The 51,898-nt window shown below is 37.6% G+C and overlaps 2 protein-coding genes and 2 long non-coding RNA genes across 4 annotated transcripts; 2 read left to right on the plus strand and 2 right to left on the minus strand.

Annotated features, from left to right (window-relative positions):
- Positions 1–461: 461 nt before the first annotated feature.
- LOC147477491 (beta-amylase-like) lies at positions 462–23,142 on the minus strand. Its single transcript, XM_086584337.1, has 6 exons — positions 22,730–23,142; positions 22,469–22,633; positions 1,418–1,681; positions 1,111–1,320; positions 784–1,023; positions 462–695 (listed from the first exon to the last, which is right to left on the minus strand). Exons 1-6 carry the CDS (start codon positions 23,033–23,035, stop codon positions 477–479), a joined length of 1,404 nt encoding a protein of 467 aa, XP_086440463.1. The 5' UTR covers positions 23,036–23,142; the 3' UTR covers positions 462–476.
- On the plus strand, positions 2,873–4,890 carry LOC147477492 (protein terminal ear1-like). Its single transcript, XM_086583501.1, has 5 exons — positions 2,873–3,163; positions 3,614–3,710; positions 3,821–3,952; positions 4,067–4,208; positions 4,315–4,890. The coding sequence occupies exons 1-5, from the start codon at positions 2,905–2,907 to the stop codon at positions 4,399–4,401; spliced, it is 717 nt and encodes a 238-aa protein (XP_086439627.1). The 5' UTR covers positions 2,873–2,904; the 3' UTR covers positions 4,402–4,890.
- Positions 9,449–11,832, minus strand: LOC147477493 (uncharacterized). Its single transcript, XR_015209626.1, has 3 exons — positions 11,527–11,832; positions 10,104–10,227; positions 9,449–9,580 (listed from the first exon to the last, which is right to left on the minus strand). It is a non-coding gene; the product is annotated as an uncharacterized LOC147477493 (long non-coding RNA).
- An 8,106-nt stretch (positions 23,143–31,248) lies between the features above and the next one.
- Positions 31,249–35,534, plus strand: LOC147477494 (uncharacterized). The gene is made up of 4 exons (XR_015207884.1): positions 31,249–31,667; positions 33,120–33,186; positions 33,285–33,335; positions 35,205–35,534. It is a non-coding gene; the product is annotated as an uncharacterized LOC147477494 (long non-coding RNA).
- The last annotated feature ends 16,364 nt before the right edge of the window (positions 35,535–51,898 follow it).

The raw sequence follows: 51,898 nt of genomic DNA on the forward strand, positions 1-51,898 counted from the left end.
GTGGTATGAGAAGCAAAGAGACAATGTAAAGAAGGACCAGCTGTTCGGGTTTCTCTTATATCTGTTTGGATAGATGCCTTCCATTGGTCACAAGATGTTTTATCCAACTAAGTTTATTTGCACCTTTCTACTTCAGTAGGGATCGAATAAAAGTACACATGTTCATTCTTGAAGGTTAAATGATAACCTTCCCCTTGCGTACGGCCATGGCCATGCCCAGCGTGCATTGATTGGCCTTGGTGTGGCTATGCCCTACGTGATCCACCACAAGTCCACAACAGGCGCGCATCACATAATAATATTTAGTGTGGACCAACATACAATAGCTTAAGTACTGTTATTAGTTATTGCCTCTCCCTCCTCTTTTATCCGGACTTTGAACTTACTATAGTACTAATTCACATTGCTATGCTATCACTTACTATAGTAGATCAAACTTTGAACTTACTATAGTACTAATTCACATTGCTATGCTATCACTTTATTTTAAATATAGAAGTGATCTTGTCTATCACATTGCCCAACAACTCAGCCGCACCACCTCCAGTTCCAACGCTCATGTCTGTTTCTGGATCAAATGGGAATGGTTCCAGTGGTTTTGTTGCCTCTAGAAGTTCCTCGATTGGTATTTGTGGTTCAGATCTCTCCAGCGGAACAATGGGATTGTAATACTTATTTGGATCTTGACAATAATCCTGTGGAAAGAGAAACAAAAAGCATCTGAATTATTTACTTGGATCATTACGTAACCGCTGTACCATAATTTTTTATGATCTGACTGACCTGATCAGCATGCGTTTTCCTCACAAAAGTATTGAATATCCTGAATTTCTCGCTCTGAAATAGATCATCTGTGAGCCTGAGGTATGTCATAGAAGCCATCCGCAGTTTTGGCGGCCCATCTTTGTTAACACCATTCGGCCTTGCATTCTTAAGTATTTGATTATAAGCTGTCCTATCATATCTAGGGAGCGCATTTTCACCTGCAACTTCGATATCTTCTCTCCAACCTGCGCTGAACACCTATACATACATATAATCAACAAGCAACAATTCACCTTCAGACCATTGATTCCAATATAATTAGGGCTCTTCAAGCTAGGTTCTTACCTGCTGTACAAGTTCCTCAGGTCCACTCTTAGCATCTGCACTTTGTTCAGAGTCTCTCATCTCAATGCATGTGAAATTTAAAATTGCATAATGCCTTGAGAGCATTCTGGCAATGGGGCGGTATCCATCTCGATCATTCAAGTTGTAGTATCCTGCTGTAAGTTCTGCTGCATGGTTTTCGGTCTTATACCACCAATGGATTCCAGATACCTGTTCAAAATATAGTGCTTGGATCAAATCATATACACAAAAATAAATTCCGGTTGTAATTGAAGTGATTAAATAAGACCAGTCTTGGGAGGTTTACTTTGGTGGCTAGCTTGACTTTACACCCAAGGAAAATTTTGTTGGCTTCGTCAAGTATCTGATCACCATGGAATAGCAGCTTGTTTGAATACCATGTCAGGAAGAACTTCCCTTTGTCAGTGAGATATGTCCCAGTTGATTTGAAGAACCCCGTGGAATCAGGCTTGTCATTGTACACCCCTGCATTATCTGGTAATTCCCAATCAGAATGCCCTGCTTGTCTAGCTGCTTCTTTGAAATCTGCTTTGAGATACTTGTCATAACACTGCAAGTTAAAGATGTTGTCAAGGTTCTTATCCTTAACTCAAAAAACTAAAGAGAATCATACTAGCCTATCTATAATTGCTCATGACTGTTTGGCATGACTTTCCGTTCACAAATTCGTTTTTACTTACCTAATCATCTATAAATGTCCAATACTTTTAGGCCATCAACAAGAAATCGAGGATCCTTAGAATGCAACAAAGTGATGTGTATAACACTGAAATAATAACCATCTTCACACACAAGAAGATCCTTGAAGATCCCTTGAATCAATAAGACAGAGAACAACATAGCAAATTTTTTAACAGACTGAAGTTTTACGCATTACAAGCACCTATATAGTCCCGAAACTCATGATTACTAGAATGATTATAGAAACCTTCAGTACATAAAAAGAATACGTAGTAAAGAACGTCGCAGCAATTGTGGAGTCTCTAAACTCTGAAGGTATGCAAAAGTGTGTGCCAATTGCTAACACAAAGGAAGGTCTTTGAACTACATATCAATGAATCACTGAGTCTAGTGGTCCGATTTATTTTCAGCATCTCAATTCAAATAACCACACAGACTTGTGAGTGATTAAAAAATAAACAAGAAGATTATTTTTCAGCTACTTAATTAATTGAGTATTTTTCAAATTTTTTCGATTAAAATTCTGGAAATTGAAGAGTGGGCTGTTTTTTCTTGCTGCCGAATAGAGCCGACGGAAAAGAAAAAATAAAAACTTAAGAAGAGGTGGTGGTGGAATAATTATATATAGAGTTTAGCATGCCGCATGCATGGTGCACACTTGGAGGGTTGCTTCATAGAAATACTCTAAATTTAATCATATAATGTGTCTGTCCCAAACTCCCAATTCCCATCCTAGGCTGCAAACCGCCTGGTGATCATAACAGCAGGATGCACCATTTTTCTCTCCTTCTGGCCGCGGTCGCCAATGTGAATTTGCTTTTGTCTTCTTCCATTTGTTCATTAATGCAACTCTCATCATTACAAATCTCACATAGCATTTCATTCTCACTCTAAAGTGTATTAGCACAAAAGTTTATACTACCTCAATAATTTTAAGTATGGGTATAAAAGTCTTGAGCTGGTAAATTTATAGTCCCACATCGCCTAGACTAGAAACAATAATAATATTATAAGTATAAATATATAGGCTTGGTTACTTAAGTTAATATTAGGAATTTAGGATCATAACTGTAGACATCTCTGCTGAGAGAAATGGCTACTACCCACAGATATCATGCACAACCCACAGCACAAGTTCTTCACAATGGCTACTACCCAATATCCCCATATCCAAACAGCCGTACATGTTACTACAAAGCACCATACCCTAGTCCTCCACCCTTCATTATCGAAAAAAAAAAAAGTCCTCCACCCCATCCTATCCCTATATTATTCCTTCCTCTTCAAAGTCCTCCTCCAAATTGTGTTCCTTTCCCCACCTTCATCAACAAGAAACCTAAACACCCAAACTCTTAGGGGGTGTTTGGATCCTATTTATTTATTGCCAAAAAGTGTTTATTAGTGAAAAAACATTTTTTGAAAAAATAAATGTGTTTGGTTTCTATTTAAAAAAAAAAATAGTTTTTCATCCAAAAAACACTTTTTGGTCCCAAAAACTTGTTTTATGATAATTAGGTAAAACTTGTTTTTTAAGTTAAAAAACTATTTTTCTTTGAAGGAAACACTTTTGGTGCTAAAGGCAAATGAACTCCCCGGATGTTTTAGACTTTAGTGATTTATGCCACGATATGCCAAAATATATCGAGAAACATAGTGTGAAATCTGATTTGATAAAATAGCTTTTAAGAAAAGTCACAACCAAACATGTTTATTGAAAAACTGTTTTTAGAATAAATACTTTTTCATAAAAGTGTTTTTTAAGAAAAAATAATTTTTTGAAAAAATGAGAACCAAACACCCACTTATGCTCCTTTTAAAGACTTGGATTTCAATGTTGTTGAAGCAATAGTCCATGGAAAAACTTCTGTGATGATTAAAAATATTCCCAACTCATTCAGGTTAAGTTCATAAAACTCATATCATGCACCCCTTGGTCTACCACTTTTTTTTTTAATAACAATTTATGGGATCACATTCTCATTATTTGTTTTTTCGGTTTTGGTTACAGAAAGAAGGTGTTGCTAGAAATTCTTGATAAACACTGTTTTCAAGAGAATGAAAAGATTAAGAAGCAAGAGACTGAGCACTCATCAAACTGTTTCTCAGAATATGATTTTCTGTATTTTCCTATGGATTTCCGGTATGTATATACTCTTATTCACTTAATAACCAAATATATTTTTTTCGTCAGTAAATTAAAACTTTGGAATTGTTCATTTGTAATGGTTTTTTGCAATTCATGTTGCATTTTCAGGTCTGGGTATAACCTTGGGTATGCATTTGTCAACTTCACAAGTGCTGTTGGTGCAGTCAGATTTTACAATGCATACCGTAAGTTCAAGTGGGATAATACCGCATCTGGTAAATTCTGTATTATAACACATGCTAGGATTCAGGTGAATTTCTTTTTCATTTAGTTTTTCTTAATTAATCATCGGCTAGATCTATAACTTCGTGTTTTTTCTGGAACATAATTTGAACTTATGATTGGTGATATTGCAGGGGAGGGAGAAACTAATGAAGAATTTTCAACCTAGGTTTGCATGCCATACTGACGAGTTCTTGCCCAATGCGTTTACACCAACCTAGAAATGGTGCTGAGTCTACAGGATCAACTCCATTTTTGATTGGAAGACGAGCTAGGTTTTGTCGTTGAAGGTGTTGTTAATGGTTTCTTTGTTCACAATTCATCACCAAGTCTGGGGACCACAGGTTTTTCACTTTTTCGTTGTGCTAATTCTTAATGTAGTGCAATATTACAAGGTTTAGAAACAGTGGTCCCTGTACCAGATGATCTAATTGTTGTTGGTGTTGTTTTAGTAGTTGATGAGTTTTCAGTTGTGTCACTGGAAGTTGTGCCTCCAGCTAGTGTAGTACTGCAGTAGTATGTAATAACTTAGTTGCATTTGTTCTAGTTCAGGTTTGTAGTATGCACTACATTCCCTATGGAACAGTGTTTTTACTTTTTAGTCAGTAGTTTATTACTAGCAAGTCTTTAATCTCGTTATCTAGTGTGTAGTAGTATGTAATAACTTAGAGTTGCATTTGTTCTAGTTCAGGTTTGTAGTGCATTCCCTATGAAACAAGTGTTTTTACTTAGTCAGTAGTTTATTACTAGCAAGTCTTTAATCTCGTTATCTAGGCCAAGCTTAGCTGCTCAAGTACATAGCTAGAAGCCCTCTAATCATAGGTTACTTTCCAAGGGCAAATGATAGTTTGATGATTCAAACAAAGTCAAATGTAATTCATTATCAACTTTCCTAATTTATGCTAAGTTTAGATTCAAGAAATGTGAAATCTTATCTATTACGCACGTATATAGAATATATCTCTAATCCCTATATCTGTGATCTGTCATTACTCATTAGATAAAGCGCCTCCTTAGGGTATGTGACAGTCTCACATACACCTAAAACCCCAAAATCAAGGGAAAAAGCATGTAGATAACAGACCAGTACTGTACTACCAGTACAAATATTTTCCCTACAATGCTCTAACAGAAGTTAGCTTAACAAGTTAACAGACTTACCTCAAAGCAGGTTTGTAGATGTGGTGAAACCGTGAAAGTGTGAAACAAAAAACTTGCCCCTTACATTGAAGATTTGAAAAACAAAAAACTTGACGAATCACGAATCTGAACTGAAATAGGACTAACCTAGGTCAATTGGAAACTGCGAAAGGTCAGAACTCAGAACTACAGTCTCTTGCCTCTGGGTCCAATAATCCAAGTTCTATGAAATAGGACTTTGCATTTGATGGCATTTGATTCCAATTCGATTCTTTGCCTCAGTTTTCTGTGGATTAGCAGGTTGTAAAAACTTTGTTCCTTTGTAGTGATAGGGGTTTTCGAGATGGTTATCTAAAAAAAAATAGGGGTTTTCAAGTTTGTTAACGAGGAGTAGGATCAGATAATTTTTTTTTCGAAAAAAGTCGCGCCTCTTGCATATTTTTGTGCCAAATAATTCAAGAATGTAATCACCAAATTTCGCTACATTTCGGTACACATCCTTTTCCCCTATGATATGAGAGTATGGGACTATGAAATTAGGTGCTTGATATGGACATGTTGACCATTCTTTATCCTTGGCATATTATGACATTTTTTAGTACGTAATACTCTCAAGGTTAAGGAGTAAACTTCAGCACAAATTTATTGAAAATTTCGGTATGAACAGTGCGTATTGTCTATTGACATTGTAGTAATAACAGCAGTAATGCAAAGGCAGTTCACAATCATCCTTCCTCTATTGTGAAAACTTGGATTTAAGAGGATATATATCTTCAGATGCCATGTTTCTTTCTCTGCCACCGAACGCAAGAACCAAGGAAAAAGCCTGTGTCTAAAAGCTAAAACCATGTGTGTACCATACTACCATGTTGTTGCTAGAGAAAAAATATAGTAAGATACTATTCAGTCTCTTTCTACAAAAGTGCTAAACAAAGAGTAGCTTTCAGACCAACCTAGGAACGTGTTACAAGATTTGGTGAAACATTATTCTGTTTTCGACAGATTTGAATCTGATTACCAAGCCCAGAGCTAGAGAATAAGTCAATGTTCTCCAGAAAATTCTCCACCCTGTCTTTCTCTTGGACCAAGACAATGTTTTCTTCTACATGGAGTTATGGACTAATGGACCTTAAACGTGATATGTATTGGACCCAGTGTTCTAAAAAACGCTAGGCGGTAGTCAAGCGGTGGGAGAGCGCCTAGGCCTTCTAGGCACTGCCTAGACGGGCTAGGCGCTAGGCAGTTTTTTTTCCTAATATATATAATAACACACACATATACTACAAGAAATGAAGAAAATTATTTATCATAACTCAAAAAATAAACACAAATAAAAATACTTATTACAAAAATACGTAATAGTTGAGGAATATTGACTTCATATAAAAACATACTCTTTGTTATAGTGGCATATAATTTACATTAGACTTAAGTCTTTTAAACTCGTTCAAATCTTAAGTCTACACAGGCCTTTATTTTTCGACATTTAATCATTCAAAAAAAAAAAAAAAAACTTGACTGGACCGTCTAGTCGGTTCACCAATTTTTTAAACGACTAGGGCCTAGGCGAGTCGGTTGGGCACCGCCTAGTGCCTAGAGACCGCCTAGACCGATTTTTAGAACAGTGATTGGACCCAACACGTAAAGCGACTGAAGGGATATGTTATCCAATACATTTTGAGGGAGAATAGGCCCATATGACAATATTGAGTTTTAATTTTGGTTTTAGTTAGGGTCGGCATATAATTATGGCTCAATGACAGTTTTTGTTCAATGACATTTCTGTCCTCCACTTAATGATTTTGGGCAAAAATATGTCTATGTTTTGTTTGATCGTTTTTCTCTTTTCTTTCTTTATTCATCTCCCTCTACCAATTTTTGGGAATCGAATTTAATTACAGAGAATGAGCGATTCAGATTTTAACAATGAATTTACATGCAAAGAGGTGTATGCATATTTTAATACACATGCATAATAGTGTGTGCATGTGTGATATACATATGCATAGTAGTGTTTGCATGCGTGTTATACACATGCATAATGATGTTTTGCATGTCTATTATACAAATGTATAATGGTGTGTGCATGTTGGTATACACATGCATAATGGTGTTTTGCATGTGTATCAGACTACTACTCTTAAGTCCCAACTTAAAAATATCATCGACGACAACAATATTGTGACCGAGATAAATCACATGATTGATTAGCATAAGATTTGAAGATTTGAAGAGGAAATTCAATTATTCACTACAAAAAGAACGACTTTACCCGACTGACTATGGCTATCGCGAAAGGTATTACCCGACAGACCAAAACTGCCTCAAGGCCGTCGGAAAATGCTCGGTCGGCATAGGCTTCCGACGGTTTTTATTGGTCAAAACAGGCTGTCGGGGTTGAAGATCTTTGCCGACGGACATTCCTACTTGTTAATAACCGTCCGGATATGCGGTACGGCCAAAACCGTCGGATAGTTGCTGCTGTCAAAGACCATCGGATATTCCTGCTGCTAAAAACCGTCGGATATTCCTACTATTAAAAACCGTCGGATAGTTCTGCTGTTATGAACAGTCGGTTAGACCAGCTATCACCAGCCGTCGGATATGCTAGCTACTAGCCGTCGGGTAGTTTGCTATTAGACAATTTTTATCCATCGGGTATTAGTTCTTTATTTACAAAAAATATATTTCTTATAATAATTGTTTCAGGTATCCCAACATTACATTCTTTCCTGCACCAATTACATTCTTGCAAGTTCCTACTCAAATGCTACAAACGCTAATGTATTCATAAAGAAACAATGTGTTCATAAAAAAAAACAAGAATAAGACATGTCGTTCACTAAGTATACATATTACTTCCTTCAGAAACCAAAAATTAGCACCACACTATCTGTCTAGCAACCAGTCCTAGTAATCTCTAGTACCACCCTAACAATGACTAAGCACCAATTGTTTAGCAACCTGCTGAAATTCAAAATTAGGACTGGTCAGCTCTAAAGCACATAGTAACGCCACCATTGAATGCCTAACCAGCTTGGATCTCTGACATGGGCCACTAGATCACTTGACTATCACAAGATTACTAGTAACGTCTCCTGGGAGAGGTATTTGATATGCCTCTAATAGAAATCTACCTACTGATCATGGAGGGAAACATAATTTCTTATGAATGAAAGTAAATCGACTAGAAATCGCCTTTCTGTTGAGCCTAGCCTAATATGCCATTTCTCCAATCCATCCGGCAATGCTCAATCTTCAACACATGACACGAGATTGCAATGATGAGCACCATGAAAGGTGGAAAATCAAACTTCCACGTAAGAGCGAAAGCAACATGAAACCAAACTGTCAAATGAAAATCATGGTGAGAAGGCAAGAATGCGTACAACTTGATGATAGAAATCTAAAAAGACTCCTATCTAGTATGCCTACTCTTTTTTTCCAGATTACGATTACTCAAATGATGCAAGTGAATAACCTAAGACTACTAGGAAGCTTACCACAATATGAATTGTGATGGAAACCGCATATATCTACAACCACCAAAAACGTTATCAAGAAAAGAAAACACAAAACATGATCTAGTTTTCATTTCATTTACTATCCAAAAAAACAAAAAATGGCAATCAAATTGCAGGCGAAAGGATAAATGTAAAGTATAGCTAATCCATACTAGACCATGAACAGAATAAAAATCACCGTATAGTTTTTCATCCTCCGAAGATTGCTCTCTTGGTCAATACAACACCGATGATGACACTTAGGCGGGTTTGTCGGGACAATGTCGGAAGCACTACGAGCCGCATCAGTTGAATCAGCGATTGCTATTCCAATGTCAGCCTTCTTAAGGGCAGGAGCATCATTCACTCCATCACCAGTCATTCCACATATATGTTTCCTCGCTTGCAAGCGTTTCACAATCTCATATTTGTGCTCTAAAACAATAAAACGCAATGAGACACAAACTTTAAGCCCCATAAGACAATTTGACACCTTATACGATGATAGTGAACCATACCAGGGAAGACACCAGCAAAACCATCAGCTTTCTCTATTAGATCATCAATAGGCAAGGCTGCAATTGATTCATGATTCATAGTAGAGCAGATGAAGGGTACATATTCATTCCCATTCCCAGATGGCGACCTGGATAATACCTTACACAAATAGCAATGATGATCATTAGATTGGAAAGCATGCAGTTTTTTTTTTTTCTTTTGGTCTTCTAGCTTTTCCTTCCTTCATCGAATTGATACTCTACACAGCACACACAACGACAACAAAATAATCTATCAAGCTAAGAAAGAACTTGAAAATGTGAAAAGATTAATTTACCGAGCTATTCTAGAAGGCCTTAAAATACTTTAGAAACAAAAGCACCACTTCTACAAACCTAGGACTACCCAAAAAAATTTCTCTTGCATCAACGTGTACTAACAAGCCAATGTACCCAACATAACCCTAAAAAGTAGGGAAACAAAATAAAGTTTGAAGCAGGTTGACCTACTTGTACTAAGAGAAATTCCCGTATAATATATGTAAAGTATGCATTCCAACCTTCCAGGACTATATGTTTGTACTAGTGCAAGCAGAATGAAACATAACGTATGTGTCTGTGCCTGACCTTGCTTGGGATTTGCTTACAAAGCTTTGTACTCTTACTACATTTGACGGCAATAAAGACTTGTCATAAAATGATAAGAATCTCAAAGATGCATAAATTCATCAGAGTTATACCACACAAAAGACAAAGGATTCTTTAACTAGTAAGCTATATTACCTTGAATTCTTCCCTTTGAAACCAATCACAAATAAACACCCCCTTTGTCTTGTTTCAATTCACTATAATGGTCTCGTCGTGCCACTCCATTTTTGGAACTCTCTGGTGTGAGTTGAAAGGACACCTGAAACTCATATATAGGAATTTTATAGGGTGTGCAAAAATCATCAGCTAGATAAAAGAGTTCTTTAAGCAGAAAAAAACTACAGTAAAATGCAAGCCAGATTGACGAATACATACTACAAGGAAGTAACTTGACATTCCCATAGAAAATTATACTATGCCCAAGTACATAGTCTAATCCTAAACAATTACGATATTGGCTAACAATGACCACAGATGGACTTCAACATGTAAAAATAAATTTAAGTGGCTATTTCAAGTCTAAACATTAAGATTTTGCAAATAATCTATAACTATCATGTGATCACGACTAAAGCAATCGAGGCTTCAGTATAATGTTTTATAACTATACATTAGATAGCTTAGGCATGCACAACTACAATCACTGGAAGTTTTATACATGTGAGTCAAGAAACTTCAACGATTTAATCAGGAGGGACCCTACATAAAATGGCTAGCTATTGACAGTACAAACACATTAAAGCAGCTAGTGGCCTAGTGCATTAACTCACAAATGTGAACGAAAGTATCTTTGAGAACTATGCAAATCACAAAAAAGACAACACGTTAATACTTAATAAGTTAATATGCACCTTCTAGTCCATCTTAGCACGCCTCCTTAGAATATTTTTGGGTGTTCAAAGTTAGCATGTCGAGTGACGTCAAATTCTTTTTGTGTCAAATAATCGACGGAAAATCTGTATAAGATGCACTCGGGGATCTGGTATAACCCCCATCTTAAAAAATTGCACAATGTATGGCGTCTCCATACGGATGGGGAATAGAGAAATGAGAGTTAGCAATTTAGAATCTGCGATAATATTATAGCTGTATAAACTAATACATCAGAAATCCCCTTACCATTACTATAGGGGTGATAAAGTGGACCATCCTCTATCCTCACAGTTCCAGTTCTATCTAAATCAGATCATAATATCTCAAAAGACATACTGTTACCGAACATTATTTTCATCTAAGAAGTCTAATGATTGGACTAAGTCAAGAAAAAATAACACTACATCAATTATAACATTAATAAAGTATCAAACCCATAGAACCTCTTACTTGACATACATAAATGCAATTCATATAACAATGTAATTTCCCAAATATTCATCATTTATTGTACAAGTGAATATTCATTCATAATCCATGACACGCTAATACATTTATACTTCAATTCAATTACTTTTTTCCAACCCCAAATATTACTTCTTATTAGAATAACTAACAAGCTAGTTCTAAGCTTACACCACAAAACAAAGAAAAAATTAACGAATACGCAACGAAATAGTTATACCTTCATAAGGAGACTGAGTTGGCCCCAAAATCATGACATTAAAATACTGCATAGTTTCTTCAGAAGGTGAAGCACTAATTCCAGGAGCATGCCTACCACTATCTACGCCATGACCAGCAGCCTCCACCCTGATCAACCTCACATCACTATCATCAACAAACTCATGGAATAGACCCATAACATTAGAACCTCCACCAACACAGGCAACTAGCACATCAGGTTTTCCACCCCATTTCTCAGTAGCCTATTTCCTAGTTTCTTTGTCGATCACTGCATGGAACTCTCTCACCATCATGGGATATGGATGTGGACACGCAAGCCCGACCCCGAATATAATGAGTTGACTCTAGTAGTCTACATTAGTTACCCAATCCCTTATAGCCTTTGATGTTGCATCCTTCAGTGTGGCTGGTCCCGAATGGACTGCTCTAACCTGCTCATGAAAATATCCAAAATATTCACATTTGGCAACAAAACAACTAACTGACAACACAAACAAATAATCACCAATAGATATAAAAAACAATAACAACAAACCTCAGTCTTTGAGAAGTTGCATTCTAAAAACATTAAGTTTACTGCCTCTCCATATCCCGAGCCCCAAATAGATAATGCACTCAAATCGAACCTAGCACAAAAGCGGTAGCAATTGCAACTCCATGTTGACCCGCTCGGTTTACGCAATGATTCGTTTCTTCCCCAACCTCTTAGCCAACAATGCTTGAGCAACAACATTGTTAATCTTATGAGCTCCAGTATGGTTCAAATCTTCTCTTTTCAGATAAATATCCGGACCCTCACCATTGGGTCCCTTATAATCTTTCGGTCGGTCTCTCCAAGAAAGTATAACAGACTCTCTACCAACATAGTCAATCTTACAAAGATATTTTACAAAATTTCAAAAAAGATCACTATTTTTTATTAAATACCAACTCTAACATTTTCACTATTTCAATACCCATATCACCATTAACAAAAAAAAGTTTACTGGTTCACTTATGATTTGCTTTGCTTTTCTTGATCAATCACAAAAAGCGATTAGATAAAAAGAAATTGAAGGATGGATCGAGAAAAGAATTAAAGAAAACAAACCTTGCGGATTCTTCGTGGTAGATTGTTGTTCGTCATTGAAATCTTAGAGAGAGAGAGACGAGGTGGGGGTAAGCAAGGAGACAGTCTGTTTTTGGGAGTGGGGAGTGGGGATGTGTTTTGGACTTTTGGTTTTTAGGTTTCAAGAACGCGACATCTCAATTTTTTTATTTTGATTTTTTCAATAGCGCGGCAACTGTTTAGCAGTGGGAAGAGATATGCAGACCATTAACAACTCTAGTAGAACCGTCGGGTGCCCAGGGAGATTACCCAACAGTTGGTCAGATTATACCCGACGAACAAAATGTGTTGGGAACTTCCTATAGATAGAATCCGTCGGGTATTCTTTATGTCGTCTGTCGGGTAAACTCGTTTTTTTGGTAGTGATTGTTCAATTGTTTGTCGAACCGGTGTCAAAATCGACCAAATTATTTTTCAATCAACAATCACCTAGAATTGAAAAGTGAAAAAGTAGATTGCAAAGTGAAAAGAGTGTTTGTCATGAGAGAATAAATTAAAATGTTTTATCACATCTTAAATCACTAATCACAACACACAAATCAACTAAGTACGTTGCATATTTCTGTATTTAAACCTTACTTAATTAGAACCGGGCTTGCACGAAAAATCTTCCTCATATCTTTTTTGTGACCTGGCTGTTGGTTTATGCACACGTATTTCTAGTTTCACTGCTACGTTAGCAGCAGCTTAGGCCTATGTTGTTCACATCTAATGCTTCAGAAAATAATAAAATTCAAGTAATAATAAGTTCCATCTATGCATTAGATTTAATTTTATGCTTGTATGAGATTAAGGTCTGGTACTAATAAAGAATTTGAACATACCTATCGTAAGAGAAAATACGATAGGCAATTGCGTAAGTTCTCACCTCAACATAGTTCTTCATCTATTAATAAAAATCATCAAGATCCTTTGTCCCCATTAACTTCATTCGTTATGGCAGACGAAACTCCACTAGTTGAGAAGTCCCTTTCGGACTTCTATACTGCCTTACAGGAAGGACCTTCTTCTTGCATCAAACTCGAAAATATTGCCAGCGATTTTTGAATCCCGCCAAATGTTTTTGGATTGTTACCTGTTTATCATGGTCTAGACCATGAGAAACCTTACAATCACCTTCATAGGATTCAGCAAGTAGCCACCACATTTCACCATCCATCAGTCTCTACCGAACAAGTCTTGCTTAGGTTGTTTCCTTTCACTTTAGCTGAGAAAGAGACAGTTTGGCTAGCAGGACAACAACCACAATCCATAAACTTGTGCAAGCTTTCATGCTACAATTTTATACGCAGAAGAAAACTACTGAAATGCTTAAGAAAATCCAATTCTTTCGTCAAAATCCTCATGAATCCTTTACAGAAGCATGGAGTCGATTTACTGATCTTCTTTTAGAATGTCCTCATCATCAGCTCGACACCGTTGTCCTTGTTCGTTCATTCTTTAATGGACTTTCCGATCATAAAAAAGAAACAGTTGATATAATGAATGGCGGTTGCTTCATGGACAAAGAAGCTACTGAGGCATATAATTTTCTTGAAAAACAAGCAACAAGAGGTACACATTGGGGTAACACTGATTCTTCTAGATCATCTAAGGAAATTGTTACAAAAGCTACATCTATTTTTGAGGTAAAACCCGATCCTGAAATAAAAAATCTGATAGAATCCTTGACTAAAAAAGTAGATGCCCTCGCAGTTCAAGTAAACAGTAAACTCCCAAAATAGGTCATGAACGTTAACACCTCTCCATGTATTCTTTGTCTCAGTCTTGACCATCCTGATGTTTATTGTCCCTTGTTATATGCCCCACCTACCCAACCATCAGAAGAGGCATGTGCATTCAACATTCCTAATGCACCTTGGAGACAACATCCAAATTTCACATGGCGCCCGAATACCCAACAGATGGCTCCTCCAGGTTTCGCCAATCCACCTATTCCACCATCCACCAACTCTATTCCATACCGCTAAGGAAATAATCAGCAGTACCAACAAAGTCAAAATCAGTTTCAAAGTAATCCCAATGCTAACTACCAAACCAACCGCAGCCTTGTTCCAGCCAATCCCAGTTCTGGCTATAATCAATAACTTCTCAGCAATAATCATGAACTAGTACCTGTTGCACAACTTGTGCCACTGGCTATTGATAGGACAAGCGAGACTTTCTTAGCTTACATGAACCAACAATCTCAAATACTAACGTCTATCCAACAATCACTTCAACAATTAGCGCAAGAAAATAGCCAGAAAGGCGTGTTTCCTGGACAAGTAGTTCTGAACCTTAAGCCAGCAAACACTGCCTTTGAACTCACCAATACACCTAGTACAAATACTCCAAACCAGGGTGAGGTGAACACAATCACTACTCTTCGATCTGGTAAAACTGTAGATAATCAAATACATATGCCAGATGATCAACTAAAGGTAACTGGAGGTCCCAATGAATTTGTTTATGATAATGACCCTATGATGGAAGCACCAAGTCCAACAAAGTCACCAACTCAAAAATTGGGAAACGAACAAGTGGATCCCTATGCCAAATTTTGCCCTAAGGCACCGTTTCCTGCCCGTTTGGCAAAGAATAAACTTGCTGAAAATTTTGATGAAATTCGAGAAACTTTTAAGAATTTGACAATCAACTTACCTTTTCTCGATGCACTCAAACAATTGCCAAAACATACAAAGTTTCTGAAAGATATATGCACCACAAAAAGGAGAATCAATGTTCCTCAACAAACATTCCTTACCGAACAGTTTTGTCCATCGTCGAATACAATGGTATAGTCAAATACAAGGACCTTGGTAAACCAACAGTTCCATGCACATTAGGTGACAAATATACGGCTACTACGCTACTAGACCTAGGAGCTAGTGTGAACTTATTTCTATATTACTTATTCAAACAACTAGGTCTTCATGAGCTTAAACCTACCACCATGACTCTGTAGTTAGCTGATAATTCCATTAAGTATCCAAAAGGCATTGTGGAAAATGTCCTCGTAAAAGTCCAAGACTTTTACTATCTCGTCGATTTCGTCATTCTGGATACAGAAGTTGTATGTGACTCCATTCCTATCATCCCGTCAATTTCTTTCCTTTGGCATTTCTGAATTTGATGTCGATGCCTATACACAGGAAGTAAACGTGTTATTAGAGTCAATACCACTATTTGACCCTACTAACGTGCTGTCAAGCGTCTTGGACGAATATCAATCTGTTTTCTCTATGGAAGACGACTTTCCTCAAGAATCTTTAATACCCAATCCTCCCACCCCTGACTTAAAGCCTATTCCTTCGGATTTAAAATACATACAACTTAATCTAGATGGTAGTCACCAAATTATCATATCATCACAATTGACTGACGATAAGGAATTCCGTTTAATTAATGTCATTCAAAAACACCGTCCTGCTATTGGATGGTCCCTCGATGACATTAAGGGAATTGACCCTAGTGTGTGCACCCATCACATACATCTTGAAGAAAATGCAAAGACATCACATGAACCGCAACGTCGTCTAAACCCTACCATGAAGGATGTGGTACAGGAGGAAGTTTTAAGATTACTCGATGCAGATATTATTTACCCTATCTCTGATAGTGTTTGGGTGAGTCCAGTACACGTTGTTCCCAAGAAGTCTGACATTACAGTTGTGTGAAATGATAAAGATGAATGCATCTCCTTTCGTATTCGGTGAAGTGGAGGATATGCATTGACTATCGCAAACTTAATGCGGTTACTCGTAAGGATTAATGATTTTCATATATAAATGTAAGATATAAATTAATTTTTAGGCATCAAAATATAAATTTTGTTAAAATGATTCGGGTTTTCGGATATTCGGGTCGGATTCTAGTCACAAACATAGAAACCATATCCGTTAAAATGGATTTGGATATGGTCGGATTCGGGTTGAATCCGTACCATTTCCAGCCCTATTTGTTGGTAGTTTGGTTTTATTGGTTTCGTACGTTTTCTATTTTAATAATTTTTTCAATAGATCGATCAAAGGCCTAACATACATAGCTTCTATGGTCGTAAAGTTGATATGCAATTGTTCAGAGATTTATCATGGTCGGTATGTACTAAGATCCGGTAAGAAGAACGAATCGCAGCAAACATGATAAATGTAAAAACTTGTGTTTACTCCTTCTTAACTAATTAAACTTAAACAGAAGTAAACGCTATAGTAATTGCTTCTAGATTATCAAAGTTATGTACTATCTTGAATCATGCAATAAATGGAGTAGAGAATTCGTTCCACTCCTAGTCCTTTAAACGTAAGTTTCCACTAGTTTAATTGCTACTAACAAAACAGTTGAGAGTAATGAATTGAATTATGCTACGATGGCAATTGAACTAAATAAGATGTTATTTATACTATGATAATAGAATATGGAAATGTGAATATGGAGAAGGGATTAGGGAGATTTGAATCCACTTGATATATTCCTAATATGCTAGTTTCGATTATTCCAGTTCTAATCAATTAAGTTTAAGTATTGATCCCTAATTACTCATGGCAATCGCTGCCAACTAATAATTAGCATATGAGGAAGTCTAACCCATTCTCATGGTGAATCAACTATCTTTCTAGAGTGACACTCTTAACAGACAATAATTCTAACTAATATATCAAGTCTTCATCAAACCCATCTAATGGAGGTTTAGCTAGATGTCATTAGACTATCATAAACATATATATATAAGAAAGAGACATAATGAAAAACAATAATGAATTTTTATTAATATAATGAATACTGAAGAACAATAATTAACTAAGGTTTAAACTAATAACTAAGTCTAATTATCTATCTCTAATTAATTATATCTATCTAAGTCAAAGTATATCTAGAGTTATGCCTTAGTCCTCTTTATAAAAGAGAGGCTAGGTCTACATTTTCGTGCATGGGCTTTGGAGCCATGTTTTGGGCCCTTGAATAAAGACCAAAACCTAATTACATAAGTCCAAAAAGGGTTTCTCTGCTGGAAATTACTGCAACAGTCTTTTTGTCCACTTTTGCTCCTCTGATTGGGTTAAGGCCTGAACAATTAGAAATCTATTTCGAGACGGTCGTTTTGACATATAATAGGCCCAATTCTGAGGTCTGAGTCCAAAGATACGGCTTGCGGAAGTTCTGTTGACTTTTCTGTTCTATTTCTGCTTGCGTTGACTTTGACTTTTCAGCTTTGACCGGGATTTAAAATGCCTTTTTCTCCTTGAATCTTGGCCTTTAATCATATAACTTCTCAGCAGCCAACCTTTGCTCTTTTATCTCGCAAAAGTGACATGTTTCTTCATATATTTGACTCCAATGCTTGAAATACATAAACGCACGTAAACAGTACTAACTCATATTTATTATACACATAATTGGTCTAAATGTAATGATATTAATGGGTTAAAACTACAGTTTTAGGCTCTTATCATAGCAACTACTATCTCCAATGCAAGAGGCATCTAATGTGGACAAACAAGTACGACTGTCATTGCAGAAACAAGAGACTATACGAGTGCAACGACCACAAAGAGGTGAACTTGCAAAAAAATGAGACCCATGATGTGGAAGATGCACAAAAGAACATGCCCAAATGTTAGAGTAACTAGGTGGAACAAGAATATGCAAGGGACATTTGAAGTAGGCACCTAAATTGTTGATGAGTATGTAGATTAGATGTAATATATGTTCTATTGCACGAGTACTGACACGTTGATGTAATGGTGTGATGGAAGTTGTTATTGTAGGAGTTGTTTTCGACAATGTACTAAATTTCGTCATCATGTTAGCATCAACTGGCTTCATGTCTATGCCCATGTAAATATGTAATGGTTGGTACATGTTCATGTAAACGATGTGAATTGTGCTTCTAGCCTTTGATGTAGGGGATGGACTTGTAACAAGGTTTGCTCGAATACTTCACTGTAGTAAAAGCCCCTATCAGCTAATGATTTACCATGAATTGGATATAGCCAAGACATGGCCCATCTGCCTGAGAATCTACGGGTCTGGCTAATTAATTTGATAATTAAAGAGGCACTAATTAAATGCAATTGCTAACTTAAATAATTACACCTACTTTAAGTATTGCACCCATACATTACTACTACACTAGTGAGTAAAATTTATGGCTTACTTTATTTTTATTTATATCCCAAATCAATTCCATATCATATTTTACAAAATAATGGGATCAAAGTTAACCGAATTAAGAAAAGCCCTACCAAGTTGAGATTTTAAAGTTGTACTTTTCCATACTTGTATTTTGTGTTATTGCTTAATCCCAAACCTCGTTGCTAGTTATGATCTTCTGTTCGTCATAATTCCATTCAAACCCTTGCTGTATAGTTACACTAGCAATATTGCGTGTTATCCATCGTAAGGTTTTCATTTTCAAGTTGATCCTTTGCACGCTCTTTTGGTATTGGAAGAAATCCATTCACATTCTTATCACTTAGAAGTAGCTTGCTATGGAATGTATCGATAAGAACACTGTCCATCTCATTTGTCCATTGCATTGCCATATCTAATTAATAAGCATACAAGTCGAGTTAAGTGAATCAATATATTCGAATGAAAATAAATTGGCTTTTGAAATCAAATAGTATATAATTAAAAATAAATTTTAGACCTCTAATATATGTACATAGTTTAAGTCGGATTTAGCATTATTATAAGTATAGGAGATAGAGCAATAAGTATGTGCTAGAAAAAGTTAGCAAATTGTCACTTGAAAGTTATGTCACTTCGTGTGACATACTACAGTACGCCACTTTTCACACTCGAAACTGTACTGCCGAACAGACGCATTGCTACATGTATGTCTCTAACGGATTCATACTCCACCTCCAATTTAACTATGGTGATAAGTTTTTGTAAGTTTTTCTCGTCAGAAATAGGTTGAAGTAGGTAATAAACATTACTGACACAGAAAGCATAAACCTACAAAGCATAAATTCCGAAGGTAACATGAACATCAACACTTGCATAAACTAGAAAGATTGATGTCACCCTAAATATATGTAGTACATTACAAGATATTACTTAATTTTAAATAAAAATATAAGCTTCGATAAATATAACATGAATGGTGACATCAACTACTGGTTAAACCGAGCTGCAGTGAAGTCTGACATGAATGGGAGAATGGAGTGATTGCCGATGGTTGGGATTTTTTTGACAAATACCAACTTGTCTACACTGAAATCGTGTCAAAAGATCATGTTGTTCGATTAAAAAACTGCAATATTTTGTGTGAGTAGGTCAACGAAACACGGGTGATGGAAAGAGGAATACAATTTGTCCAACAAATACGTCCTCGGTTCACTCCACAACCTGTTGTCATATTCATGTAAAACCCTAAGTTCTAATTTCTCAGTAGCAATGTTGTCCTCACCCCAGAACCTGAACATAATAGCAATAGTACCATTAAACTGAAACAGTTTGTACGACTTTGGAGTGGATTTAGTCTATGGTAGCCTAATCCTTGTCCAAGATTCGAGGGCAATATGTTAAATACCAATACGCCTGCATCATAAAGAGATCAGTGAAGAGATCCTTTTGGAGGCTGCTTCTTGATGTGTTCATCATTAAATGATAACTCCAAGTTGTTCAACCTTCTCCATTTCAAACTTTAGGAATCAAACAATTCAATATACATGATTATAGATTGCTTCGTTTTATTGCCTCGGTTAGGCTTTACAATGTTGAAGTTGGGATTTGACAGTCGAACTATAGTGAAACCTAATGGTTCCATTGAATTCACCAACATTCCAAGGGATTCTGTAAAGAATCTAACCGTAGGAGTATTGAGTTGATAGACCTCTCTTGTCGTTGGTTTGCAAACGTAATATTTTTCATTTTTCCCGTAAAGTGTGGTCAAGAGAACAATACCTTGCATTGAAGACGCATCGATGGATATACTGTACGGTTTGTACTTTAGTGTTGGGGTTGGAATAGGAGGGTTGTTGGCAATGCTGGATGCGAAAGATACTGTGGATTCCAATCTGTTGTCAGTATTTATAAGGTAACCAAGAAATGATCGTCAGTAACGCGTTCTCCATTACAAAGGAATTTCGACTTGTAAGGCTTCCCCATTGTCGGGACACAAATTTTGACTTCTGGACAAATGGGAGTGGAGCACGTTTAAGAACCTCTCCCCACATATCTGTATGCAACTCCTTTATGTTGTTGTTGTTGTGTGCAGTAGACGAAGAGGCTGCCATTGTATGTTTGATATGTTGTCTGTTTCTGCTTAAGGATTTTATGACTATGTTTCCATGACTCTATTTAAGGATTTTATACTGAATCATTTCTTATGTCTTGGTTACTATAACCTTTTTCTCATGTCTCAGTTTTTTGCAAACATTTTTTGCAAAGTATTACAAATTACCCTAGTAGGCGGTTTAAGAATATAAGAACCGTTTATTAGTTCCCTTATTATCTGGAGTAAGAAGGGGGCACGTGATTAATTGGGAACATGCCATAAGTTTGCATGTAGCCTTTGTTTTTTTGATTTTTCACTTTTTTATCCCAATTTTTGTTGCTAACCTTAAAAAGAAGAAGATTTGGTGTGGCAAAAGTAGAAAAAAAGATTAAGGTCTAGTAGTGAATAGTATCTCTCAAAGCTCTGGGTGGTAGATTTATAGGAAACTGAACGTGTGGTCATAAAATGGAACTGGGGTCTGTGTTTTGTTATGGAGACCTGCGTTTCCCACTTTCCAAAGAGACAGAGAATAAGTATATAGATCTTCCCATAAATTTTTATTGACCATAAATTGATCCTAAATTGATTGGGTCAAGAGCATGAAAAACGTACTTCATTTATTAGGCTATTTCATTAGGACTGTTATTTGATTAGGACTGCTAAAAAGTAAGAAAATTGCATTCATATGTTTATTCATTACAGGGATTTGGCACTCATATCTTGATTCATTCATGTATACATTACTTAAGACTCATTTTTGCAAAGTCTGATAGAGCCATCTTTATGGTAACTGATGTTCTAAAATAAGTTGTTGTGCAACTACTATCTCCATTGCAAGAGCCATCTAATGCGGACAAACAAGTACGACTGTCACTGCAGAAACAAGAGACTATATGAGTGCAGCAACCACAAAAAGGCGAACTTGCAAAAAACGAAACCCATGCTGTGGAAGATGCACAAAAGAGTAGGCCCAAATGTCAGAGTAACCAGGTGGAATAAGAATATGCAAGGGACATTTGAAGTAGGCACCCAAATTGTTGATGAGTATGTAGATTAGATGTAATATATGTCGTATTGCACGAGTACTGACATGTTGATGTAATGCTGTGATGGAAGTTGTTGTTAATGGTGTGATGGAAGTTGTCATTGTAGGAGCTATTTTCGACAATGTACTAAATTTCGTCATCATGTTAGCATCAACTGGCTTCATGTCTATGCTCATGTCAATATGTAATGGTTGGTACATGTTCATGTAAACGATGTGTATTGTGTTTCTAGCCTTTGATATAGCTGATGGACTTGTAACAAGGTTTGCTCGAATACTTCACTGTAGTAAAAGCCCCTATTAGCTAATGATTTACCATGAATTGGATATAACCAAGACATGGCCCATTTGCTTGAGAATCTGCGGGTCTGGCTAATTAATATGATAATTAAAGAGGCACTAATTAAATGCAATTGCTAACTTAAATAATTACACCTACTTAAAGTATTGCGCCCATACATTACTACTACTACACTAGTGATTAAAATTTATGGCTTATTTTATTGCTATTTATATCCCGAATAAATTCCATATCACCTTAAATTCTAGTGTTAAAAAGAAGATAATGGAAGTAGTCTCACCTGAAATTCTCCGATTCCTGGAAACACCCACCCTTTATTTTCTTGATAAGATGGATATCTAAGCTCCCCAGCTGGACCAAGTCCTACTTCAATATCCATTATCAGCCCCGACTCCAAGAAATCCGACATGTTCTCTCTAAAGCTTTTCATAAAGTCACTATACATCTACATAAAAATAATCCCAAGCTTTAGAACTACTATTAACTCATCAAACACATCAAATATGACCTCAATTATCAAAAATAGAAAAAGGGGCCAAACCTCAATGGCAGTTCGCCTGCCGAATAGTGGTTTATGATCCAAACCAACTGAAATATACTCCTTATCCCTCTCACCGGACAACGTAGTGTAAAAGATATCGGGGTTGGTTTCTCCGACATCAAGTACCCATTTCGGTATAGGAATATTAACAATATCTCCAACATTTCCACCACATTGATGAAATGACATAATTGCTTGCAACTTTAGTCCACATTTTTGTACGATTTGAAACAAACTTCTATATGCACTCCAATCATATTGTTTAGGACCATTTGATTCTATAATCCCCCACCATACATCCAACATGACCCCATCCACATCTGCTGCTTTTAGTTGCTTTAGTTGTTTCTCTATTTCTTCTTTGTTTTCAAATACATTATTTGGTGTTATAACACCCAACTAAAAACACACCACATACCAAAAAAAGCACACATTATGTTACAACATTAGTCTAATATAAATTGAAGGGGTACTTAAAACAGGGAAGTTCCTGTAAGTTCTACTTACAGGAACGTAGTTTGCTAACATCTTGTCTTTCTGAGTGAGTAGAGTCGGCGTCTGCATGTTTTTAGAGTGAAAAGTATGATTGTATGAAACTGGAAATGGAGATGATATTATCAAGTCGGTACTTAAAAAGAGATTCCAATTATAAGAAAAAGACAATGAGTACTTTGCGTAGGATTGAAACACAGAACCACGTGAGGGAACCAGTTACCACTGTTAAAACGTGAAATTTGCATTCGTTCATTACGTCTTAGGCTGATGGGCATGATTGCCAGTAAAAATGTTCATGTAAATTTGAGCACTATACATTAGCAGTGAACTAAAATTGAGTTTGTTTTACTTGCAAACTAGCACAAGTGAACAACCACCCTCTAAATTTCAGTTATGTAACATAAAGTTTGTTATCAGATTTTGACATGTAAATGCCGTAAAAAATTAAAAAATCAATAAGGAGAAACTCTCTGCCGCACCCAAATACCGCGACGTCTAACTTTACTCATATTCCTTCTGTATTTTGGATCGGATGCACCAATTAGGTTGCCCTACGTATCCATTTCGGGATCAAGCCGCCGTAGTTCACCTCTACTCTCTCTCTCCATTTTCCCCCTCTCTTGTGGTCTTGGGCCTACTCTCTTAGTCGAATACATACTGTGGTCTGAACCCTATCTCTTGGCCCAATACATGCTATGGTCCATTTATGAAAACGACTACTATATTTGCCCCCTCTCGGGTTCGGCGGCGATGACGACGGCGGGCTCGAGAAATCTCTGAACTTCCTTGTCTCTCTCTCTGAACTCTAGATATCCGCAGTATCCTGAGACTCTATGCAGTCTTCTTCTCCTCAAGACGTTTCATATTCATGTACTCTGCTATTGGATCGTATGTTTGTAAAGTATTCAGTCCCTATTCTCTTTACCCGCGTACTCTTGCACTTTGCACTCTCATCTTTCTTGACTCTGTGACTTTGTTGGCTGCGAATTGTATTATAGTCCTCCCCTCGTCTCGCTCTTCCTTCACTACTCCTAACCCGAGTTCTCCAACTTAACCTCAGCCGATAAACTATGTGTATCTCAGATCTCCGTAGGCTTATGTTATATGTAGGTGCATTACATCTCTTCTAACCCCTATTTTTGGTTACGCTTTCTCTATCTTTCTATTCTCTTTGCTATGGTTATTTCTGCAAACCTCCAATAGTTTCGCGAGCGTCAGCCGTAAATAAACTCTACTCCGCGATCCCTCTTTCAATAGTCTGGGACTGAAGAAGTCTTACTTTCGCGGTGTTTTATCTGCTAAACGTCCTTGGTCGCATGACCTGAAATCCTCATTCTCATTCTACTATTAGCTCTCCTTACAGAACTCACTACCATTTCTCGAAGGGTCTCTTTCCCTTGGCACTCCCTCTTCCACCTCAATCACCATGTTTGCGTAGTGTCTCACTCTATCGGTTCTCATTCATATAACTCATTAGCGTATCCACGAAGGGTCTCATCCCCTTCGCTCTCACTCTTCAAACTCAATCCTCATGCGAGCGAAGTGTCTTAACCCAGCTATACACTCTCCTCTACAAAATTCACTACCATATCCGCGGAGTGTCTCGTCCCGGCCATATGCTCTCCTTCACAGAACTTACTACAATGTCCGCGGAATGTCTCAGCCTAGCCATATGCTCTTCTTCTTAGAACTCACTACCATGTCCGCAGAGGGTCTCACACTTTCGTAGAACTCAACATTGTATTTGCCAAGGGTCTCATCCCCTTTGCACTAACTCATGGAATTTGATATCCCATTTCATGAAAGGGGCCTCATCCCCTCTATTTCTCTTTTGTAGAACTCGATAGTATTGTTCCTTCTGGATATGTAGCTTGCTCCCAATTGCAATTTGGAACTCCGGTTCGCAGAGGGCTCATCCCCCCCCCCCCACTGCCTCTACTCGGGAGTGGAGTTTATTGAGGGGCAACTCTGTTTGCCCCCAAGTTTGATTCGGACCTCATGTCCGCGGAGGGCTCATCCCCCTCACTGTCTCTGCTCTGGAGTGGAGTCTGATGAGGGGCACCTCAGTTTGCCCCCAAGCTTGATTCGGATCTCATGTCCGCGGAGGGCTCATCCCCCCGCTCTGCTATGGAGTGAAGTCTGATGAGGGGCAACTCAGCTTGCCCCCAAGTTTGATTCGGACCTCATGTCTGTGGAGGGCTCATCCCCCCCCGCTGTCTCTGCTCTAGAGTGGAGTCTGATGAGGGGCACCTCAGTCTACCCCTAAGCTTGATTCGGATCTCATGTCCACAGAGGGCTCATCCCCCCTGGCTGTGCGCCGCAGCCCGGGTGGAGTCGATGAGGGCAAGTCGGCTTGACTAGGATCTAATTTCCACGGAGGGCTCATCCTCCCCGCTATCCCTGCTCCCCCTCGCTGTCTCTGCTCTGGAGTGGAGTCTGATGAGGGGCAAGTCGGCTTGCCCCAGGCTTGACTAGGATCTAATTTCCACGGAGGGCTCATCCCCCCCGCTATCCCTGCTCTGGAGTGGAGTCTGATGAGGGGCAACTTGGCTTGCCCCCAGGTTTGACTCAAATCTTATGTCCGCGGAGGGCTCATCCCCCCCGCTATCTCTGCTATGGAGTGGAGTCTGATGAGGGGCAACTCAGCTTGCCCCCAAGCTTGATTCGGATCTCATGTCCACAGAGGGCTCATCCCTCCCGCATTCTCTGCCGGGTGGAGTCCGATGAGGGCAACTTCGGCTTGCCCCCAGGCTTGACTAGGATCTCATGTTTGCAGAGGGATCATCCCCCCCGCTGTCTCTGTTCTGGAGTGGAGTCTGATGAGGGGCAACTCAGCTTGCCCCCAGGTTTGACTATGATCTCATGTCCGCGGAGGGCTCATCCCCCCTGCTGCTCTGCCGGAATGGAGTCGATGAGGGGCAACTTCGGCTGCCCCGAGGTTTGATTTCGGATATCATGTCCGCGGATGGCTCATCCCCCCCGCTGTCTCTGCTATAGAGTGGAGTCTGATGAAGGGCAACTCAGCTTGCCCCCAGGTTTGACTGGGATTTCATGTCCGCGGAGGGCTTATCCTCCTGCTGTCTCTGCTCTGGAATGGAGTCTGATGAGGGGTCACTCAGTTTGCCCCCAAGCTTGATTTGGATCTCATGTCTGCGGAGGGCTCATCCCCCCCGCTGTCTCTGCTCTGGAATGGAGTCTGATGAGGGGCAACTCAACTTGCCCCCATGTTTGATTCAGACACGAAGGACCACGGAGGGGCTCGTCCCCCGCAAGACTCATTCGGATAGCCCGACGACATATCCCCCGAAGCGGTCTTACCGAACCCTCCGCTTTCGCCGAAATGCACATCCCGGAACAGCTCAACCTGCGCCCCATGTTTGATTCAGACACGAGGGTCTGCAGGGCTCATCCCCGCACTCATTCGGATATCCCCACGACATATATTCGCGAAGAGTCTTCTTGAACCCCTCCGCTCTCCTTCGGAATGCACATCCGGGAGCAGCTCAACCTGCCCCATGTTTGATTCGGACATGAGGGTCTGCGGAGGGCTCATCCCCCCCGCACTCATTTGGATAGCCCCACGACATATCCCGCGAAGGGTCTTCTCGAACCCCTCCGCTCTCCTTCGAAAAGGGTAACACAGTATATCCAATCGCATTTGTTGTAATTTTGTTGTGGTACCGCAGGTCTTTCTCTTTCTCTCGGCATGAGTATTTGTATACAAATATAATGGCGGTCATATACTCTAGATAATGTACAATCTGTCTTACCCTGAAGGGTACCGCCACGTTTCTCATTCATGGTCCACGACCTCTTAGAGCGAATAGGTTCGCAGAATACCACGAGGTCTGGGGACAATCCCAATGTCCCCACATACATCTCTACCCATGATGGGGACAAGGCTTGTTTGCCCCCAGTGTAACTATGGTTGATGGCCGAGTCGTTACTTGTCCGACTATTATGTACATGACGGTAAAAGAAACGAGTTACCTGCTGCGGTGTACGCCTCTCTACATTTTTTGTAATCGTCTTATCATCTGTGTTCAGATGCTCCAAGCCGTCGATCTCAACCCCAATCTATGATCTCATTGTTCCTTGGTCTCCAACTTCCTCGCCGTCGATGTTGTTATGTTGAATACTCTATAAAAACTAAAATGACCAATAACACAAAGGAGGGGACTGTGTTGCCCCCTGTTAGACCCGTCACCATTCTGGCAATACTCGGTGTGATTGTCAAACCCTTTTTTAACATCCCCGCACACACCCGATGTGGTACACCTATCTTGCTACCACCGTCCACATACCCACTACTAGTCCACCAATGCCCACACACTTCACCATGCAATTCAACTATACTGCAACCAGGTGTGGTTTGGATTCCTTTTTCTTTCATCAACCTCCTTACATCTTCCCACCTCCCTGCCTTTGCAAACAAGTTAGAGACTAATACATAGTTCTCTGCTTTATAAGGCTCCAAGTCTAGTAGTATCTCAGAAAACTTTTGTCCTAAAACCACATCGCCATGAGTTTAACAAGAATTGAGTAGTGCGCCCTAAATTCCTGCTCAGGCTTCTCCGGCATCTCCTCCAAAAGATTCAGAGCATGGTTCAAGTGCCCAGCTCGACCAAGCATGTCAACCATGCATGCATAATGCTCAAGTTTTGGCTCAATATAGCTATTTGTCCGCATCTCTGAGAAGTACTTCAGACCCTATCCAACTAAGCCTGAGTGACTACATGCCATCATAAGGCTGATGAAAGTAAATGCATCAGGTTTTAATCTTTCACTTTGCATCCTCTCAAAAAGTTCTATTGCATCTTTTCCACGTCCATGAACTCCATACCCTGCAATCATCACCGTCCATGAAACCATGTCTTTCCCCCTTAACCTGCCAAAGATTCTCCAAGATTGCTCAATGCAACCGCTTTTAACATACATGTCTATGATTGAACTACTCACAAATGCATCTTCAGTGAGCTCTGCTTTTAAAGCAGAGCAGTGAATTTCTTTTCCAAGATGAAGAGCTGCTAACTGTTTTGATATCCATCTTGTAAAAGACATTGTCCGCATAGCTTAGTGACCCACGCTTTGCGTAGGCTGAAACAAATGCATTTGCAACCAAATCATCATTTTGAAATCCATTTCTAAATGCATACCCATGAAGCTCCTTCACGCTCAGCAGTTCAGACTTCTCTAAACAAGTGGGCAAGACATTCAAGAGGGTGATCACATTTGCCTTCATTGTCTCCTCCCCCTCCATCTACATTTTCCGTAGTAAATCAAATGTTGCACCAACATCTCCTTCTCTTGAATAACCCCCAATCATGACATTCCAAGAAACTACGTTTTTCTTACCATTTTCATCAAAGATGGTTTCGGCATCCGATATGCATCCACATTTCGCATACATGTTGACCAGAGCATTAGTCACCATCAACTCCTGATTCAATCCCAATTTCACAGCCAACCCATGAATAACCCTTCCCATCTCTAGGTCACCTTTCCCAGGAAAAACAGGTAATATCGTCACCAAAGTTGCACTATCTGGTTTCAAACAGTCATCACCAACCATCATCTCTCTAAAAGCAAACAAACTATCTTCCATGAACCCACTTGCCGAAAACCCAAAAATCATCGCATTCTACGAACCAAATTCCTCTCAGGCATAAACTCAAACACTCTCACCGCCTCTTCCGCACTTCCCATACATTGCAATCAATGCATTACAAACATACGCATCCGAATCCAATCCCATCTTCATAACCATCCCATGCCCAACCATTCCCAATTTTAAACTCAATACATGCTATGGTCCATCTATGAAAACGGCTATTACACTCTCCATGACAGATCGGGGGAAAAAGGAAATCTGAACGACACTTTTTATTTTTTAATCACTCACAAGGACCTGGTAGATGAACGATCAAGTATACCCCTAACGCAAAATAATAAATGGCTCGACCAAATCAAAACGACCCAATGTATATAGTATGAACAATCAATGTTCATGCCTATCTAGTGTATGAATAATCATTGTTCATACCTCAACATGAGCTATGAACAATCACTGTTCATATGAACAATCATTGTTCATACCTATTTCATTATTTATACCTCAATATAATGTATGATTAGTAAGAACACCTACTAGAGTATGAACAATCATTGTTGATACCTATTTGGGGTATGAACAATCACTGTTCATACCTCAACATGAGCTATGAACAATCCTTGTTCATATGAACAATCAATAGGTATGAACAATCAATATTTATATTGTTTATACCTATTTGGGGTATGAACAATCAATTAATGTTCATACTTCAACATGAGCTATGAACAATCATTGTTCATACCTATTTGGGGTATGAATAATCAATGTTCATGTTCATACCTTGACATAATGTACGATCAGTAAAAACACTTATTATAGTATGAACACTTATAGAAGATCTTCAACTAGAACACCCTGTATTTGTAAAATTTCATCTGACCAAGCGATTGTTCTTCAAAAAACATATGAAATAACCATTAGTCAAAAAAGATATTTACTTAAAACAGATATGAACAATAAATGTTCATACCCAAAAAAAATATGAACCCAAAACAGATGTGAACATTGATTGTTCATACCCAAAACAGATATGAACAATACATGTTCAACAGTAAAAAAATGAACAATCATTGTTCATACTTATTGGACTATGAAGAATCATTGTTCACACTTAACAATCATTGTTCATACCCCTAGTGGACTATGAACAATGATTGTTCATACATCAACAACATGAGGAATGATCAATGAGAACACCTATTGGACTATGAATAATCATTGTTCATACCCCTATTGGACTATAAACAATGATTGTTCATACCTCAACAACTATGAACTTTTTTTTGGACTATGAACTTCTTTTGGAAATGAATTTCATGAATTTCTTTTGGAAGTGTCATCCAAGTTGAAAATTAATCACATTACACACTTGATTCATTGTTTGATAGATTAACGTTAAAATTTTAGATGATCTTGGTGGAATCGAACCACCATCACCTTTGGATATCTCCAAAGTGCTCGGCCATTTGAGCTAAAGATCTAAATCACGTACAACCGATCATTAAAACAATAAAATAAACAACCACAAACAATAAAATAAAAATATAGACACTTACAGAGAGAGGTGAATCAAGGAAAGCACAAATTGAGCTTTAGCCCTTCCTAAGGTGATCCAGAACTAGATCTTCTTATTTTATTGCACATACCCTTAAATCACCCGAGATCGCCATCACAATTTTCTCTATTTTTAGTGAGATTGTTTTTGGGAAGGAGAAAAACCGACCGTGAGAATGAGAGAATTTTAGTGGGGGCCGGGTTTTCTTATAAAATAGCGAAGGGTAATTTGAAGGGTAAAAGTGGGAATAAAATAAAATAAAATGGACCGGACCAATTTATTTTGTGCTTGAGGGTTATTTTAATTAAAAGACTGGGTCCGTGAGTTATTAAAATGTGGAATTTAGTTTTGTGAGTGATTTCTAAAATAGGTTGTCCTCTAGAGTGATTTTGACTCGAAATTGGTCCTCTGGACCAATTTCTTGAAAAATGAATTGGTTCACTAACAAAGTTGGTAAAACCTTTGGGTGATGATACCAGAGGTCTGGGGTTCGAACCCCGTAGTGATCATTTTAGCCGAAATGACAACCGGCTATCAAAAAACATAAAATAAAAATCCATGCTATTAATGAATTAATTGGACCCTAGAATTATGGAAACCATGTAAGCCCAACCTGATTTAGTATTTGGTCTGAGTTTGGCCTAGCCCACTCCACCCAACAGGAATGGAAAGCGCATGATGGGACGGGTAACCAATGAGCTAAAGATACCATCTTCATCATCACTTATACGACAAAATGTCCTACTATGATGATTACGTAATACCTTCCACTACATGCAATATGAACCATAGCTTGCAATACAAAGATATTAATCTATCTAATAAGATAGGGGTTTTTTTTCACTAAAAGACAAAATAACACACAAACGACGGTCCAGATCATTTTGACCAAGATCAAACGGTTGTTGAGTGCGGATTAATTATTGACATCGACGGGAACGACTCCCACTTGCTAAATTAGAAACCCAAACCTTGGGGGTTAAATTAAACCCAACAATTTCTCTTTAGAAAAACCCCTCGATTCCTTTCTTCACCAACAGCCGTATATATGGCTCCCACTTGCTAAATTAGAAACCCAAAACTTGACAATTTCTCTTTAGAAAAACCCCTCGATTCCTTTCTTCTTAACAAAGTTTATCATTAGTGGTAGAGGGTTTTGATTTTATCGGTCACATATTCTTAGTTATATATATATTTAGATGTGAATCGATTTACTAGGTGGTCGAGCAAAGGAGGTAGCAAAGAAGGCTTGATGTTGTGATTACCAGGCTTAGGTTCGTACTTCGTAGCTGGCTTGATTTCACAAGTTTGTACTGCCATTCCTGTATACTTTTTAACGAGTTCCTTAGATAGTATTTGACTATTTACTATTGAAATAGTGATATCCTTTCTTCTTTTTGGTGAAGTGATGATGATAACTTGAATGTGACTTGAATAATTGATTTATGTCCATTCTCCTTGATGTATTGATGTGATGATGCTTTGCATTTGAAAACATCAGTTTCTTTGTTTTTGTTGTTGTTGAATGGGTGTTGAGATTTGGATCAGATTAGTGCATAACAATCATGTTATACATATTTCTTGCACGACTCTAAGACAGAATCAAAAATCCAGAAACCACATCCAACTGTCATGATAAGTGATAATGTACAACCAATCAACATCCACTGAATATGGTTTAGAAGGATGTATGTATTATTGATTGACACCTCATTCAAACAAATCCCTCAGGTTTGATCAAAGGTAAAGGATATGGCCATTGATAGTGAATGAATAATATCTGTTAGAGTTCTTCGGGACATTTCCCAAGGGCATTTTAGGGTTGGGTTGAATCTATTAGGATGTTTCTATAATGTAAACCCTACAATTTTCTTATATATTGATGTGAAATTGATTAAGGCAGTATAGTCTTTTCTCTCTTCTTCTCCAGGATTTCATCATCTTCTCCTATATTCAGTAGTGAAATTATAATTTTACTATATCAAATCCCTGCTATGACATATCTCCATTGTCTGCTATACTAATGGATAGAATTCGATATGTGATTTCCTTTATTACCATGCTGATGATTGTCTCAGACTCTTTCGTGGTTCTTAGATCGATACCGTTGTCAACTATTCCATATTTCCATGCATATCGGTCCATGTTTTTGATACACTTATCTACTTGCACTATGTTGTTTTATATGTTGTACGGTCCCTTTACAAGTGGACTGTTTTGAAGAGTCAATGACTTAATGTTGTCTGGCATGTCCATCATGCTACTGATATTTCACTTGATATGGAAGCTGCTCGAGAGCTTTTTGAGGGGATGGTGGCTAGAGATGTTGTCAATGTGTTGAAGCTTTGTGTTTACCTATCGTTTGTGACATATTACAAGTTTGTTAGAGTATTTGTCATTATGCGTCAATGTGTTGATATTATATGTATGTTGTACTACGATACTGTTTTGTGTTTTGCTTTGGACTGCTTTATATTGGTGCTGCTTTCGTTAGATATTTGTCAATTATTTATCAAACCTGAATACAAAAAAGAAAAACATATGATTTGGCAAACTGTTTTACTTCATGTTATTAGTCAACACCATTTTTTTAGGCAGTATTTGAATTTTATTTTTTACTTCCAAGTGAGAGGATTGGAGTCAATAGCTTACAATAAGGACTGTAGTGGTGCGGTTTTGCTAACAATCACTCATCTGATGAAATTAAAATCCCATTTTTTGTTCAGGGGGATATTCATGAGCTTCTCGAGTTTCACAGAAGTTGGTTAGATCTCCCCTAAACCAATATTCTAGGTATAATATTTCACCCGTTTTTGTTCTTAGGACTCCCCTTATTAAACCATCATTTCAGTTATGATACCATTTAACTTTATGCATAATTTCCTTCCTAGGCAATCATGGTGAAAGAGCGAATTTGGGCTGTGAAAGAGCGGATTGCAATAGTATGAAATACTATTATGTGATTTCACTTTGTGTCATAACCACTTTTAAATATCACTTGAACATAGTCCCGAGTAACTAAATTGTTTTTTTACACACACACACACACACACACACACCACACATATATATATATATATTTGTCCAGTTACATATCTATCATTATATTGATTGTTTGTTATTTACGAGTACACCTGTATCAACATATTAATCGGTTATCTTACTTCATTACTTCATTACCGGAGAAATGAAATGAAAGAGGGGAAAGAAATCGTTAATTCACACAGTCAATTCCATAGCACGACATCCTATTATGCCTCCCAATCTGATATATGTGCCTCCCCATCGAAGATATGCTACGCCCCCTAATCTGGTATATGTGCATCCTAATCGAAGATCTACTCTTTCTCCATCTGTTGTGCCTCATAGTCGAAGATCTACTCCTTCTCCATCTATTGTGCCTCCTAATCGAAGATCTAATGTAGCTCCTAATAGTTATCTGTTGTGCCTCTTAATCGAAAATTTAGTGCAGGTTCCATTAGGCTATTTGTTGTGCCTCCTAATCGAAGATCCACTGCAGTTCCCGCTAGGCTATATGTTGTGCCTCCTAATCGAAGTTCTATTGCAGTTCCCAATATGTTATTTGTTGTGCCTCCCAGTCAAAGATCTATTGCACCTCCTAATCGGAGATCTGTTGCATGTTTTCGAAGAGAAAGGGAAATGATAGTGCCTCTCAATCACGATCAAATGACTATATCACAATAAAATCGGAGACAGAGGGAAAAAGATGTTATGTCTAATTACATAGCATATTCGTTTAAGAAGACGAGGTCAACGTACGAAGTTGGGTCCTCTTCATCAATGTATGATATCTCTCACAGAGAAAACCAGCCTCAGTCACAAAAGATATAACAATGCAAAGTTGTGTAGGATAGCACTGTGTAAGTCATCTTCTCTGTCTATCCCCAATTGGATGTTATGGACCGTCTCCAAATTTCTTAACTGATCGTACTATTCTTGCTGCCTGTAATGATGATGTGAGTGCAATTAATGAGGTTGCATTGAATTTGTTTCCTGGTGAAGCGCTCGAGTATTTGGCTGCAGATAAAATCATCAAAGATGATATTGATAATCCAAGTGGGGCTCACTATCCTACTGAGTTTCTGAACTCTCTTGACCCTTCTAGTTTACCACCTTTCAATCTCAAGTTAAAATCTGGATGCCCTATAATGTTGCTCAGGAACATAGCAATGGGACACGACTTATGGTGCTTCAATATGAGAGTAAAGTCCTTCAAGCCAAAATTTTGACTGGAGAGAAAGCTGGAAATCTGGTACTCATCCCAAGAATATCTCTGGCTCCCTCAAATTCGGAGTTGCCTTTCAAACTATCAAGGCGACAATTCCCTATTAAACTAGCTTATGCCATGACAATTAATAAGTCGCAAGGCCAGTTAGTGAAATATGTTGGTATTGATTTGAGGACATCGGTTTTCAGTCATGGACAACTCTACGTGGCCATGTCCAGATGTACTTCTTCAAAAAGAATATCCGTTTTTCTTCCACCTAATGCAAGAAATTGTACCACAAATGTAGTATATCCAGAAGTTTTTCTCTAATGACATCGATACCAATGAGAAAAGGCGAGTGAGAAATTAAAGAATGCTACTTTTATTGGTTTAGAAATTAAAGAATATGTTGTATCCATATATATATGTTATGTAAGTTTTATTTTAGTTTTTTTTTTGATGATAGCGTGGATACTTAAAAGTAAGAATAGAGATTATTTCATTTTAAGAACCATCTCTTTTGTAAACAATATGCTAAATGTATCAAGTCTAAAAAAATCATGTGTATGTGGTTTGTTTGCAGGTACCAAGTTAAATTGCCATAATTTTTCAGCGACACGATTGCAGTCATTGCTCCATGGAGCATTTATCCATATGGTAGCAGAATGGTGTGAACAATATGCATAGAGGGGAGAGTGAGAGAAATGAGGAACTCGATCAGCGGGCGTGGAATATTTATTTTATTTCATTTTTCCCTTTAGTTACTAGAATTAGCCCCCAGGTGAAAAATTATGCAAAGTCTTCTTTAATGTTTAATAAAGTTGTCTTTTAGGTTTAGAAGTAATTTGTGTTATGTATAAATATGAAGTTATATATTTTGGTATTGTTGATCTATGAGAATTGTATTGTTTGATTTTTTTGATTTTTTGATTTTTTTGATTTTTGATTTTTGCTAAAAGATAATTGATTAATAAAGAATAAAGGTTGCAAAAGTATAAGTTAAAGATTAAGAACTGCTTAGGTAAGGTAACATCATTTGTGTACCCTTCCTAATACATCATTGATCTAGTTGACAAATCTAAAATAAGTGGTGTAGTGATTCTCTAGATTTTTCATGAAGAGTGGTCTATTGTCCCACCAATTTCTTTCACCTTAAGCCAAGGTTGCGCCATGTTTAGAGCAACCATCGGCTCCAAGGTTAGTCTCCCTCCAAGTGGCTGTGATGTTGATCCATGTTGCCTTCTCCTTCATAGTTTGCCACTTTTCGGACTCTCAAATGTATTTTATTTTCCTAAAAAGCTTGGACTACAGAGTTCGAATCGCTTTCCACCCATATATATTTCCATCCAAGGTCCAACGCCTTTTTTATGGTTTCCACAATAGCAACTGTTTCAGCCATGTAACTAGTAGTGACTCCTAGTCCTCCTGTCGCTGCACCTAAGAATTTACCCTTATAATTTCGCAAAACCATTCCCCAACCTGATTTCCCAGGATTGCCTCTCGAGCACCCATCCGTATTTATCTTTAAGATTCCAGGTGGAGGAAGAGTCTAGAAACATTCAAGGATTTTCGATGCTCTTCTCAGCTTGTGTTGAAGATTGAAGAATCTAAGAATCTTTAAATCATGAACCGAGTTCTCCATATGCCCTGCAAATTTGTGGTAAGCTCGAATGATTGCTCTTCTTGCCAAAAAGCAAATTTGCGAGAAGCTTGAGGCTTTATTATCGTATAACACTCTGTTTATGTTATTCTAAAGACTCACCATCATTGTTAAAGAGCAAGCTTTCCACATATCAAGTATGAGAGAGCTGTAATGTTTCCCTTGCTGCTGCACATCATAAAATGATTCCGGATCCTTGCGAGTGCTAAAGATGTCTCGGGCATATTTCCACACTCTTTTGGCCAAAGAGCATTATTGAAAGAGAATATGGTCCAGAGTTTCTTGATGATTGAGACAGATGCAACATTTGGAAGCTAGCTGCATTTTTCTCTTTTGAAGTTGGTCATCTGTTCGAGTTGCACCGTGTGCAAACTTCCATGCTATACCTTGTGTCTTCGGCATAACTTTAGAGCTCCATATATACTTACACCATGATGGTCTGGCTGCTTTTTTTCTGATGGCTTCATGAGCTTCTGAAACTGTGAAATTCCCAGTAGAAGAGGTTATCCATACCCTGGTATCATCTCTTGAGCTATTAGGCTACGGAATAGTTCCCAGATCAATACCCATTTGCTGCAGCACTTGAATCATATTTTCAGAAAAATGCCAGTTTTCTCCCTGAATGCAGTCACTGAGCTTCGACTGGAATTTAACAATATCCTTTCTCTCATCTTGAAAAAAGTCACAAAGTGGCTTCTTCAACAACCAATTCTCTCTCCAGAGATTAATAGAGGCGCCATTGCCCACAATCCATCCATGTAGTTGTTTTATTTCACTTAGAGCCCATTTAATACCTTTCCAAACTGTGGATGTTTTGTAATTTGACCATCCCCTTGTTCGATTGGTATATTTACCTTTCATGAAGGATGCCCAATCACAATCCTCTCTTAGAAGGCTCCATGCTTGTTTCATAAGCATTGAGAGATTTATATCTTGAAGTCTCCTTAGCCCAAGTCCTCCTTCCTCTGTAGGCTTGCATGCTTTCTCCCATGATACAGTGATAGACTTCCTTTTTGTCGGATTTCCACTCCAAATGAAATTTCTAATTATAGCTTCACATTCTTTTATTACTGATTTCGGCCACTTGTATATGGCCATGTTGTGCACTGGGATGCTGTTTAGAACATGTCTTGCAAGTACTAGTCTTCCTTGGAAAGATAGTATTTTTCCGGCCCATCCTGAAGCTTTTCTTCTGATCTTATCCACCAAAGGAGCAAGTACTATTTTCGTTACTCTCCCCATGACTAGGGGTACCCCTAGGTATTTTTCTAGCAGGGTTCCTTCCTTGATATTCAATGTCTCCTGTATAAGATTTTTCCTTCTGGTGGTCATTGGGCTGAGAAAAATCTTGCATTTGTCCTTGTTAATGATTTGTCCAGACGAGTCTTGATATCTGTTAAGAATCTTGACAATATGTCTAGTGCAATCTCATGTTAGCATTACTAAACAAGAAAATATCATCTGCAAACATTAAATGTGATGGACTATAGTATTTACCATTAACCACTATATGCAGAATCTTCTTATCTTGGACAAGCTTACTGATGTTCCTGCTTAAGTAGTCCTCTGCCAATGCAAAAAGCATTGGAGAGAGTGGGTCACCCTGTTTTAGCCCTCTCTCTACAGAAAAATGACCTTTTGGACCACCATTGAGCATAATAGACATTGAGTTGCTAGAAAAAGCTCCTTTTAGCCATTGAATCCATACATCACAGAATCCCACATGTTGAAGGACTGCCCATAAGAATTCCTAATCCATTGTATCAAATGCTTGAGAAATATCTATCTTGATTGCTATGCTGCCCCCATACCAAGGTGTTTGGAGTTCATTGATTAACTCTGAAGCTAACCCAATGGCTTGTTGAGAGTTTCTATTTGGGATGAAACCATATTGCTCCTTGCTGATGATCCTTTCGGCAATTGGGCTCAATCTTGTGGCAAGAATCTTGGTGATGATCTTGAACACAAAATTAGATAGACAGATAGGCCTGAATTTGTTTACCTGATTGGCATTTTTTTCTTTCGGGATTAACACAATGAAATTCGAGTTAACTCCCATAGGTAGTCGAGATTTGATAAACAAATATCTTATAGCTCTAACTAAATCATATTACACAATATCCCAGTATTGCTGAAAGAAAAAGCCTGTAAAACCATCTGGGCCTGGGGAGCTGTCAGCTTTGAGGTGAAAAACTGCTGCCCTCACTTCTCGTGTAGATGGGATGGATGATATCCTTGCATTATCTTCTTCTGAAATTACCTGTGGCATATTATGAATCAGACTCCAGCTATGTCTTACCTAGTTTCCGGCTACCACAATCGCCACCCACATGTACATAACTATCACATGTTTGGATTTTTTGAATTTATCCTCATAGTGTTTGACCAGGAACTCTCCAATGTCCTCCTGAGTGCTGAGTGTGATCCCCACATAGTTTTTCAGTTCCGAGATCAAAGATTTGCTTCTGTTATGATTCGCCATTGCATGAAAGAACTTGGTGTTTCTATCATTATCATTATCCCAGCTGGTTCTTGATTTCTGCCTCCAAAACATCTGTTCTTGTTCTAGTAACTGCTCCACTTTGTTTTCTTGACTTACCATTTGCATGATGAACTCCTCATTCATATTCCCTTGATCGAATTGTTTTTGCATCTGCTCTAGAATTTTGGATTCTTCTTCAACTTTAAATTTGATGTTACCGAAGACCTCCCTGTTCCAAGTTTTTAAAGCACTTTTCAGTCGCTTTAATTTTTGTGTCAGGATATAAATTGAATGGCCTGACACTGGAACATCCCAATTTTCTTTAACAGTGTTTCTGAAGGATGAGTGTGAACACCACATGTTGAAGAATTTGAATGGAACATTCTTTGGTCGAGGAATATCTAAGCATCGACCAATTATAGGAGAGTGATTAGAGCATAGCCTGTTGCGTACTTTATTGTTCCAACCAGGGAATTAGGAGCTCCAAAGAATGTTGGAGAACATCCTGTCCAGTTTTCCCAGAATTTTTAATCTCCCAACTTGCTTGTTCCACCAAGAAAAGTGAAGCCCATTGCAAGGAACTTCCATCAAATGATTAGAACCAACAAAGTCTCTGAAATCAGTCATAGCTGTTGTAGTTGGTTTATGTCCTCCCTGTTTGTCTGAGTAACTCAGATAAACATTAAAATCCCCGAGAATTAACCATGGAAGGTTACAAAGACTCAGCTGCTGAAGGTCATACCATAATTGCCTCCGACTCACATAGATGCAATGAGCATGAATAATAGATAGAAGGACTCCATCTATCTCCACTGTTAACTGTTGATTGGAGCAATGTACCAGATTTGGAGTAGCTATAGTTGTCTTCCAAAAGAGCCAAATGTTAGGGACTCTATTTTGACTTGTATTGTAATAAAAACAATAGCTCATTCCTAGAGATTGGAGATAAGACTTGAAGATATCATCAGGACTGATCATAGGTTCTACAATACCCATTTATTTCAAGATCCCATTTTCAGGTTATGACAGGATTTAAGTTTTTGAAATGTTGAAAATACAAATGAGACTCTGCTGGATTTTTTTATTTAAAAAAAAAAATGATGATGCTTTTAATTGAAGACTCTCTCCCCTTATTTTCCTCATTCTCATTTTGATTTGTATTGAATTAATGAATGTGTAAGGGTATGTGTAATGAATTGGTTTGTGAGAAATGAAATGCATAGAATTGCATTAATTAAGCTCACTTGAGTATGTGTATGAAATGATTATGAAGTATAAAACTGTTGGAAATGGTTATATCATTTATCCAATATGGTACCATAGAGATGGTCTCTTAGGGTGTTGTTCAAAAGCAATGTGTCTAGAGTGCCGACTGGCACGGGCATTCACTAGTATATTAATAGGCTATGCCTTAACCTTAACTTGTGGTGGTGGTTAGAAAACTTCAGATGACACAGCTTGTGGAACATTGCGAAATGAAATACCAAATCTAAGGTCCAGCTTGTTGGCTTGCCAAAATCTTCTAAAGTGATGTGATTCGGTCGATGAAGAAATTTGTTTTCCGTGGAAACTGTGGCCCATGGAGCAATGTCCTCTTATTTATTGATCCACCTAGTTTTGAATTAACAATGCCTGTCATGTTGAGGAATTTTGTTATCGATCAATACAAGATCCTTTCCAACTTTATAAGCAATAATTTGGTTCATATTGTGTGACTACTTATAGTCACTGAAGATTGCAGAAGAAGAAGATATACGAAGAGCAGAAACCAACGAAGGAGCTGGCTGCTTTAAGGCGGGTAGAGATGGTGGAGTTCGGGTCACACAGACGATCCATCTTCAATTCTTAGGCCTGAATCCTGAATCCTGTTGGTCTTGTAGCAATAGCTGAAGTCTTGGGCTTTTATTAGTCTTTGGGCTTGGCTATGTTGGTATTAACCAATTTAATTGTTTTTTTATGTTGTACCTTGTTGGGTTTTGCCTAATGGGGAAACAACCTAGTGTGTACTTGGCTTGCTCTTGTGGTGCTATGCATACTTGCATAGCCCCCAAAAACCCTTGTATTCTTTCATTTTTTTTTCTTCTTTTTAATATAATTTTTTGCTCACCTAGCAAAAAAAATATTTGAAAATAAAGTTTTTTTTTTTTTTTTAAACTAATAATAAATTTGATTGATTATTGGAAAAACAATCATAGGGGACAAGCGCGCTACAAGTGGCACATCTAGCCCTTTCTTAATAGCAAATCTTATCATTCTGAATAACATTAGACCCATTTGTTATCACATTGTTGTCAATTACTTTATGCATGCACTCTCATGAGGGTTTCAGCTACTTCTGGTGCTAAAAATCCAAAAGTATCAAAAGTCAAAAGTGTGAAGCTGTATTGGTTAATTAACATCACATGTACCCTCATGTTTCTCCACCTTTGTTGCGCGCTGCGTTAATGGCTTGCAATCCCAACCATCAGAGAAACTCCAATAATTTCTACATTGGCATATTTACCTTCATACCAATTATAGATTAAGATATTTGCATTTTTTTTTATTTGACATTTGAAAACACGAAAACATTATATATAATCAAGATTAACAATACAAGACAAAATTAAGTTGTGGAGAAAAAATTTATATATAGAAAATATTGACAACAAGATTGTTGGAAATCAATTGCTGCAACAAGAACAAACTGTGAATACAAGAAGGCTGAGACGTGGACTAGGTCGCTCTCTTTAAGGTTGTTTCGCGTATGTTCTTCCTTGTGCATACATACCATGCAACCCCTAGGATACAACAACCACTAACAATCAATCTTCGATGCTATCTAACTGCTCTATAAACAAAGAAGAAAATGACAAACAACGAAACTAAACTTATGACTTCCCAAAAATGTAGTATTGAAAATTAGTTTTTCAAATCTATTTTGCTGCTGGAAAAAACGTTTATATAGAGGCCGGTACAAAATGGTGGAGAAACGTGGAGTGCAAGTAGATTCGATAGCCTTTCCTTTCCACCTCCATTGCCTCCCACCACCACCACCTCTTCTTTTTCGTCCGTACGAAAAAATATAAGTTGTTTTAGACACACTTACACACCCATCTCTAAATTGAATATAAAAAAAATTCGAAGCTTCAAACACACCCATATTCAAATTGACAAGATAATAAGAAAAATCTTAATTCCATAAAAACCAATTGATAATTGGGTTTCCATCAAGTTGGACTAACCATTATTTGGGGGTTTTGGTATGTTAAAGTAAACTAATAAATGGGTTTGATTTGATGATTGGAGATAGAAGGAGGAAATGGGTGGTGGTAGATGATAGTTGGGTTTTGAGGTGGAAGTGGAAAAATAAGACAAAAGAGGAAGAACATTAATTGAGAACAACATCCATTCTTGTTTTTGCACTTTGCTTTGTTGAATATACACGTGACGCTTTCTGACTAGTCTAGAAACAAACTAAGTATACAAATATTGCAGCAAAAATGAGCCTAGGTACTCATCATACTACAAAATCCTATCACCTAGGTAATGACAAAACTTTAACACCAATTAAAAAATAAAAACAAGTAAATATTACATTAATTAATATTCTCACTCTTAATGAAATATTTTTGAACTCCCAAGAGTTCATTTACATGTTGAAAATTTTCTCTCGATTCTGGTATATTCTTCTATATATAAAAAAATGTGGGGGTTGAGTAACAATGTTTTGGTGTACGTCCCAGGGGCAATTTGGTAATTTCTAGTTTTTTTTGTTTTTAGAGGTAAAATAGTAATTTAACATTTATAATTTTTTTAAAAAAAACCTCATTGGAGCCTGTGGGTACCACGTGCACAGTGGCTAGTCCGTATATATAGTGATGGTACTATAACTCGTGCACTAAGAGCATCTTTAGGAGTGATGATACCAACCTAGCATCAAACACCAAATTTCCAACAATTTGGTGTTTTTTCAACTTCAGGAGAGTCACGTGTTGATGAAAACAACAAAAAAACACCAAACCAAACACCAAATCGGCCAATATTTAGTTCCAGGTTTGGTGTTGTATCAAACTCTCACGCGGTTTTGGGAAAACCGCATGGGCTTGGGCTTCTAAGTGGGCTTCAATCACGCGGTTTTTGCGAAAACCGCGCGAGAGATTGGGAAAGAAAATAAAAAAGAAAGTTGATGTACGATACATTCATTGCGGTTTTTGTAAAACCGCGTGGGCTTGGGCTTTTAAGATGAGCTTCACTGGCGCGGTTTTGAGAAAGCCGCGTGGGTTATATGGCGCGGTTTATCCAAAACCGCGTAGTTTGATGTCGAAAATTTGATGTTGCTCATGAAGTTGTTTGGTGTTTTTTTGGTTCAAAATTTTGGTATTTTTTTAATAGTTCTCCTAAAAATGCTCTAAGGATCTTGAGTTTGTTTACGTGTAAATTCCGATATTTCAATAGGTCATTGAACTTCTCTTACCATTAATTACCATGAGCCTTACTAAGACTCCTCCACATTGCAACATCCAAACGTTGCAACATCCCCAAGATTATAATATTTCTGAATATTTTGGTCGACCTATTCGTGGTTAAAACTTAAAAGAATGCAAGAAAACAAAATAAAAGAAGATAAAAATCAACCATTAGAGCAGTGCATTATCAACCGTGATGAACAGACAAACTTTTCTGTGCGCCGCGTGTTGCATACTTGCATGTGGAGTGGGGTATAGACCTCAAAATTTTCGCAGGCGGAATTCTTTTTTGGGTACCGTTCTTTTATTTTCCCTTGCGGTGAATCAGATATATATATGGACAATACAAGATTTTTTCTCGAAATTTGAGCACTGAATATATTAATGCTGATTCAGCTTCATTCCTCTGCAGATCTCTACATATCTTCAATTTTTCATGGCATTTTGTTCAAGAGTTCAAATCATGGAAACATGGTCAATGTGCATTGCCCAGCTAAAATTATCATACAGTATTCCAGGGTTCAGGCCACTTCAGTTGTCCTTTATATCCTAGGCTCCTATAGTCCTAGACTCCTAACTAAGAGGTTTTGGTGTAGCTGAATAGCTGATTGATTTTGCCCTTTCAATAAATGAGTAGCATAACCCAAGCGATTATTAAGCAGTTCTACGTTTACGCTATGAAACTAACACCAGACGTCCAGACTTGATAAGAATTGAAACAAAGTGAGAAAGAAGGCAAATTAGTACTATCCAATATAATTATCCATAACCTTTGCATGGCCAGTACTTGTGTCTAGTGTATCAGCTATGCTGCTAAAACAGATCAACTTTCATCAGATTTCATTTCGATTTGTAATGAGACAACAGTTTTTTTTGCTAAAGTAATGAGACATAACAGTACATGCTGGATATTGCATCTTTCTTTCACAATTGTGGAAAGTAAGACCAAAAGATTTTCATACACTTCCGAGAAAGTTTTCAGGTTTATGTACAGGGCTTGCCAAATATAAAGATTCATGTGCAAGACTTTTTTTTGTTTTATCCTCCAACAGTTAATCACAAAACAGTATGTTATGCTTTGATCAGATTATCAGAATCTCTGCTAGGGATAGATGTTAACTGTTGTAGCGTGCATCTCCCAAAGTTAACTTCTATATGACGTACACCAATGTTGGTCATCTCTTGATGAACCTAAATGCTGATGATCGATCAGAAAGGTTTTCAAACATTTAGGGCATCTCTAATGGGGAGTGTAAACCGTATAGAGTGAAAATTTTACACCCTAAATATCAAAAACTCTCTCCAATGGGGGTGCTATAAAAATAGTGTATTGCTATAGAGAGAGGGTGATAATTCCCTCGCTATTAGTTAATCCGTTCTTAAAATAACGTCACGTTTTTAACTTAAAAACTTCGGACGCCACTTCAACACACGTTTGAAGCTTTATTTTTTCGGGACGCCACCGAAATGACGCCATGTTTAAATTAAAGAGGGGCGCCACTTTGACGTCCGAAGTTTAAAATCTATTTTTTACACTCTTCCATTAGAGTATAGAGTGTGGATATTATGAGCTATACAATACTATACAATTAGAGGTGTAAAATCCAATGGCACCTAACGTGGAGCCTAGGTGGAGGTGTAATTTTACACCCCCATTGGAGATGCCCTTAATAGATTTACAGATCCTTATAAAAAAATATTGCAATAACCTATCCTCCTGTACTCCTTCCCATGGACTTATGAAAATCGAATCAATTATGAGGAATTTGAAATTTCCGTCCAATCAAACTTAGTTGAAATTCAAAATTTAATGGTGTTAAATTTTCTGAACCTACTTCACTATATAATTTTGTAGGAGTCTCATTGAACTTGAGTCAATTATCTTGCAACAATTACTCCCATTTATAGCATTGTAATTTAGGTTGTAAGCCAATAAACTGACAAAGCGTGATTTATATTCGAAGGGAAGGGGGCAAGGGGCAGTTCTCGATCTTGATCCTAGTTGAGGACTTGGTGATCAAGTTGAGAGCTCAAAAAAGTTGGCAGAATGTTTCGCCAAATCTGCTGTCCTGCACCTTGGATGGTCTACACGTAACTCTTTGTTTAGCACATTTCTGGCAAGAAACCAGTTGCTATATCTGGAGATTCCGAGTAATGTTGACAAGATGCAACAAAGAAAAAGAAAAAGCAACTAAGAAAATGGTTAATTTCATTATGTAAGTAATGAAATCAGAGTCCAGACTCAATGGAGTATTTCATTATGCAACATTGGAAGTAATATACAATTATACATAATGAGTGATTCAGTATGCAAGATTGGAAGTAATATACAAATATACAATCATACCTGTTTTTTTTTGTGGGGTTTCCCCCTCTACGATTATTCCCTTGCCATAGAAATTTGGGTATGAAAATGTATCCAATACTACATCTTTTTGGGACTATTTTCTTTCTCAGTTAATTGTCCGGTCCATTTCAGAAAAGTAGGTGGCAGGTGTGCCACACACATCTTAGCCTGTTACGGTCGTTAGGGGCACATGGTACAAGTGTGCAACGTTTTCTTTATAGTTCAGGTTCTTCCACAGATTAATTAAACACACATGCTCTTCCTTTACCCTCTAGGTTTATGTGCAAGCTCTGATTCCACTCTTACCGTTTCGGTTTTTACTTTTTAGTGAGGAAGCTAATTAGAGTCAACTTTACTGCAGGCTTTTCTCATTTGGCCTTTAGCTAATGACATGGAGAATTGGAGATAGGGATTAGGGATACTCCACATTCATGCAAATTGATTACATCCATCTCTGAGGAATCTTAACTTAGCATAGAAGGGGAAAGTTAAACACGTTTGACTCTTTCTGGTTATTCGGCTAATATTTGACCTTGGGAAGACCATGGTCAGGTACTCTTTTGTTTTTGAAAAGGTAGAACTGTTGTAGAAGTAGCCAAATAGGATATGCATTAACTCAATTGCCATTAATATTTCAACTCTCAGAAAATTTAAATTCTAAATTTGCTGGGATTAATGTTTGTTCACAATCGGTTATCGAAAAAAAATAAGATTTGTTCACAATCCTAACATAATCAGATCAATAATGAGTACATTTGTTTTTGTCTATCCTCACATTCACACTCAAAACCTCACAATGCCTGTCCAAAGGCTGAGTATGCTCGGGCCACTCAACTTGCCCCCAAGTTGGGCGTAGAAATGTTGAGGGCTGATGAGTATTCCCAGGCCACTCAGCTTGCCCCCAAATTGACTAAAGAGATTGTCACAGCCCGAATTTCTAAACAATAACAAAGTGAATATTTGAAATATAAATATCTCAAACATCACTAGGTTCACTTGTTTAAAAACCCAGACTATGACGGAAGATACTACACATACAAACCCTAATAGCCATGTCATAAAAGAAACAACTTAAATTAAAATAATCCCAATAATTATCCGCCATTGCTTTATTAAGATATCATCCGTCCAAATAAAACATCAAACAAACTCTCAATATAAAATTTCTCACTACCATGTTCTCATGCCATGCAAAAGGTAAACTACGTTATTACATTCTTCCAATAAAGAAACCTAAAAGAAAACTAACGGATCGCTTCTAAAAGAAATCCTAATCTGATCGGGCGTTCCTTGTGCCTTCCACCTATGTTCCTAAGAACACACCCACGTTGCCAAAACAAAGCAAACATGGGTCGACAAAATGGAATTTGTTGGTATGAGTAGACTAACCACATATAAACCTTTTAAAATCTTTTCTTATCCAACTAACACTTTAACTCTTTCATAACACCAAAGTCATGGGTAAAATGGAATTGGAAAACAGGAGGGACATGGGTAAAATGGAACAGAAAGGGATGAGATACCAATTTGTTGGTGGGGGTCTTTGCCGGTGAAAGATTGTAATGGTGATGTCCGATGGCTTTGGTGGCAGTTCGGCAAATTGCTCTATCAAGACATAGTCTTTGTGGTCGGAAGGAAACTGGATTTAAAAATCTTTACAAGTCCAATCGGATTCTATGAGAACCATTCAGATTTTGAGCTTAAAAAGAAGAGCCTCCTTAATGCTACTTGAAACTTGTTTGCATAACCTAAAAAAGTGGTCTCAAAGTTTGTACATGTCAATTTTAAGCATGTATTTAGGGAGGAAACCATTCACTATCTAGCAAAAGTAAGTAGAAATTGTGTAAATGAAACCATGTACTTTATTCCTCCTATGGATCAAAAACTTGATTAACTCATTTTAAAAACTCTTGTAGGTTGCCATTAAATAAAATATCTTAAAAACTTAAAAAAAAAAACCTCTTTCATAACCTAATCATTTTCATTTGGGAATAAAGGTAGGTCATTTCAACGGCATAGTTTCTTCCCAAGCAAAACTTCCATTATATTAACTCATTTTAATAACTCGTTTTAATATCTAAAAACTTGAATTAATAACTTACCAATATCCAACATAGGGTGTACAAATGTCCCCCAAGACAAAATATTATTAAGTCCTATAGCAAAAGAAAGATATAACTTGTATACAACATATGTAGATATCCTATATGTATTAAAAAGTAAACCCAAGCACGCTCGCATAATCAAATCAATTTCTCTTATCAATTAATCAATTACTTTTCTTATACACCCACCCTTTAGTACCTACTCCATGATTTGCACTCCACACATTTGCCAAATCACACATTCCTGTGTGCCTCTCTCCAACCGAATACCACAATATCCTAGCCATCTCTGGGCTTTCATACACATATTTCACAGCCTCTTTGGGCACAAAAACTCAGGTCATTCATGGCACATTCAATGAACACCTTAGGTCATTCCCGCCACATTCAAGGAATACCTATCATATCACTAACGGGCCATTCATGGCACATTCAATGAATGCCCTGGGTCATTCCTGCCACATTCAAGGAATACCCAATCCTACATTCCTGTACACTCAAGGAATACAAATAACCCGCAAGGCGAATACCTTAGTTCCTCTTTAGGGCAGTCCAAACCATCTGGTCATTCATGACACATTCAATGAATACCCGGGTCATTCATGGCACATTCAATGAATACCCTTATATAACGCTAACGGGCCATTTATGGCACATTCAATAAATGCTCACCTAACATATGACTTCATCAGTCATAAAACTAAATTCCAAAACTTGAGGGTGGAGAGTTCTAAAAGGGTGCGGTAAATTTTGTTTTACGATTATTGAACTTTATTGTATATATTATTTCAAGAGAACGAAGGAATATCTTGATTCAAGTATTTTTGGTTTACGCGTTATTAATTTCATGGATGTATAAGTGTCATAACGTTGTGTATTGTAAAAGAGTAGAAAATCACAAAGCAGTAAATACACGTACACAAGTATATTTATAAAGGTTCTAGCCTAAGTCAAACATGCTAATAGTCCTAGACTTATCCTAATAGACCGAATCATAATTTTAGGAAAAAGTCAAATTTTCGGGTCAACTGGTCAAAGTCAAGGTGTGACACCCCAAATTTCTAAACAATAACAAAGTGAATATTTGAAATATAAATATCTCAAACATAACTAGGTTCACTTGTTTAAAAACACAGACTATGACGGAGGATACTACACATACAAACCCTAATAGCCATGTCATAAAAGAAACAACTTAAATTAAAATAATCCCAATAATTATCCGCCATTGCATTATTAGGATATCATCCGTCCAAATAAAACATCAAACAAACTCTCAATATAAAATTTCTCACTACAATGTTCTCATGCCATGCAAAAGGTAAACTACGTTATTACATTCTTCCAATAAAGAATCGACCTAAAAAGAAAACTAACGGACCGCTCGGTGCACTAATCCCAATCACACGCCGGCGGTTCCCGCGCTTCCACCTATGTTCCCAAGAAGAACACACCCACAAAACAAAACAAACAAACATGGGTCACAAAATGGAATTTCTTTGGTATGAGTAGACTAACCACATATAAACCTTTAAAATCTTTTCTTATCCAACTAACACTTTAACTCTTTCATAACCTAATCATTTTCAGCTGGGAAGAAAGGTAGTTCCGTCATTTCAACCGGCATAGTTTCTTCCCAAGCAAAACTTCCATTATATTAACTCATTTTAATAACTCGTTTTAATATCTAAAAACTTGAATTAATACTTAACAATATCCATTGCTATATAAGGGTAGGACCGCGTCCCTGCATAAAATATTATTAAGTCCTACCCTCCTGCAAAAGAAAGTTAGAACTTGTATACAACATATGTAAATATCCTATATGTATTAAAAAGTAAACCCAAGCACGCTCGCATAATCAAATAATACAACTAACCCGCAAGGCGAATACCTTAGTTCCTCTCTAGGGCAGTCCAAAGAATCTAGTCATTCATGGCACATTCAATGAATACCCCTATATAACGCTAACGGGCCATTTATGGTACATTCAATAAATGTCCACCTAACATATGACATCAACAGTCATAAAACTCAATTCCAAAACTTGAGGTGTGGAGAGCTCTAAAAGAGGTGGTAAATTTGTTTACACATTATTGAACTTTATTGTATATATTATTTCAGATAACGAAGGAATATATTGATTCAAGTATTTTTGGTTTACGCGTTATTAATTTAATGGATGTATAAGTGTCATAACGTTTTGTATCGTAAAAGACTGAAAAATCACAAAACAATAAATACATATACACAAGTATATTTAGAAAGGTCTTAGCCTAAAGCCAAGCATGCTAATAGCCCTAGACCTATCCTAATAGCCCAAATCATAATCCGAGTTAAAAGTCAAATTGGGTCAACTTGTTAAAGTCAACCCTGGTCAAAAGTCAACTCTAGTCAAAGTCAACCCTGGTCAAAGTCAAAGTCCACTCTGGTCAACAATGAAAGTTAGAGTCCACTCTGGTCAACAGTCAAAGTCAGAGTCCACTCTGGTCAACAGTCAACATTGGTCAACCAGGCCTAAACTCCAAAAACCCAAAAGCCCAAAGCCTAAGGCCCATAGTCTAAAGTTAAGTCCAAAAAAAATAAAATCCAAACAAAACATATAAGCCCACCACAATTTGGCCCAAGCCCAACTCGAGTTGCACTGTTCATCTCCTTCCTCAAACAAAACTTCCACCAGCGCCTCCACCACCGATGCAGACACCACCGGCCATCGATGACTAAAACAAACCCAGCGGTTTTCATCCCCACAAAACCCCTACCTACCCATACCATCAAATCATGATTCTATTATACTGAAAAAACGCGACCTACGCCATTAACACACTCTGTAAAGCTCCAATTGTCCCCTCTCCAGCACCCAATCCAGCACCAACACATCCACCTCAACCCAACAACAATTTCTCAATAAATCATTCACAACTAACATTCAAACAACACCAAAAATCAAGACGGTTTGGGGTCTTGGTTGGATGCCATTAATGGATGTTTCAAAGCTTCCCCTCACCCAATCAACCCAAACACCAATTCAATACCCAACTCTTCACTACCACAACCAAACATCATAAATAAACATTCAAATTTAACAGTTCAACATCACCACAAATCAAATAAAAACATACTTCAAACACAAAAAAAAGAACGGTTTGGTGCTAATGGCGACGCCATTGACCACCGGTGTCCAGACTTCAACAACTAAATGCTAGAATTCGTCATAGTTTTATTTACTGTATTGTTTCACAATTTTGTAGCTAACAGCCGACAGAGTTGACAATATGGCAATTAGAGAAAACGACATTACTGATATGATTAATAAAAACCAATAGAAGAAATATAACATATTATGACTACTCACTGTTTATAAACCGACGAGAAAAACCCGAAAGCCCTCGACGCTTGTCATCATGCGAAAAGATAATCTTCCTCGTTCCAAACCTTTTCAGTAAAACTCTCCTTTTTTTTTTTTATAATAAACCCTCGCTGTGTTTTTCCCCCCAGAAACTCTCGTGAGAAAACTCTATTTTTTTCTAGTTTTTAAAACCTCCCCGAAAAACAAGGGTTTTAAACTTATCTACTTACTTACGGTCTTTTATCCGAAACTACTGGATATCCTATCTCTGTTTTATCTATTTATATTATTATTATTATTATTAGGAAAATAAACGAAATAAAACACGGGGTGTTATAATATACACACCTTAAAAGGATCTCGTCCCGAGATTCAAGGTAGAGTGTAGATTAACCAAACAAACAGTACGTCAACCAATAAAAATGAGACATACGTGTATACGCAAGTATACACACCTTAAAAGGAATAAACGTAATTAATTTTCTTTAATTGCCAACACTTAATTAAAATCATTCTTTCACAGTTCAACATATTCATATCAGCAACGACTTATACTATGTCCATTATCACATAGGATCAAACACCTACAATGTGATGCATGCACACTGGCTCACACACCAATGATATGCAAGTATACACTGGTTTATACACCAACGATGCATACTAACTCTCTACCATCACATAGGATCAAACACCAACAATGTGTGGTATGCACACTGGATCACACTCCAACGGTGTACATGTATACACTGGATAAAACTCTAACGATGCATACAGAGAGATATTATGTATATTGGATCACACACCAATGATATACATAATTTGGACAATATATAAAAAAAAACTTTCAAATCCAACCTTTATCAAAAGGGTTTTCCTTATTCCT

The sequence above is a fragment of the Coptis chinensis genome, chromosome 9, assembly GCF_015680905.1.
Source record: "Coptis chinensis isolate HL-2020 chromosome 9, ASM1568090v1, whole genome shotgun sequence".
Lineage (NCBI taxonomy): Eukaryota > Viridiplantae > Streptophyta > Magnoliopsida > Ranunculales > Ranunculaceae > Coptis > Coptis chinensis.

Coding starts and splice junctions, on each gene's coding strand:
- LOC147477492 (XM_086583501.1), top strand. CDS start 2,905: ATGGCTACTACCCACAGATATCATGCACAACCCACAGCACAAGTTCTT. Junction 3,953..4,066: donor TATTTTCCTATGGATTTCCG/GTATGTATATAC, acceptor TTGCATTTTCAG/GTCTGGGTATAACCTTGGGT. Junction 4,209..4,314: donor TAACACATGCTAGGATTCAG/GTGAATTTCTTT, acceptor GTGATATTGCAG/GGGAGGGAGAAACTAATGAA.
- LOC147477491 (XM_086584337.1), bottom strand. CDS start 23,035: ATGTTGGATGTATGGTGGGGGATTATAGAATCAAATGGTCCTAAACAA. Junction 1,682..22,468: donor CAGGAATCGGAGAATTTCAG/GTGAGACTACTT, acceptor TTTAACTTGCAG/TGTTATGACAAGTATCTCAA. Junction 1,321..1,417: donor AAGTCAAGCTAGCCACCAAA/GTAAACCTCCCA, acceptor TATTTTGAACAG/GTATCTGGAATCCATTGGTG.